The sequence below is a fragment of the Lasioglossum baleicum genome, unplaced genomic scaffold (assembly GCF_051020765.1).
Source record: "Lasioglossum baleicum unplaced genomic scaffold, iyLasBale1 scaffold0026, whole genome shotgun sequence".
In the NCBI taxonomy this organism is placed as follows: domain Eukaryota; kingdom Metazoa; phylum Arthropoda; class Insecta; order Hymenoptera; family Halictidae; genus Lasioglossum; species Lasioglossum baleicum.
Window position 1 is genome coordinate 372,244 of NW_027469086.1, and position 71,664 is coordinate 443,907.

Consider the following 71,664-nt stretch of genomic DNA (forward strand, 5'->3'; position numbering starts at 1 on the left):
TTTGTGGGATGCGCATGCGCAGGTTTTTTGGGATGCGCATGCGCAGGTTTTTTGGGATGCGCATGCCTAGTCGAGCAAAAACACGTGCGAGAGGATGCATCCCGCAGGCTAGTCGAGCAAAAACACGTGCGAGAGGATGCATCCCGCAGGCTAGTCGAGTAAAAACACGTGCGAGAGGATGCATCCCGCAGGCTAGTCGAGCAAAAACACGTGCGAGAGGATGCATCCCGCAGGCTAGTCGAGTAAAAACACGTGCGAGAGGATGCATCCCGCAGGCTAGTCGAGTAAAAACACGTGCGAGAGGATGCATCCCGCAGGCTAGTCGAGTAAAAACACGTGCGAGGTTTTGTGGGATGCGCATGCGCAGGTTTTGTGGGATGCGCATGCGCAGGTTTTGTGGGATGCGCATGCGCAGGTTTTTTGGGATGCTCATGCCTAGTCGAGCAAAAACACGTGCGAGAGGATGCATCCCGCAGGCTAGTCGACTAAAAACACGTGCGAGAGGATGCATCCCGCAGGCTAGTCGAGTAAAAACACGTGCGAGAGGATGCATCCCGCAGGCTAGTCGAGTAAAAACACGTGCGAGGTTTTGTGGGATGCGCATGCGCAGGTTTTTTGGGATGCGCATGGCTAGTCGAGCAAAAACACGTGCGAGAGGATGCATCCCGCAGGCTAGTCGAGCAAAAACACGTGCGAGAGGATGCATCCCGCAGGCTAGTCGAGTAAAAACACGTGCGAGGTCTTGTGGGATGCGCATGCGCAGGTTTTGTGGGATGCGCATGCGCAGGTTTTTTGGGATGCGCATGGCTAGTCGAGCAAAAACACGTGCGAGAGGATGCATCCCGCAGGCTAGTCGAGCAAAAACACGTGCGGGAGGATGCATCCCGCAGGCTAGTCGAGTAAAAACACGTGCGAGAGGATGCATCCTGCAGGCTAGTCGAGTAAAAACACGTGCGAGAGGATGCATCCCGCAGGCTAGTCGAGTAAAAACACGTGCGAGGTTTTGTGGGATGCGCATGCGCAGGTTTTGTGGGATGCGCATGCGCAGGTTTTTTGGGATGCGCATGGCTAGTCGAGCAAAAACACGTGCGAGAGGATGCATCCCGCAGGCTAGTCGAGTAAAAACACGTGCGAGAGGATGCATCCCGCAGGCTAGTCGAGTAAAAACACGTGCGAGAGGATGCATCCCGCAGGCTAGTCGAGTAAAAACACGTGCGAGGTTTTGTGGGATGCGCATGCGCAGGTTTTGTGGGATGCGCATGCGCAGGTTTTTTGGGATGCGCATGGCTAGTCGAGCAAAAACACGTGCGAGAGGATGCATCCCGCAGGCTAGTCGAGCAAAAACACGTGCGAGAGGATGCATCCCGCAGGCTAGTCGAGTAAAAACACGTGCGAGGTTTTGTGGGATGCGCATGCGCAGGTTTTGTGGGAGGCGCATGCGCAGGTTTTTTGGGATGCGCATGCGCAGGTTTTTTGGGATGCGCATGGCTAGTCGAGGAAAAACACGTGCGAGAGGATGCATCCCGCAGGCTAGTCGAGTAAAAACACGTGCGAGGTTTTGTGGGATGCGCATGCGCAGGTTTTTTGGGATGCGCATGCCTAGTCGAGCAAAAACACGTGCGAGAGGATGCATCCCGCAGGCTAGTCGAGCAAAAACACGTGCGAGAGGATGCATCCCGCAGGCTAGTCGAGTAAAAACACGTGCGAGGTTTTGTGGGATGCGCATGCGCAGGTTTTGTGGGATGCGCATGCGCAGGTTTTTTGGGATGCTCATGCCTAGTCGAGCAAAAACACGTGCGAGAGGATGCATCCCGCAGGCTAGTCGAGCAAAAACACGTGCGAGAGGATGCATCCCGCAGGCTAGTCGAGTAAAAACACGTGCGAGAGGATGCATCCCGCAGGCTAGTCGAGTAAAAACACGTGCGAGAGGATGCATCCCGCAGGCTAGTCGAGTAAAAACACGTGCGAGGTTTTGTGGGATGCGCATGCGCAGGTTTTTTGGGATGCGCATGGCTAGTCGAGCAAAAACACGTGCGAGAGGATGCATCCCGCAGGCTAGTCGAGCAAAAACACGTGCGAGAGGATGCATCCCGCAGGCTAGACGAGTAAAAACACGTGCGAGGTTTTGTGGGATGCGCATGCGCAGGTTTTGTGGGATGCGCATGCGCAGGTTTTTTGGGATGCGCATGGCTAGTCGAGCAAAAACACGTGCGAGAGGATGCATCCCGCAGGATAGTCGAGCAAAAACACGTGCGAGAGGATGCATCCCGCAGGCTAGTCGAGTAAAAACACGTGCGAGGTTTTGTGGGATGCGCATGCGCAGGTTTTGTGGGAGGCGCATGCGCAGGTTTTTTGGGATGCGCATGCGCAGGTTTTTTGGGATGCGCATGGCTAGTCGAGGAAAAACACGTGCGAGAGGATGCATCCCGCAGGCTAGTCGAGTAAAAACACGTGCGAGGTTTTGTGGGATGCGCATGCGCAGGTTTTGTGGGATGCGCATGCGCAGGTTTTTTGGGATGCGCATGCGTAGGTTTTTTGGGATGCTCATGCCTAGTCGAGCAAAAACACGTGCGAGAGGATGCATCCCGCAGGCTAGTCGAGCAAAAACACGTGCGAGAGGATGCATCCCGCAGGCTAGTCGAGTAAAAACACGTGCGAGAGGATGCATCCCGCAGGCTAGTCGAGTAAAAACACGTGCGAGGTTTTGTGGGATGCGCATGCGCAGGTTTTTTGGGATGCGCATGGCTAGTCGAGCAAAAACACGTGCGAGAGGATGCATCCCGCAGTCTAGTCGAGCAAAAACACGTGCGAGAGGATGCATCCCGCAGGCTAGTCGAGTAAAAACACGTGCGAGGTTTTGTGGGATGCGCATGCGCAGGTTTTGTGGGAGGCGCATGCGCAGGTTTTTTGGGATGCGCATGCGCAGGTTTTTTGGGATGCGCATGGCTAGTCGAGGAAAAACACGTGCGAGAGGATGCATCCCGCAGGCTAGTCGAGTAAAAACACGTGCGAGGTTTTGTGGGATGCGCATGCGCAGGTTTTGTGGGATGCGCATGCGCAGGTTTTTTGGGATGCGCATGCGTAGGTTTTTTGGGATGCTCATGCCTAGTCGAGCAAAAACACGTGCGAGAGGATGCATCCCGCAGGCTAGTCGAGCAAAAACACGAGCGAGAGGATGAATCCCGAAGGCTAGTCGAGTAAAAACACGTGCGAGAGGATGCATCCCGCAGGCTAGTCGAGTAAAAACACGTGCGAGAGGATGCGTCCCGCAGGCTAGTCGAGCAAAAACACGTGCGAGAGGATGCATCCTGCAGGCTAGTCGAGTAAAAACACGCGCGAGAGGATGCATCCCGCAGGCTAGTCGCGCAAAAACACGTGCGAGAGGATGCATCCCGCAGGCTAGTCGAGCAAAAACACGTGCGAGAGGATGCATCCCGCAGGCTAGTCGAGTAAAAACACGTGCGAGAGGATGCATCCGGCAGGCTAGTCGAGCACAAACACGTGCGAGAGGATGCATCCCGCAGGCTAGTCGAGCAAAAACACGTGCGAGAGGATGCATCCCGCAGGCTAGTCGAGTAAAAACACGTGCGAGAGGATGCATCCCGCAGGCTAGTCGAGTAAAAACACGTGCGAGGTTTTGTGGGATGCGCATGCGCAGGTTTTGTGGGATGCGCATGCGCAGGTTTTTTGGGATGCGCATGGCTAGTCGAGCAAAAACACGTGCGAGAGGATGCATCCCGCAGGCTAGTCGAGTAAAAACACGTGCGAGAGGATGCATCCTGCAGGCTAGTCGAGTAAAAACACGTGCGAGAGGATGCATCCCGCAGGCTAGTCGAGTAAAAACACGTGCGAGGTTTTGTGGGACGCGCATGCGCAGGTTTTTTGGGATGCGCATGGCTAGTCGAGTAAAAACACGTGCGAGAGGATGCATCCCGCAGGCTAGTCGAGTAAAAACACGTGCGAGAGGATGCATCCCGCAGGCTAGTCGAGTAAAAACACGTGCGAGGTTTTGTGGGATGCGCATGCGCAGGTTTTGTGGGATGCGCATGCGCAGGTTTTTTGGGATGCGCATGGCTAGTCGAGCAAAAACACGTGCGAGAGGATGCATCCCGCAGGCTAGTCGAGCAAAGACACGTGCGAGAGGATGCATCCCGCAGGCTAGTCGAGTAAAAACACGTGCGAGGTTTTGTGGGATGCGCATGCGCAGGTTTTTTGGGATGCGCATGCGCAGGTTTTTTGGGATGCGCATGGCTAGTCGAGGAAAAACACGTGCGAGAGGATGCATCCCGCAGGCTAGTCGAGTAAAAACACGTGCGAGGTTTTGTGGGATGCGCATGCGCAGGTTTTTTGGGATGCGCATGCGCAGTTTTTTTGGGATGCGCATGCCTAGTCGAGCAAAAACACGTGCGAGAGGATGCATCCCGCAGGCTAGTCGAGCAAAAACACGTGCGAGAGGATGCATCCCGCAGGCTAGTCGAGTAAAAACACGTGCGAGGTTTTGTGGGATGCGCATGCGCAGGTTTTGTGGGATGCGCATGCGCAGGTTTTTTGGGATGCGCATGCGCAGGTTTTTTGGGATGCGCATGCCTAGTCGAGCAAAAACACGTGCGAGAGGATGCATCCCGCAGGCTAGTCGAGCAAAAACACGTGCGAGAGGATGCATCCCGCAGGCTAGTCGAGTAAAAACACGTGCGAGAGGATGCATCCCGCAGGCTAGTCGAGTAAAAACACGTGCGAGGTTTTGTGGGATGCGCATGCGCAGGTTTTTTGGGATGCGCATGCGCAGTTTTTTTGGGATGCGCATGCCTAGTCGAGCAAAAACACGTGCGAGAGGATGCATCCCGCAGGCTAGTCGAGCAAAAACACGTGCGAGAGGATGCATCCCGCAGGCTAGTCGAGTAAAAACACGTGCGAGGTTTTGTGGGATGCGCATGCGCAGGTTTTGTGGGATGCGCATGCGCAGGTTTTGTGGGATGCGCATGCGCAGGTTTTTTGGGATGCGCATGGCTAGTCGAGCAAAAACACGTGCGAGAGGATGCATCCCGCAGGCTAGTCGAGCAAAGACACGTGCGAGAGGATGCATCCCGCAGGCTAGTCGAGTAAAAACACGTGCGAGGTTTTGTGGGATGCGCATGCGCAGGTTTTGTGGGAGGCGCATGCGCAGGTTTTTTGGGATGCGCATGCGCAGGTTTTTTGGGATGCGCATGGCTAGTCGAGGAAAAACACGTGCGAGAGGATGCATCCCGCAGGCTAGTCGAGTAAAAACACGTGCGAGGTTTTGTGGGATGCGCATGCGCAGGTTTTTTGGGATGCGCATGCGCAGTTTTTTTGGGATGCGCATGCCTAGTCGAGCAAAAACACGTGCGAGAGGATGCATCCCGCAGGCTAGTCGAGCAAAAACACGTGCGAGAGGATGCATCCCGCAGGCTAGTCGAGTAAAAACACGTGCGAGGTTTTGTGGGATGCGCATGCGCAGGTTTTGTGGGATGCGCATGCGCAGGTTTTTTGGGATGCGCATGCGCAGGTTTTTTGGGATGCGCATGCCTAGTCGAGCAAAAACACGTGCGAGAGGATGCATCCCGCAGGCTAGTCGAGCAAAAACACGTGCGAGAGGGTGCATCCCGCAGGCTAGTCGAGTAAAAACACGTGCGAGAGGATGCATCCCGCAGGCTAGTTGAGTAAAAACACGAGCGAGAGGATGAATCCCGAAGGCTAGTCGAGTAAAAACACGTGCGAGAGGATGCATCCCGCAGGCTAGTCGAGTAAAAACACGTGCGAGAGGATGCGTCCCGCAGGCTAGTCGAGCAAAAACACGTGCGAGAGGATGCATCCTGCAGGCTAGTCGAGTAAAAACACGCGCGAGAGGATGCATCCCGCAGGCTAGTCGCGCAAAAACACGTGCGAGAGGATGCATCCCGCAGGCTAGTCGAGCAAAAACACGTGCGAGAGGATGCATCCCGCAGGCTAGTCGAGTAAAAACACGTGCGAGAGGATGCATCCGGCAGGCTAGTCGAGCACAAACACGTGCGAGAGGATGCATCCCGCAGGCTAGTCGAGCAAAAACACGTGCGAGAGGATGCATCCCGCAGGCTAGTCGAGTAAAAACACGTGCGAGAGGATGCATCCCGCAGGCTAGTCGAGTAAAAACACGTGCGAGGTTTTGTGGGATGCGCATGCGCAGGTTTTGTGGGATGCGCATGCGCAGGTTTTTTGGGATGCGCATGGCTAGTCGAGCAAAAACACGTGCGAGAGGATGCATCCCGCAGGCTAGTCGAGTAAAAACACGTGCGAGAGGATGCATCCTGCAGGCTAGTCGAGTAAAAACACGTGCGAGAGGATGCATCCCGCAGGCTAGTCGAGTAAAAACACGTGCGAGGTTTTGTGGGACGCGCATGCGCAGGTTTTTTGGGATGCGCATGGCTAGTCGAGTAAAAACACGTGCGAGAGGATGCATCCCGCAGGCTAGTCGAGTAAAAACACGTGCGAGAGGATGCATCCCGCAGGCTAGTCGAGTAAAAACACGTGCGAGGTTTTGTGGGATGCGCATGCGCAGGTTTTGTGGGATGCGCATGCGCAGGTTTTTTGGGATGCGCATGGCTAGTCGAGCAAAAACACGTGCGAGAGGATGCATCCCGCAGGCTAGTCGAGCAAAGACACGTGCGAGAGGATGCATCCCGCAGGCTAGTCGAGTAAAAACACGTGCGAGGTTTTGTGGGATGCGCATGCGCAGGTTTTGTGGGAGGCGCATGCGCAGGTTTTTTGGGATGCGCATGCGCAGGTTTTTTGGGATGCGCATGGCTAGTCGAGGAAAAACACGTGCGAGAGGATGCATCCCGCAGGCTAGTCGAGTAAAAACACGTGCGAGGTTTTGTGGGATGCGCATGCGCAGGTTTTTTGGGATGCGCATCCGCAGTTTTTTTGGGATGCGCGTGCCTAGTCGAGCAAAAACACGTGCGAGAGGATGCATCCCGCAGGCTAGTCGAGCAAAAACACGTGCGAGAGGATGCATCCCGCAGGCTAGTCGAGTAAAAACACGTGCGAGGTTTTGTGGGATGCGCATGCGCAGGTTTTGTGGGATGCGCATGCGCAGGTTTTTTGGGATGCGCATGCGCAGGTTTTTTGGGATGCGCATGCCTAGTCGAGCAAAAACACGTGCGAGAGGATGCATCCCGCAGGCTAGTCGAGCAAAAACACGTGCGAGAGGATGCATCCCGCAGGCTAGTCGAGTAAAAACACGTGCGAGAGGATGCATCCCGCAGGCTAGTCGAGTAAAAACACGTGCGAGGTTTTGTGGGATGCGCATGCGCAGGTTTTTTGGGATGCGCATGCGCAGTTTTTTTGGGATGCGCATGCCTAGTCGAGCAAAAACACGTGCGAGAGGATGCATCCCGCAGGCTAGTCGAGCAAAAACACGTGCGAGAGGATGCATCCCGCAGGCTAGTCGAGTAAAAACACGTGCGAGGTTTTGTGGGATGCGCATGCGCAGGTTTTGTGGGATGCGCATGCGCAGGTTTTGTGGGATGCGCATGCGCAGGTTTTTTGGGATGCGCATGGCTAGTCGAGCAAAAACACGTGCGAGAGGATGCATCCCGCAGGCTAGTCGAGCAAAGACACGTGCGAGAGGATGCATCCCGCAGGCTAGTCGAGTAAAAACACGTGCGAGGTTTTGTGGGATGCGCATGCGCAGGTTTTGTGGGAGGCGCATGCGTAGGTTTTTTGGGATGCGCATGCGCAGGTTTTTTGGGATGCGCATGGCTAGTCGAGGAAAAACACGTGCGAGAGGATGCATCCCGCAGGCTAGTCGAGTAAAAACACGTGCGAGGTTTTGTGGGATGCGCATGCGCAGGTTTTTTGGGATGCGCATGCGCAGTTTTTTTGGGATGCGCATGCCTAGTCGAGCAAAAACACGTGCGAGAGGATGCATCCCGCAGGCTAGTCGAGCAAAAACACGTGCGAGAGGATGCATCCCGCAGGCTAGTCGAGTAAAAACACGTGCGAGGTTTTGTGGGATGCGCATGCGCAGGTTTTGTGGGATGCGCATGCGCAGGTTTTTTGGGATGCGCATGCGCAGGTTTTTTGGGATGCGCATGCCTAGTCGAGCAAAAACACGTGCGAGAGGATGCATCCCGCAGGCTAGTCGAGCAAAAACACGTGCGAGAGGGTGCATCCCGCAGGCTAGTCGAGTAAAAACACGTGCGAGAGGATGCATCCCGCAGGCTAGTCGAGTAAAAACACGTGCGAGGTTTTGTGGGATGCGCATGGCTAGTCGAGCAAAAACACGTGCGAGAGGATGCATCCCGCAGGGTAGTCGAGTAAAAACACGTGCGAGAGGATGCATCCCGCAGGCTAGTCGAGTAAAAACACGTGCGAGAGGATGCATCCCGCAGGCTAGTCGAGTAAAAACACGTGCGAGAGGATGCGTCCCGCAGGCTAATCGAGCAAAAACACGTGCGAGAGGATGCATCCCGCAGGCTAGTCGAGCAAAAACACGTGCGAGAGGATGCATCCCGCAGGCTAGTCGAGCAAAAACACGTGCGAGAGGATGCATGCCGCAGGCTAGTCGAGCACAAACACGTGCGAGAGGATGCATCCCGCAGGCTAGTCGAGCAAAAACACGTGCGAGAGGATGCACCCCGCAGGCTAGTCGAGCAAAAACACGTGCGAGAGGATGCATCCCGCAGGCTACTCGAGTAAAAACACGTGCGAGGTTTTGTGGGATGCGCATGCGCAGGTTTTTTGGGATGCGCATGGCTAGTCGAGCAAAAACACGTGCGAGAGGATGCATCCCGCAGGCTAGTCGAGTAAAAACACGTGCGAGGTTTTGTGGGATGCGCATGCGCAGGTTTTTTGGGATGCGCATGGCTAGTCGAGGAAAAACACGTGCGAGAGGATGCATCCCGCAGGCTAGTCGAGTAAAAACACGTGCGAGGTTTTGTGGGATGCGCATGCGCAGGTTTTGTGGGAGGCGCATGCGCAGGTTTTTTGGGATGCGCATGGCTAGTCGAGTAAAAACACGTGCGAGAGGATGCATCCCGCAGGCTAGTCGAGTAAAAACACGTGCGAGAGTATGCATCCCGCAGGCTAGTCGAGCAAAAACACGTGCGAGAGGATGCATGCCGCAGGCTAGTCGAGTAAAAACACGTGCGAGAGGATGCATCCCGCAGGCTAGTCGAGTAAAAACACGTGCGAGGTTTTGTGGGATGCGCATGCGCAGGTTTTTTGGGATGCGCATGGCTAGTCGAGCAAAAACACGTGCGAGAGGATGCATCCCGCAGGCTAGTCGAGCAAAAACACGTGCGAGAGGATGCATCCCGCAGGCTAGTCGAGTAAAAACACGTGCGAGGTTTTGTGGGATGCGCATGCGTAGGTTTTGTGGGATGCGCATGCGCAGGTTTTTTGGGATGCGCATGGCTAGTCGAGTAAAAACACGTGCGAGAGGATGCATCCCGCAGGCTAGTCGAGTAAAAACACGTGCGAGAGGATGCATCCCGCAGGCTAGTCGAGCAAAAACACGTGCGAGAGGATGCATGCCGCAGGCTAGTTGAGTAAAAACACGAGCGAGAGGATGAATCCCGAAGGCTAGTCGAGTAAAAACACGTGCGAGAGGATGCATCCCGCAGGCTAGTCGAGTAAAAACACGTGCGAGAGGATGCGTCCCGCAGGCTAGTCGAGCAAAAACACGTGCGAGAGGATGCATCCTGCAGGCTAGTCGAGTAAAAACACGCGCGAGAGGATGCATCCCGCAGGCTAGTCGCGCAAAAACACGTGCGAGAGGATGCATCCCGCAGGCTAGTCGAGCAAAAACACGTGCGAGAGGATGCATCCCGCAGGCTAGTCGAGTAAAAACACGTGCGAGAGGATGCATCCGGCAGGCTAGTCGAGCACAAACACGTGCGAGAGGATGCATCCCGCAGGCTAGTCGAGCAAAAACACGTGCGAGAGGATGCATCCCGCAGGCTAGTCGAGTAAAAACACGTGCGAGAGGATGCATCCCGCAGGCTAGTCGAGTAAAAACACGTGCGAGGTTTTGTGGGATGCGCATGCGCAGGTTTTGTGGGATGCGCATGCGCAGGTTTTTTGGGATGCGCATGGCTAGTCGAGCAAAAACACGTGCGAGAGGATGCATCCCGCAGGCTAGTCGAGTAAAAACACGTGCGAGAGGATGCATCCTGCAGGCTAGTCGAGTAAAAACACGTGCGAGAGGATGCATCCCGCAGGCTAGTCGAGTAAAAACACGTGCGAGGTTTTGTGGGATGCGCATGGCTAGTCGAGCAAAAACACGTGCGAGAGGATGCATCCCGCAGGGTAGTCGAGTAAAAACACGTGCGAGAGGATGCATCCCGCAGGCTAGTCGAGTAAAAACACGCGCGAGAGGATGCATCCCGCAGGCTAGTCGAGTAAAAACACGTGCGAGAGGATGCATCCCGCAGGCTAGTCGAGTAAAAACACGTGCGAGAGGATGCGTCCCGCAGGCTAGTCGAGCAAAAACACGTGCGAGAGGATGCATCCTGCAGGCTAGTCGAGTAAAAACACGCGCGAGAGGATGCATCCCGCAGGCTAGTCGCGCAAAAACACGTGCGAGAGGATGCATCCCGCAGGCTAGTCGAGCAAAAACACGTGCGAGAGGATGCATCCCGCAGGCTAGTCGAGTAAAAACACGTGCGAGAGGATGCATCCGGCAGGCTAGTCGAGCACAAACACGTGCGAGAGGATGCATCCCGCAGGCTAGTCGAGCAAAAACACGTGCGAGAGGATGCATCCCGCAGGCTAGTCGAGTAAAAACACGTGCGAGAGGATGCATCCCGCAGGCTAGTCGAGTAAAAACACGTGCGAGGTTTTGTGGGATGCGCATGCGCAGGTTTTGTGGGATGCGCATGCGCAGGTTTTTTGGGATGCGCATGGCTAGTCGAGCAAAAACACGTGCGAGAGGATGCATCCCGCAGGCTAGTCGAGTAAAAACACGTGCGAGAGGATGCATCCTGCAGGCTAGTCGAGTAAAAACACGTGCGAGAGGATGCATCCCGCAGGCTAGTCGAGTAAAAACACGTGCGAGGTTTTGTGGGACGCGCATGCGCAGGTTTTTTGGGATGCGCATGGCTAGTCGAGTAAAAACACGTGCGAGAGGATGCATCCCGCAGGCTAGTCGAGTAAAAACACGTGCGAGAGGATGCATCCCGCAGGCTAGTCGAGTAAAAACACGTGCGAGGTTTTGTGGGATGCGCATGCGCAGGTTTTGTGGGATGCGCATGCGCAGGTTTTTTGGGATGCGCATGGCTAGTCGAGGAAAAACACGTGCGAGAGGATGCATCCCGCAGGCTAGTCGAGTAAAAACACGTGCGAGGTTTTGTGGGATGCGCATGCGCAGGTTTTGTGGGATGCGCATGCGCAGGTTTTTTGGGATGCGCATGCGTAGGTTTTTTGGGATGCTCATGCCTAGTCGAGCAAAAACACGTGCGAGAGGATGCATCCCGCAGGCTAGTCGAGCAAAAACACGAGCGAGAGGATGAATCCCGAAGGCTAGTCGAGTAAAAACACGTGCGAGAGGATGCATCCCGCAGGCTAGTCGAGTAAAAACACGTGCGAGAGGATGCGTCCCGCAGGCTAGTCGAGCAAAAACACGTGCGAGAGGATGCATCCTGCAGGCTAGTCGAGTAAAAACACGCGCGAGAGGATGCATCCCGCAGGCTAGTCGCGCAAAAACACGTGCGAGAGGATGCATCCCGCAGGCTAGTCGAGCAAAAACACGTGCGAGAGGATGCATCCCGCAGGCTAGTCGAGTAAAAACACGTGCGAGAGGATGCATCCGGCAGGCTAGTCGAGCACAAACACGTGCGAGAGGATGCATCCCGCAGGCTAGTCGAGCAAAAACACGTGCGAGAGGATGCATCCCGCAGGCTAGTCGAGTAAAAACACGTGCGAGAGGATGCATCCCGCAGGCTAGTCGAGTAAAAACACGTGCGAGGTTTTGTGGGATGCGCATGCGCAGGTTTTGTGGGATGCGCATGCGCAGGTTTTTTGGGATGCGCATGGCTAGTCGAGCAAAAACACGTGCGAGAGGATGCATCCCGCAGGCTAGTCGAGTAAAAACACGTGCGAGAGGATGCATCCTGCAGGCTAGTCGAGTAAAAACACGTGCGAGAGGATGCATCCCGCAGGCTAGTCGAGTAAAAACACGTGCGAGGTTTTGTGGGACGCGCATGCGCAGGTTTTTTGGGATGCGCATGGCTAGTCGAGTAAAAACACGTGCGAGAGGATGCATCCCGCAGGCTAGTCGAGTAAAAACACGTGCGAGAGGATGCATCCCGCAGGCTAGTCGAGTAAAAACACGTGCGAGGTTTTGTGGGATGCGCATGCGCAGGTTTTGTGGGATGCGCATGCGCAGGTTTTTTGGGATGCGCATGGCTAGTCGAGCAAAAACACGTGCGAGAGGATGCATCCCGCAGGCTAGTCGAGCAAAGACACGTGCGAGAGGATGCATCCCGCAGGCTAGTCGAGTAAAAACACGTGCGAGGTTTTGTGGGATGCGCATGCGCAGGTTTTGTGGGAGGCGCATGCGCAGGTTTTTTGGGATGCGCATGCGCAGGTTTTTTGGGATGCGCATGGCTAGTCGAGGAAAAACACGTGCGAGAGGATGCATCCCGCAGGCTAGTCGAGTAAAAACACGTGCGAGGTTTTGTGGGATGCGCATGCGCAGGTTTTTTGGGATGCGCATGCGCAGTTTTTTTGGGATGCGCATGCCTAGTCGAGCAAAAACACGTGCGAGAGGATGCATCCCGCAGGCTAGTCGAGCAAAAACACGTGCGAGAGGATGCATCCCGCAGGCTAGTCGAGTAAAAACACGTGCGAGGTTTTGTGGGATGCGCATGCGCAGGTTTTGTGGGATGCGCATGCGCAGGTTTTTTGGGATGCGCATGCGCAGGTTTTTTGGGATGCGCATGCCTAGTCGAGCAAAAACACGTGCGAGAGGATGCATCCCGCAGGCTAGTCGAGCAAAAACACGTGCGAGAGGATGCATCCCGCAGGCTAGTCGAGTAAAAACACGTGCGAGAGGATGCATCCCGCAGGCTAGTCGAGTAAAAACACGTGCGAGGTTTTGTGGGATGCGCATGCGCAGGTTTTTTGGGATGCGCATGCGCAGTTTTTTTGGGATGCGCATGCCTAGTCGAGCAAAAACACGTGCGAGAGGATGCATCCCGCAGGCTAGTCGAGCAAAAACACGTGCGAGAGGATGCATCCCGCAGGCTAGTCGAGTAAAAACACGTGCGAGGTTTTGTGGGATGCGCATGCGCAGGTTTTGTGGGATGCGCATGCGCAGGTTTTGTGGGATGCGCATGCGCAGGTTTTTTGGGATGCGCATGGCTAGTCGAGCAAAAACACGTGCGAGAGGATGCATCCCGCAGGCTAGTCGAGCAAAGACACGTGCGAGAGGATGCATCCCGCAGGCTAGTCGAGTAAAAACACGTGCGAGGTTTTGTGGGATGCGCATGCGCAGGTTTTGTGGGAGGCGCATGCGCAGGTTTTTTGGGATGCGCATGCGCAGGTTTTTTGGGATGCGCATGGCTAGTCGAGGAAAAACACGTGCGAGAGGATGCATCCCGCAGGCTAGTCGAGTAAAAACACGTGCGAGGTTTTGTGGGATGCGCATGCGCAGGTTTTTTGGGATGCGCATGCGCAGTTTTTTTGGGATGCGCATGCCTAGTCGAGCAAAAACACGTGCGAGAGGATGCATCCCGCAGGCTAGTCGAGCAAAAACACGTGCGAGAGGATGCATCCCGCAGGCTAGTCGAGTAAAAACACGTGCGAGGTTTTGTGGGATGCGCATGCGCAGGTTTTGTGGGATGCGCATGCGCAGGTTTTTTGGGATGCGCATGCGCAGGTTTTTTGGGATGCGCATGCCTAGTCGAGCAAAAACACGTGCGAGAGGATGCATCCCGCAGGCTAGTCGAGCAAAAACACGTGCGAGAGGGTGCATCCCGCAGGCTAGTCGAGTAAAAACACGTGCGAGAGGATGCATCCCGCAGGCTAGTTGAGTAAAAACACGAGCGAGAGGATGAATCCCGAAGGCTAGTCGAGTAAAAACACGTGCGAGAGGATGCATCCCGCAGGCTAGTCGAGTAAAAACACGTGCGAGAGGATGCGTCCCGCAGGCTAGTCGAGCAAAAACACGTGCGAGAGGATGCATCCTGCAGGCTAGTCGAGTAAAAACACGCGCGAGAGGATGCATCCCGCAGGCTAGTCGCGCAAAAACACGTGCGAGAGGATGCATCCCGCAGGCTAGTCGAGCAAAAACACGTGCGAGAGGATGCATCCCGCAGGCTAGTCGAGTAAAAACACGTGCGAGAGGATGCATCCGGCAGGCTAGTCGAGCACAAACACGTGCGAGAGGATGCATCCCGCAGGCTAGTCGAGCAAAAACACGTGCGAGAGGATGCATCCCGCAGGCTAGTCGAGTAAAAACACGTGCGAGAGGATGCATCCCGCAGGCTAGTCGAGTAAAAACACGTGCGAGGTTTTGTGGGATGCGCATGCGCAGGTTTTGTGGGATGCGCATGCGCAGGTTTTTTGGGATGCGCATGGCTAGTCGAGCAAAAACACGTGCGAGAGGATGCATCCCGCAGGCTAGTCGAGTAAAAACACGTGCGAGAGGATGCATCCTGCAGGCTAGTCGAGTAAAAACACGTGCGAGAGGATGCATCCCGCAGGCTAGTCGAGTAAAAACACGTGCGAGGTTTTGTGGGACGCGCATGCGCAGGTTTTTTGGGATGCGCATGGCTAGTCGAGTAAAAACACGTGCGAGAGGATGCATCCCGCAGGCTAGTCGAGTAAAAACACGTGCGAGAGGATGCATCCCGCAGGCTAGTCGAGTAAAAACACGTGCGAGGTTTTGTGGGATGCGCATGCGCAGGTTTTGTGGGATGCGCATGCGCAGGTTTTTTGGGATGCGCATGGCTAGTCGAGCAAAAACACGTGCGAGAGGATGCATCCCGCAGGCTAGTCGAGCAAAGACACGTGCGAGAGGATGCATCCCGCAGGCTAGTCGAGTAAAAACACGTGCGAGAGGATGCATCCCGCAGGCTAGACGAGTAAAAACACGTGCGAGGTTTTGTGGGATGCGCATGCGCAGGTTTTGTGGGATGCGCATGCGCAGGTTTTTTGGGATGCGCATGGCTAGTCGAGCAAAAACACGTGCGAGAGGATGCATCCCGCAGGCTAGTCGAGTAAAAACACGTGCGAGAGGATGCATCCTGCAGGCTAGTCGAGTAAAAACACGTGCGAGAGGATGCATCCCGCAGGCTAGTCGAGTAAAAACACGTGCGAGGTTTTGTGGGATGCGCATGGCTAGTCGAGCAAAAACACGTGCGAGAGGATGCATCCCGCAGGGTAGTCGAGTAAAAACACGTGCGAGAGGATGCATCCCGCAGGCTAGTCGAGTAAAAACACGTGCGAGAGGATGCATCCCGCAGGCTAGTCGAGTAAAAACACGTGCGAGAGGATGCGTCCCGCAGGCTAATCGAGCAAAAACACGTGCGAGAGGATGCATCCCGCAGGCTAGTCGAGCAAAAACACGTGCGAGAGGATGCATCCCGCAGGCTAGTCGAGCAAAAACACGTGCGAGAGGATGCATGCCGCAGGCTAGTCGAGCAAAAACACGTGCGAGAGGATGCATGCCGCAGGCTAGTCGAGTAAAAACACGTGCGAGAGGATGAATCCCGAAGGCTAGTCGAGTAAAAACACGTGCGAGAGGATGCATCCCGCAGGCTAGTCGAGTAAAAACACGTGCGAGAGGATGCGTCCCGCAGGCTAGACGAGCAAAAACACGTGCGAGAGGATGCATCCTGCAGGCTAGTCGAGTAAAAACACGTGCGAGAGGATGCATCCCGCAGGCTAGTCGAGCAAAAACACGTGCGAGAGGATGCATCCCGCAGGCTAGCCGAGCAAAAACACGTGCGAGAGGATGCATCCCGCAGGCTAGTCGAGTAAAAACACGTGCGAGAGGATGCATCCCGCAGGCTAGTCGAGCACAAACACGTGCGAGAGGATGCATCCCGCAGGCTAGTCGAGCAAAAACACGTGCGAGAGGATGCATCCCGCAGGCTAGTCGAGCAAAAACACGTGCGAGAGGATGCATCCCGCAGGCTAGTCGAGCAAAAACACGTACGAGAGGATGCATCCCGCAGGCTAGTCGAGTAAAAACACGTGCGAGAGGATGCATCCCGCAGGCTAGTCGAGCACAAACACGTGCGAGAGGATGCATCCCGCAGGCTAGTCGAGCAAAAACACGTGCGAGAGGATGCATCCCGCAGGCTAGTCGAGTAAAAACACGTGCGAGGTTTTGTGGGATGCGCATGCGCAGGTTTTGTGGGATGCGCATGCGCAGGTTTTTTGGGATGCGCATGGCTAGTCGAGCAAAAACACGTGCGAGAGTATGCATCCCGCAGGCTAGTCGAGTAAAAACACGTGCGAGAGGATGCATCCTGCAGGCTAGTCGAGTAAAAACACGTGCGAGAGGATGCATCCCGCAGGCTAGTCGACTAAAAACACGTGCGAGAGGATGCATCCCGCAGGCTAGTCGAGTAAAAACACGTGCGAGGTTTTGTGGGATGCGCATGCGCAGGTTTTGTGGGATGCGCATGCGCAGGTTTTTTGGGATGCGCATGGCTAGTCGAGCAAAAACACGTGCGAGAAGATGCACCCCGCAGGCTAGTCGAGCAAAAACACGTGCGAGAGGATGCATCCCGCAGACTAGTCGAGTAAAAACACGTGCGAGGTTTTGTGGGATGCGCATGCGCAGGTTTTGTGGGATGCGCATGCGCAGGTTTTTTGGGATGCGCATGCGCAGGTTTTTTGGGATGCGCATGCCTAGTCGAGCAAAAACACGTGCGAGAGGATGCATCCCGCAGGCTAGTCGAGCAAAAACACGTGCGAGAGGATGCATCCCGCAGGCTAGTCGAGTAAAAACACGTGCGAGAGGATGCATCCCGCAGGCTAGTCGAGTAAAAACACGTGCGAGAGGATGCATCCCGCAGGCTAGTCGAGTAAAAACACGTGCGAGGTTTTGTGGGATGCGCATGCGCAGGTTTTGTGGGATGCGCATGCGCAGGTTTTTTGGGATGCGCATGGCTAGTCGAGCAAAAACACGTGCGAGAAGATGCATCCCGCAGGCTAGTCGAGCAACAACACGTGCGAGAGGATGCATCCTGCAGACTAGTCGAGTAAAAACACGTGCGAGGTTTTGTGGGATGCGCATGCGCAGGTTTTTTGGGATGCGCATGCGCAGGTTTTTTGGGATGCGCATGCCTAGTCGAGCAAAAACACGTGCGAGAGGATGCATCCCGCAGGCTAGTCGAGCAAAAACACGTGCGAGAGGATGCATCCCGCAGGCTAGTCGAGTAAAAACACGTGCGAGAGGATGCATCCCGCAGGCTAGTCGAGTAAAAACACGTGCGAGAGGATGCATCCCGCAGGCTAGTCGAGTAAAAACACGTGCGAGGTTTTGTGGGATGCGCACGCGCAGGTTTTTTGGGATGCGCATGGCTAGTCGAGCAAAAACACGTGCGAGAGGATGCATCCCGCAGGCTAGTCGAGCAAAAACACGTGCGAGAGGATGCATCCCGCAGGCTAGTCGAGTAAAAACACGTGCGAGGTTTTGTGGGATGCGCATGCGCAGGTTTTGTGGGATGCGCATGCGCAGGTTTTTTGGGATGCGCATGGCTGGTCGAGCAAAAACACGTGCGAGAGGATGCATCCCGCAGGCTAGTCGAGCAAAAACACGTGCGAGAGGATGCATCCCGCAGGCTAGTCGAGTAAAAACACGTGCGAGGTTTTGTGGGATGCGCATGCGCAGGTTTTGTGGGAGGCGCATGCGCAGGTTTTTTGGGATGCGCATGCGCAGGTTTTTTGGGATGCGCATGGCTAGTCGAGGAAAAACACGTGCGAGAGGATGCATCCCGCAGGCTAGTCGAGTAAAAACACGTGCGAGGTTTTGTGGGATGCGCATGCGCTGGTTTTGTGGGATGCGCATGCGCAGGTTTTTTGGGATGCGCATGCGCAGGTTTTTTGGGATGCGCATGCCTAGTCGAGCAAAAACACGTGCGAGAGGATGCATCCCGCAGGCTAGTCGAGCAAAAACACGTGCTAGAGGATGCATCCCGCAGGCTAGTCGAGTAAAAACACGTGCGAGAGGATGCATCCCGCAGGCTAGTCGAGTAAAAACACGTGCGAGAGGATGCATCCCGCAGGCTAGTCGAGTAAAAACACGTGCGAGGTTTTGTGGGATGCGCATGCGCAGGTTTTGTGGGATGCGCATGCGCAGGTTTTTTGGGATGCGCATGCGCAGGTTTTTTGGGATGCGCATGCCTAGTCGAGCAAAAACACGTGCGAGAGGATGCATCCCGCAGGCTAGTCGAGCAAAAACACGTGCGAGAGGATGCATCCCGCAGGCTAGTCGAGCAAAAACACGTGCGAGAGGATGCATCCCGCAGGCTAGTCGAGTAAAAACACGTGCGAGAGGATGCATCCCGCAGGCTAGTCGAGTAAAAACACGTGCGAGAGGATGCATCCCGCAGGCTAGTCGAGTAAAAACACGTGCGAGGTTTTGTGGGATGCGCATGCGCAGGTTTTGTGGGATGCGCATGCGCAGGTTTTTTGGGATGCGCATGGCTAGTCGAGCAAAAACACGTGCGAGAAGATGCATCCCGCAGGCTAGTCGAGCAAAAACACGTGCGAGAGGATGCATCCCGCAGACTAGTCGAGTAAAAACACGTGCGAGGTTTTGTGGGATGCGCATGCGCAGGTTTTTTGGGATGCGCATGCGCAGGTTTTTTGGGATGCGCATGCCTAGTCGAGCAAAAACACGTGCGAGAGGATGCATCCCGCAGGCTAGTCGAGCAAAAACACGTGCGAGAGGATGCATCCCGCAGGCTAGTCGAGTAAAAACACGTGCGAGAGGATGCATCCCGCAGGCTAGTCGAGTAAAAACACGTGCGAGAGGATGCATCCCGCAGGCTAGTCGAGTAAAAACACGTGCGAGGTTTTGTGGGATGCGCATGCGCAGGTTTTTTGGGATGCGCATGCGCAGGTTTTTTGGGATGCGCATGCCTAGTCGAGCAAAAACACGTGCGAGAGGATGCATCCCGCAGGCTAGTCGAGCAAAAACACGTGCGAGAGGATGCATCCCGCAGGCTAGTCGAGTAAAAACACGTGCGAGAGGATGCATCCCGCAGGCTAGTCGAGTAAAAACACGTGCGAGAGGATGCATCCCGCAGGCTAGTCGAGTAAAAACACGTGCGAGGTTTTGTGGGATGCGCATGCGCAGGTTTTGTGGGATGCGCATGCGCAGGTTTTTTGGGATGCGCATGCGCAGGTTTTTTGGGATGCGCATGGCTAGTCGAGGAAAAACACGTGCGAGAGGATGCATCCCGCAGGCTAGTCGAGTAAAAACACGTGCGAGGTTTTGTGGGATGCGCATGCGCAGGTTTTTTGGGATGCTCATGCCTAGTCGAGCAAAAACACGTGCGAGAGGATGCATCCCGCAGGCTAGTCGACTAAAAACACGTGCGAGAGGATGCATCCCGCAGGCTAGTCGAGTAAAAACACGTGCGAGGTTTTGTGGGATGCGCATGCGCAGGTTTTGTGGGATGCGCATGCGCAGGTTTTTTGGGATGCGCATGGCTAGTCGAGCAAAAACACGTGCGAGAAGATGCACCCCGCAGGCTAGTCGAGCAAAAACACGTGCGAGAGGATGCATCCCGCAGACTAGTCGAGTAAAAACACGTGCGAGGTTTTGTGGGATGCGCATGCGCAGGTTTTGTGGGATGCGCATGCGCAGGTTTTTTGGGATGCGCATGCGCAGGTTTTTTGGGATGCGCATGCCTAGTCGAGCAAAAACACGTGCGAGAGGATGCATCCCGCAGGCTAGTCGAGCAAAAACACGTGCGAGAGGATGCATCCCGCAGGCTAGTCGAGTAAAAACACGTGCGAGAGGATGCATCCCGCAGGCTAGTCGAGTAAAAACACGTGCGAGAGGATGCATCCCGCAGGCTAGTCGAGTAAAAACACGTGCGAGGTTTTGTGGGATGCGCATGCGCAGGTTTTGTGGGATGCGCATGCGCAGGTTTTTTGGGATGCGCATGGCTAGTCGAGCAAAAACACGTGCGAGAAGATGCATCCCGCAGGCTAGTCGAGCAACAACACGTGCGAGAGGATGCATCCTGCAGACTAGTCGAGTAAAAACACGTGCGAGGTTTTGTGGGATGCGCATGCGCAGGTTTTTTGGGATGCGCATGCGCAGGTTTTTTGGGATGCGCATGCCTAGTCGAGCAAAAACACGTGCGAGAGGATGCATCCCGCAGGCTAGTCGAGCAAAAACACGTGCGAGAGGATGCATCCCGCAGGCTAGTCGAGTAAAAACACGTGCGAGAGGATGCATCCCGCAGGCTAGTCGAGTAAAAACACGTGCGAGAGGATGCATCCCGCAGGCTAGTCGAGTAAAAACACGTGCGAGGTTTTGTGGGATGCGCACGCGCAGGTTTTTTGGGATGCGCATGGCTAGTCGAGCAAAAACACGTGCGAGAGGATGCATCCCGCAGGCTAGTCGAGCAAAAACACGTGCGAGAGGATGCATCCCGCAGGCTAGTCGAGTAAAAACACGTGCGAGGTTTTGTGGGATGCGCATGCGCAGGTTTTGTGGGATGCGCATGCGCAGGTTTTTTGGGATGCGCATGGCTGGTCGAGCAAAAACACGTGCGAGAGGATGCATCCCGCAGGCTAGTCGAGCAAAAACACGTGCGAGAGGATGCATCCCGCAGGCTAGTCGAGTAAAAACACGTGCGAGGTTTTGTGGGATGCGCATGCGCAGGTTTTGTGGGAGGCGCATGCGCAGGTTTTTTGGGATGCGCATGGCTAGTCGAGGAAAAACACGTGCGAGAGGATGCATCCCGCAGGCTAGTCGAGTAAAAACACGTGCGAGGTTTTGTGGGATGCGCATGCGCTGGTTTTGTGGGATGCGCATGCGCAGGTTTTTTGGGATGCGCATGCGCAGGTTTTTTGGGATGCGCATGCCTAGTCGAGCAAAAACACGTGCGAGAGGATGCATCCCGCAGGCTAGTCGAGCAAAAACACGTGCGAGAGGATGCATCCCGCAGGCTAGTCGAGTAAAAACACGTGCGAGAGGATGCATCCCGCAGGCTAGTCGAGTAAAAACACGTGCGAGAGGATGCATCCCGCAGGCTAGTCGAGTAAAAACACGTGCGAGGTTTTGTGGGATGCGCATGCGCAGGTTTTGTGGGATGCGCATGCGCAGGTTTTTTGGGATGCGCATGCGCAGGTTTTTTGGGATGCGCATGCCTAGTCGAGCAAAAACACGTGCGAGAGGATGCATCCCGCAGGCTAGTCGAGCAAAAACACGTGCGAGAGGATGCATCCCGCAGGCTAGTCGAGCAAAAACACGTGCGAGAGGATGCATCCCGCAGGCTAGTCGAGTAAAAACACGTGCGAGAGGATGCATCCCGCAGGCTAGTCGAGTAAAAACACGTGCGAGAGGATGCATCCCGCAGGCTAGTCGAGTAAAAACACGTGCGAGGTTTTGTGGGATGCGCATGCGCAGGTTTTGTGGGATGCGCATGCGCAGGTTTTTTGGGATGCGCATGGCTAGTCGAGCAAAAACACGTGCGAGAAGATGCATCCCGCAGGCTAGTCGAGCAAAAACACGTGCGAGAGGATGCATCCCGCAGACTAGTCGAGTAAAAACACGTGCGAGGTTTTGTGGGATGCGCATGCGCAGGTTTTTTGGGATGCGCATGCGCAGGTTTTTTGGGATGCGCATGCCTAGTCGAGCAAAAACACGTGCGAGAGGATGCATCCCGCAGGCTAGTCGAGCAAAAACACGTGCGAGAGGATGCATCCCGCAGGCTAGTCGAGTAAAAACACGTGCGAGAGGATGCATCCCGCAGGCTAGTCGAGTAAAAACACGTGCGAGAGGATGCATCCCGCAGGCTAGTCGAGTAAAAACACGTGCGAGGTTTTGTGGGATGCGCATGCGCAGGTTTTGTGGGATGCGCATGCGCAGGTTTTTTGGGATGCGCATGCGCAGGTTTTTTGGGATGCGCATGGCTAGTCGAGGAAAAACACGTGCGAGAGGATGCATCCCGCAGGCTAGTCGAGTAAAAACACGTGCGAGGTTTTGTGGGATGCGCATGCGCAGGTTTTTTGGGATGCTCATGCCTAGTCGAGCAAAAACACGTGCGAGAGGATGCATCCCGCAGGCTAGTCGAGCAAAAACACGTGCGAGAGGATGCATCCCGCAGGCTAGTCGAGTAAAAACACGTGCGAGAGGATGCATCCCGCAGGCTAGTCGAGTAAAAACACGTGCGAGAGGATGCATCCCGCAGACTAGTCGAGTAAAAACACGTGCGAGGTTTTGTGGGATGCGCATGCGCAGGTTTTTTGGAATGCGCATGGCTAGTCGAGCAAAAACACGTGCGAGAGGATGCATCCCGCAGGCTAGTCGAGCAAAAACACGTGCGAGAGGATGCATCCCGCAGGCTAGTCGAGTAAAAACACGTGCGAGGTTTTGTGGGATGCGCATGCGCAGGTTTTTTGGGATGCGCATGCGCAGGTTTTTTGGGATGCGCATGGCTAGTCGAGGAAAAACACGTGCGAGGTTTTGTGGGATGCGCATGCGCAGGTTTTGTGGGATGCGCATGCGTAGGTTTTTTGGGATGCGCATGCGCAGGTTTTTTGGGATGCGCATGCCTAGTCGAGCAAAAACACGTGCGAGAGGATGCATCCCGCAGGCTAGTCGAGCAAAAACACGTGCGAGAGGATGCATCCCGCAGGCTAGTCGAGTAAAAACACGTGCGAGAGGATGCATCCCGCAGGCTAGTCGAGTAAAAACACGTGCGAGAGGATGCATCCCGCAGGCTAGTCGAGTAAAAACACGTGCGAGAGGATGCATCCCGCAGGCTAGTCGAGCAAAAACACGTGCGAGAGGATGCATCCCGCAGGCTAGTCGAGCAAAAACACGTGCGAGAGGATGCATCCCGCAGGCTAGTCGAGTAAAAACACGTGCGAGAGGATGCATCCCGCAGGCTAGTCGAGCACAAACACGTGCGAGAGGATGCATCCCGCAGGCTAGTCGAGCAAAAACACGTGCGAGAGGATGCATCCCGCAGGCTAGTCGAGCAAAAACACGTGCGAGAGGATGCATCCCGCAGGCTAGTCGAGCAAAAACACGTGCGAGAGGATGCATCCCGCAGGCTAGTCGAGTAAAAACACGTGCGAGGTTTTGTGGGATGCGCATGCGCAGGTTTTGTGGGAGGCGCATGCGCAGGTTTTTTGGGATGCGCATGCGCAGGTTTTTTGGGATGCGCATGGCTAGTCGAGGAAAAACACGTGCGAGAGGATGCATCCCGCAGGCTAGTCGAGTAAAAACACGTGCGAGGTTTTGTGGGATGCGCATGCGCAGGTTTTTTGGGATGCGCATGCCTAGTCGAGCAAAAACACGTGCGAGAGGATGCATCCCGCAGGCTAGTCGAGCAAAAACACGTGCGAGAGGATGCATCCCGCAGGCTAGTCGAGTAAAAACACGTGCGAGAGGATGCATCCCGCAGGCTAGTCGAGCAAAAACACGTGCGAGAGGATGCATCCCGCAGGCTAGTCGAGTAAAAACACGTGCGAGAGGATGCATCCCGCAGGCTAGTCGAGTAAAAACACGTGCGAGGTTTTGTGGGATGCGCATGCGCAGGTTTTGTGGGATGCGCATGCGCAGGTTTTTTGGGATGCGCATGGCTAGTCGAGTAAAAACACGTGCGAGAGGATGCATCCCGCAGGCTAGTCGAGTAAAAACACGTGCGAGAGGATGCATCCCGCAGGCTAGTCGAGCAAAAACACGTGCGAGAGGATGCATGCCGCAGGCTAGTCGAGTAAAAACACGTGCGAGAGGATGAATCCCGAAGGCTAGTCGAGTAAAAACACGTGCGAGAGGATGCATCCCGCAGGCTAGTCGAGTAAAAACACGTGCGAGAGGATGCGTCCCGCAGGCTAGACGAGCAAAAACACGTGCGAGAGGATGCATCCTGCAGGCTAGTCGAGTAAAAACACGTGCGAGAGGATGCATCCCGCAGGCTAGTCGAGCAAAAACACGTGCGAGAGGATGCATCCCGCAGGCTAGCCGAGCAAAAACACGTGCGAGAGGATGCATCCCGCAGGCTAGTCGAGTAAAAACACGTGCGAGAGGATGCATCCCGCAGGCTAGTCGAGCACAAACACGTGCGAGAGGATGCATCCCGCAGGCTAGTCGAGCAAAAACACGTGCGAGAGGATGCATCCCGCAGGCTAGTCGAGCAAAAACACGTGCGAGAGGATGCATCCCGCAGGCTAGTCGAGCAAAAACACGTACGAGAGGATGCATCCCGCAGGCTAGTCGAGTAAAAACACGTGCGAGAGGATGCATCCCGCAGGCTAGTCGAGCACAAACACGTGCGAGAGGATGCATCCCGCAGGCTAGTCGAGCAAAAACACGTGCGAGAGGATGCATCCCGCAGGCTAGTCGAGTAAAAACACGTGCGAGGTTTTGTGGGATGCGCATGCGCAGGTTTTGTGGGATGCGCATGCGCAGGTTTTTTGGGATGCGCATGGCTAGTCGAGCAAAAACACGTGCGAGAGTATGCATCCCGCAGGCTAGTCGAGTAAAAACACGTGCGAGAGGATGCATCCTGCAGGCTAGTCGAGTAAAAACACGTGCGAGAGGATGCATCCCGCAGGCTAGTCGACTAAAAACACGTGCGAGAGGATGCATCCCGCAGGCTAGTCGAGTAAAAACACGTGCGAGGTTTTGTGGGATGCGCATGCGCAGGTTTTGTGGGATGCGCATGCGCAGGTTTTTTGGGATGCGCATGGCTAGTCGAGCAAAAACACGTGCGAGAAGATGCATCCCGCAGGCTAGTCGAGCAAAAACACGTGCGAGAGGATGCATCCCGCAGACTAGTCGAGTAAAAACACGTGCGAGGTTTTGTGGGATGCGCATGCGCAGGTTTTGTGGGATGCGCATGCGCAGGTTTTTTGGGATGCGCATGCGCAGGTTTTTTGGGATGCGCATGCCTAGTCGAGCAAAAACACGTGCGAGAGGATGCATCCCGCAGGCTAGTCGAGCAAAAACACGTGCGAGAGGATGCATCCCGCAGGCTAGTCGAGTAAAAACACGTGCGAGAGGATGCATCCCGCAGGCTAGTCGAGTAAAAACACGTGCGAGAGGATGCATCCCGCAGGCTAGTCGAGTAAAAACACGTGCGAGGTTTTGTGGGATGCGCATGCGCAGGTTTTTTGGGATGCGCATGGCTAGTCGAGCAAAAACACGTGCGAGAGGATGCATCCCGCAGGCTAGTCGAGCAAAAACACGTGCGAGAGGATGCATCCCGCAGGCTAGTCGAGTAAAAACACGTGCGAGGTTTTGTGGGATGCGCATGCGCAGGTTTTTTGGGATGCGCATGGCTGGTCGAGCAAAAACACGTGCGAGAGGATGCATCCCGCAGGCTAGTCGAGCAAAAACACGTGCGAGAGGATGCATCCCGCAGGCTAGTCGAGTAAAAACACGTGCGAGGTTTTGTGGGATGCGCATGCGCAGGTTTTGTGGGAGGCGCATGCGCAGGTTTTTTGGGATGCGCATGCGCAGGTTTTTTGGGATGCGCATGGCTAGTCGAGGAAAAACACGTGCGAGAGGATGCATCCCGCAGGCTAGTCGAGTAAAAACACGTGCGAGGTTTTGTGGGATGCGCATGCGCTGGTTTTGTGGGATGCGCATGCGCAGGTTTTTTGGGATGCGCATGCGCAGGTTTTTTGGGATGCGCATGCCTAGTCGAGCAAAAACACGTGCGAGAGGATGCATCCCGCAGGCTAGTCGAGCAAAAACACGTGCGAGAGATTGCATCCCGCAGGCTAGTCGAGTAAAAACACGTGCGAGAGGATGCATCCCGCAGGCTAGTCGAGTAAAAACACGTGCGAGAGGATGCATCCCGCAGGCTAGTCGAGTAAAAACACGTGCGAGGTTTTGTGGGATGCGCATGCGCAGGTTTTGTGGGATGCGCATGCGCAGGTTTTTTGGGATGCGCATGCGCAGGTTTTTTGGGATGCGCATGCCTAGTCGAGCAAAAACACGTGCGAGAGGATGCATCCCGCAGGCTAGTCGAGCAAAAACACGTGCGAGAGGATGCATCCCGCAGGCTAGTCGAGCAAAAACACGTGCGAGAGGATGCATCCCGCAGGCTAGTCGAGTAAAAACACGTGCGAGAGGATGCATCCCGCAGGCTAGTCGAGTAAAAACACGTGCGAGAGGATGCATCCCGCAGGCTAGTCGAGTAAAAACACGTGCGAGGTTTTGTGGGATGCGCATGCGCAGGTTTTGTGGGATGCGCATGCGCAGGTTTTTTGGGATGCGCATGGCTAGTCGAGCAAAAACACGTGCGAGAAGATGCATCCCGCAGGCTAGTCGAGCAAAAACACGTGCGAGAGGATGCATCCCGCAGACTAGTCGAGTAAAAACACGTGCGAGGTTTTGTGGGATGCGCATGCGCAGGTTTTTTGGGATGCGCATGCGCAGGTTTTTTGGGATGCGCATGCCTAGTCGAGCAAAAACACGTGCGAGAGGATGCATCCCGCAGGCTAGTCGAGCAAAAACACGTGCGAGAGGATGCATCCCGCAGGCTAGTCGAGTAAAAACACGTGCGAGAGGATGCATCCCGCAGGCTAGTCGAGTAAAAACACGTGCGAGAGGATGCATCCCGCAGGCTAGTCGAGTAAAAACACGTGCGAGGTTTTGTGGGATGCGCATGCGCAGGTTTTGTGGGATGCGCATGCGCAGGTTTTTTGGGATGCGCATGCGCAGGTTTTTTGGGATGCGCATGGCTAGTCGAGGAAAAACACGTGCGAGAGGATGCATCCCGCAGGCTAGTCGAGTAAAAACACGTGCGAGGTTTTGTGGGATGCGCATGCGCAGGTTTTTTGGGATGCTCATGCCTAGTCGAGCAAAAACACGTGCGAGAGGATGCATCCCGCAGGCTAGTCGAGCAAAAACACGTGCGAGAGGATGCATCCCGCAGGCTAGTCGAGTAAAAACACGTGCGAGAGGATGCATCCCGCAGGCTAGTCGAGTAAAAACACGTGCGAGAGGATGCATCCCGCAGGCTAGTCGAGTAAAAACACGTGCGAGGTTTTGTGGGATGCGCATGCGCAGGTTTTTTGGGATGCGCATGGCTAGTCGAGCAAAAACACGTGCGAGAGGATGCATCCCGCAGGCTAGTCGAGCAAAAACACGTGCGAGAGGATGCATCCCGCAGGCTAGTCGAGTAAAAACACGTGCGAGGTTTTGTGGGATGCGCATGCGCAGGTTTTGTGGGATGCGCATGCGCAGGTTTTTTGGGATGCGCATGGCTGGTCGAGCAAAAACACGTGCGAGAGGATGCATCCCGCAGGCTAGTCGAGCAAAAACACGTGCGAGAGGATGCATCCCGCAGGCTAGTCGAGTAAAAACACGTGCGAGGTTTTGTGGGATGCGCATGCGCAGGTTTTGTGGGATGCGCATGCGCAGGTTTTTTGGGATGCGCATGCGCAGGTTTTTTGGGATGCGCATGCCTAGTCGAGCAAAAACACGTGCGAGAGGATGCATCCCGCAGGCTAGTCGAGCAAAAACACGTGCGAGAGGATGCATCCCGCAGGCTAGTCGAGTAAAAACACGTGCAAGAGGATGCATCCCGCAGGCTAGTCGAGTAAAAACACGTGCGAGAGGATGCATCCCGCAGGCTAGTCGAGTAAAAACACGTGCGAGGTTTTGTGGGATGCGCATGCGCAGGTTTTGTGGGATGCGCATGCGCAGGTTTTTTGGGATGCGCATGGCTAGTCGAGCAAAAACACGTGCGAGAGGATGCATCCCGCAGGGTAGTCGAGTAAAAACACGTGCGAGAGGATGCATCCCGCAGGCTAGTCGAGTAAAAACACGTGCGAGGTTTTGTGGGATGCGCATGCGCAGGTTTTGTGGGATGCGCATGCGCAGGTTTTTTGGGATGCGCATGGCTAGTCGAGCAAAAACACGTGCGAGAGGATGCATCCCGCAGGCTAGTCGAGTAAAAACACGTGCGAGAGGATGCATCCTGCAGGCTAGTCGAGTAAAAACACGTGCGAGAGGATGCATCCCGCAGGCTAGTCGAGTAAAAACACGTGCGAGGTTTTGTGGGATGCGCATGCGTAGGTTTTGTGGGATGCGCATGCGCAGGTTTTTTGGGATGCGCATGGCTAGTCGAGTAAAAACACGTGCGAGAGGATGCATCCCGCAGGCTAGTCGAGTAAAAACACGTGCGAGAGGATGCATCCCGCAGGCTAGTCGAGCAAAAACACGTGCGAGAGGATGCATCCTGCAGGCTAGTCGAGTAAAAACACGTGCGAGAGGATGCATCCCGCAGGCTAGTCGAGTAAAAACACGTGCGAGGTTTTGTGGGATGCGCATGCGCTGGTTTTGTGGGATGCGCATGCGCAGTTTTTTTGGGATGCGCATGGCTAGTCGAGCAAAAACACGTGCGAGAGGATGCATCCCGCAGGCTAGTCGAGTAAAAACACGTGCGAGAGGATGCATCCTGCAGGCTAGTCGAGTAAAAACACGTGCGAGAGGATGCATCCCGCAGGCTAGCCGAGCAAAAACACGTGCGAGAGGATGCATCCCGCAGGCTAGTCGAGCAAAAACACGTGCGAGAGGATGCATCCCGCAGGCTAGTCGAGTAAAAACACGTGCGAGAGGATGCATCCTGCAGGCTAGTCGAGTAAAAACACGTGCGAGAGGATGCATCCCGCAGGCTAGCCGAGCAAAAACACGTGCGAGAGGATGCATCCCGCAGGCTAGTCGAGTAAAAACACGTGCGAGAGGATGCATCCCGCAGGCTAGTCGAGCACAAACACGTGCGAGAGGATGCATCCCGCAGGCTAGTCGAGCAAAAACACGTGCGAGAGGATGCATCCCGCAGGCTAGTCGAGCAAAAACACGTGCGAGAGGATGCATCCCGCAGGCTAGTCGAGTAAAAACACGTGCAAGGTTTTGTGGGATGCGCATGCGCAGGTTTTGTGGGATGCGCATGCGCAGGTTTTTTGGGATGCGCATGGCTAGTCGAGCAAAAACACGTGCGAGAGGATGCATCCCGCAGGCTAGTCGAGTAAAAACACGTGCGAGGTTTTGTGGGATGCGCATGCGCAGGTTTTTTGGGATGCGCATGGCTAGTCGAGTAAAAACACGTGCGAGAGGATGCATCCCGCAGGCTAGTCGAGTAAAAACACGTGCGAGGTATTGTTGGATGCGCATGCGCAGGTTTTGTGGGATGCGCATGCGCAGGTTTTTTGCGATGCGCATGGCTAGTCGAGCAAAAACACGTGCGAGAGGATGCATCCCGCAGGCTAGTCGAGCAAAAACACGTGCGAGAGGATGCATCCCGCAGGCTAGTCGAGTAAAAACACGTGCGAGGTTTTGTGGGATGCGCATGCGCAGGTTTTGTGGGATGCGCATGCGCAGGTTTTTTGGGATGCGCATGGCTAGTCGAGGAAAAACACGTGCGAGAGGATGCATCCCGCAGGCTAGTCGAGTAAAAACACGTGCGAGGTTTTGTGGGATGCGCATGCGCAGGTTTTTTGGGATGCTCATGCCTAGTCGAGCAAAAACACGTGCGAGAGGATGCATCCCGCAGGCTAGTCGAGCAAAAACACGTGCGAGAGGATGCATCCCGCAGGCTAGTCGAGTAAAAACACGTGCGAGAGGATGCATCCCGCAGGCTAGTCGAGTAAAAACACGTGCGAGAGGATGCATCCCGCAGGCTAGTCGAGTAAAAACACGTGCGAGGTTTTGTGGGATGCGCATGCGCAGGTTTTGTGGGATGCGCATGCGCAGGTTTTTTGGGATGCGCATGGCTAGTCGAGCAAAAACACGTGCGAGAGGATGCATCCCGCAGGGTAGTCGAGTAAAAACACGTGCGAGAGGATGCATCCCGCAGGCTAGTCGAGTAAAAACACGTGCGAGGTTTTGTGGGATGCGCATGCGCAGGTTTTGTGGGATGCGCATGCGCAGGTTTTTTGGGATGCGCATGGCTAGTCGAGCAAAAACACGTGCGAGAGGATGCATCCCGCAGGCTAGTCGAGTAAAAACACGTGCGAGAGGATGCATCCTGCAGGCTAGTCGAGTAAAAACACGTGCGAGAGGATGCATCCCGCAGGCTAGTCGAGTAAAAACACGTGCGAGGTTTTGTGGGATGCGCATGCGTAGGTTTTGTGGGATGCGCATGCGCAGGTTTTTTGGGATGCGCATGGCTAGTCGAGTAAAAACACGTGCGAGAGGATGCATCCCGCAGGCTAGTCGAGTAAAAACTCGTGCGAGAGGATGCATCCCGCAGGCTAGTCGAGCAAAAACACGTGCGAGAGGATGCATCCTGCAGGCTAGTCGAATAAAAACACGTGCCAGAGGATGCATCCCGCAGGCTAGTCGAGTAAAAACACGTGCGAGGTTTTGTGGGATGCGCATGCGCAGGTTTTTTGTGATGCGCATGGCTAGTCGAGTAAAAACACGTGCGAGCGGATGCATCCCGCAGGCTAGTCGAGTAAAAACACGTGCGAGGTTTTGTGGGATGCGCATGCGCAGGTTTTGTGGGATGCGCATGCGCAGGTTTTTTGGGATGCGCATGGCTAGTCGAGCAAAAACACGTGCGAGAGGATGCATCCCGCAGGCTAGTCAAGTAAAAACACGTGCGAGGTTTTGTGGGATGCGCATGCGCAGGTTTTTTGGGATGCGCATGGCTAGTCGAGCAAAAACACGTGCGAGAGGATGCATCCCGCAGGGTAGTCGAGCAAAAACACGTGCGAGAGGATGCATCCCGCAGGCTAGTCGAGTAAAAACACGTGCGAGGTTTTGTGGGATGCGCATGCGCAGGTTTTGTGGGAGGCGCATGCGCAGGTTTTTTGGGATGCGCATGCGCAGGTTTTTTGGGATGCGCATGGCTAGTCGAGGAAAAACACGTGCGAGAGGATGCATCCCGCAGGCTAGTCGAGTAAAAACACGTGCGAGGTTTTGTGGGATGCGCATGCGCTGGTTTTGTGGGATGCGCATGCGCAGGTTTTTTGGGATGCGCATGCGCAGGTTTTTTGGGATGCGCATGCCTAGTCGAGCAAAAACACGTGCGAGAGGATGCATCCCGCAGGCTAGTCGAGCAAAAACACGTGCGAGAGGATGCATCCCGCAGGCTAGTCGAGCAAAAACACGTGCGAGAGGATGCATCCCGCAGGCTAGTCGAGTAAAAACACGTGCGAGAGGATGCATCCCGCAGGCTAGTCGAGTAAAAACACGTGCGAGAGGATGCATCCCGCAGGCTAGTCGAGTAAAAACACGTGCGAGAGGATGCATCCCGCAGGCTAGTCGAGTAAAAACACGTGCGAGAGGATGCATCCTGCAGGCTAGTCGAGTAAAAACACGTGCGAGAGGATGCATCCCGCAGGCTAGTCGAGTAAAAACACGTGCGAGGTTTTGTGGGATGCGCATGCGCAGGTTTTGTGGGATGCGCATGCGCAGGTTTTTTGGGATGCGCATGGCTAGTCGAGCAAAAACACGTGCGAGAGGATGCATCCCGCAGGCTAGTCGAGTAAAAACACGTGCGAGAGGATGCATCCCGCAGGCTAGTCGAGTAAAAACACGTGCGAGAGGATGCATCCCGCAGGCTAGTCGAGTAAAAACACGTGCGAGGTTTTGTGGGATGCGCATGCGCAGGTTTTGTGGGATGCGCATGCGCAGGTTTTGTGGGATGCGCATGCGCAGGTTTTTTGGGATGCGCATGCCTAGTCGAGCAAAAACACGTGCGAGAGGATGCATCCCGCAGGCTAGTCGAGCAAAAACACGTGCGAGAGGATGCATCCCGCAGGCTAGTCGAGTAAAAACACGTGCGAGAGGATGCATCCCGCAGGCTAGTCGAGTAAAAACACGTGCGAGAGGATGCATCCCGCAGGCTAGTCGAGTAAAAACACGTGCGAGAGGATGCATCCTGCAGGCTAGTCGAGTAAAAACACGTGCGAGAGGATGCATCCCGCAGGCTAGTCGAGTAAAAACACGTGCGAGGTTTTGTGGGATGCGCATGCGCAGGTTTTGTGGGATGCGCATGCGCAGGTTTTTTGGGATGCGCATGGCTAGTCGAGCAAAAACACGTGCGAGAGGATGCATCCCGCAGGCTAGTCGAGTAAAAACACGTGCGAGAGGATGCATCCCGCAGGCAAGTCGAGTAAAAACACGTGCGAGAGGATGCATCCCGCAGGCAAGTCGAGTAAAAACACGTGCGAGGTTTTGTGGGATGCGCATGCGCAGGTTTTGTGGGATGCGCATGCGCAGGTTTTTTGGGATGCGCATGGCTAGTCGAGCAAAAACACGTGCGAGAGGATGCATCCCGCAGGCTAGTCGAGCAAAAACACGTGCGAGAGGATGCATCCCGCAGGCTAGTCGAGTAAAAACACGTGCGAGGTTTTGTGGGATGCGCATGCGCAGGTTTTGTGGGAGGCGCATGCGCAGGTTTTTTGGGATGCGCATGCGCAGGTTTTTTGGGATGCGCATGGCTAGTCGAGGAAAAACACGTGCGAGGTTTTGTGGGATGCGCATGCGTAGGTTTTGTGGGATGCGCATGCGTAGGTTTTTTGGGATGCGCATGCGCAGGTTTTTTGGGATGCGCATGCCTAGTCGAGCAAAAACACGTGCGAGAGGATGCATCCCGCAGGCTAGTCGAGCAAAAACACGTGCGAGAGGATGCATCCCGCAGGCTAGTCGAGTAAAAACACGTGCGAGAGGATGCATCCCGCAGGCTAGTCGAGTAAAAACACGTGCGAGAGGATGCATCCCGCAGGCTAGTCGAGTAAAAACACGTGCGAGAGGATGCATCCCGCAGGCTAGTCGAGCAAAAACACGTGCGAGAGGATGCATCCCGCAGGCTAGTCGAGCAAAAACACGTGCGAGAGGATGCATCCCGCAGGCTAGTCGAGTAAAAACACGTGCGAGAGGATGCATCCCGCAGGCTAGTCGAGCACAAACACGTGCGAGAGGATGCATCCCGCAGGCTAGTCGAGCAAAAACACGTGCGAGAGGATGCATCCCGCAGGCTAGTCGAGCAAAAACACGTGCGAGAGGATGCATCCCGTAGGCTAGTCGAGCAAAAACACGTGCGAGAGGATGCATCCCGCAGGCTAGTCGAGTAAAAACACGTGCGAGGTTTTGTGGGAGGCGCATGCGCAGGTTTTTTGGGATGCGCATGCGCAGGTTTTTTGGGATGCGCATGGCTAGTCGAGGAAAAACACGTGCGGGAGGATGCATCCCGCAGGCTAGTCGAGTAAAAACACGTGCGAGGTTTTGTGGGATGCGCATGCGCAGGTTTTGTGGGATGCGCATGCGCAGGTTTTTTGGGATGCGCATGCGCAGGTTTTTTGGGATGCGCATGCCTAGTCGAGCAAAAACACGTGCGAGAGGATGCATCCCGCAGGCTAGTCGAGCAAAAACACGTGCGAGAGGATGCATCCCGCAGGCTAGTCGAGTAAAAACACGTGCGAGAGGATGCATCCCGCAGGCTAGTCGAGCAAAAACACGTGCGAGAGGATGCATCCCGCAGGCTAGTCGAGTAAAAACACGTGCGAGGTTTTGTGGGATGCGCATGCGCAGGTTTTGTGGGATGCGCATGCGCAGGTTTTTTGGGATGCGCATGGCTAGTCGAGCAAAAACACGTGCGAGAGGATGCATCCCGCAGGCTAGTCGAATAAAAACACGTGCGAGAGGATGCATCCCGCAGGCTAGTCGAGCAAAAACACGTGCGAGAGGATGCATCCCGCAGGCTAGTCGAGTAAAAACACGTGCGAGGTTTTGTGGGATGCGCATGCGCAGGTTTTGTGGGATGCGCATGCGCAGGTTTTTTGGGATGCGCATGGCTAGTCGAGCAAAAACACGTGCGAGAGGATGCATCCCGCAGGCTAGTCGAGCAAAAACACGTGCGAGAGGATGCATCCCGCAGGCTAGTCGAGTAAAAACACGTGCGAGGTTTTGTGGGATGCGCATGCGCAGGTTTTGTGGGAGGCGCATGCGCAGGTTTTTTGGGATGCGCATGCGCAGGTTTTTTGGGATGCGCATGGCTAGTCGAGGAAAAACACGTGCGAGGTTTTGTGGGATGCGCATGCGCAGGTTTTGTGGGATGCGCATGCGTAGGTTTTTTGGGATGCGCATGCGCAGGTTTTTTGGGATGCGCATGCCTAGTTGAGCAAAAACACGTGCGAGAGGATGCATCCCGCAGGCTAGTCGAGCAAAAACACGTGCGAGAGGATGCATCCCGCAGGCTAGTCGAGTAAAAACACGTGCGAGAGGATGCATCCCGCAGGCTAGTCGAGTAAAAACACGTGCGAGAGGATGCATCCCGCAGGCTAGTCGAGTAAAAACACGTGCGAGAGGATGCATCCCGCAGGCTAGTCGAGCAAAAACACGTGCGAGAGGATGCATCCCGCAGGCTAGTCGAGCAAAAACACGTGCGAGAGGATGCATCCCGCAGGCTAGTCGAGTAAAAACACGTGCGAGAGGATGCATCCCGCAGGCTAGTCGAGCACAAACACGTGCGAGAGGATGCATCCCGCAGGCTAGTCGAGCAAAAACACGTGCGAGAGGATGCATCCCGCAGGCTAGTCGAGCAAAAACACGTGCGAGAGGATGCATCCCGTAGGCTAGTCGAGCAAAAACACGTGCGAGAGGATGCATCCCGCAGGCTAGTCGAGTAAAAACACGTGCGAGGTTTTGTGGGAGGCGCATGCGCAGGTTTTTTGGGATGCGCATGCGCAGGTTTTTTGGGATGCGCATGGCTAGTCGAGGAAAAACACGTGCGGGAGGATGCATCCCGCAGGCTAGTCGAGTAAAAACACGTGCGAGGTTTTGTGGGATGCGCATGCGCAGGTTTTGTGGGATGCGCTTGCGCAGGTTTTTTGGGATGCGCATGCGCAGGTTTTTTGGGATGCGCATGCCTAGTCGAGCAAAAACACGTGCGAGAGGATGCATCCCGCAGGCTAGTCGAGCAAAAACACGTGCGAGAGGATGCATCCCGCAGGCTAGTCGAGTAAAAACACGTGCGAGAGGATGCATCCCGCAGGCTAGTCGAGCAAAAACACGTGCGAGAGGATGCATCCCGCAGGCTAGTCGAGTAAAAACACGTGCGAGGTTTTGTGGGATGCGCATGCGCAGGTTTTGTGGGATGCGCATGCGCAGGTTTTTTGGGATGCGCATGGCTAGTCGAGCAAAAACACGTGCGAGAGGATGCATCCCGCAGGCTAGTCGAATAAAAACACGTGCGAGAGGATGCATCCCGCAGGCTAGTCGAGCAAAAACACGTGCGAGAGGATGCATCCCGCAGGCTAGTCGAGTAAAAACACGTGCGAGGTTTTGTGGGATGCGCATGCGCAGGTTTTGTGGGATGCGCATGCGCAGGTTTTTTGGGATGCGCATGGCTAGTCGAGCAAAAACACGTGCGAGAGGATGCATCCCGCAGGCTAGTCGAGCAAAAACACGTGCGAGAGGATGCATCCCGCAGGCTAGTCGAGTAAAAACACGTGCGAGGTTTTGTGGGATGCGCATGCGCAGGTTTTGTGGGAGGCGCATGCGCAGGTTTTTTGGGATGCGCATGCGCAGGTTTTTTGGGATGCGCATGGCTAGTCGAGGAAAAACACGTGCGAGGTTTTGTGGGATGCGCATGCGCAGGTTTTGTGGGATGCGCATGCGTAGGTTTTTTGGGATGCGCATGCGCAGGTTTTTTGGGATGCGCATGCCTAGTCGAGCAAAAACACGTGCGAGAGGATGCATCCCGCAGGCTAGTCGAGCAAAAACACGTGCGAGAGGATGCATCCCGCAGGCTAGTCGAGTAAAAACACGTGCGAGAGGATGCATCCCGCAGGCTAGTCGAGTAAAAACACGTGCGAGAGGATGCATCCCGCAGGCTAGTCGAGTAAAAACACGTGCGAGAGGATGCATCCCGCAGGCTAGTCGAGCAAAAACACGTGCGAGAGGATGCATCCCGCAGGCTAGTCGAGCAAAAACACGTGCGAGAGGATGCATCCCGCAGGCTAGTCGAGTAAAAACACGTGCGAGAGGATGCATCCCGCAGGCTAGTCGAGCACAAACACGTGCGAGAGGATGCATCCCGCAGGCTAGTCGAGCAAAAACACGTGCGAGAGGATGCATCCCGCAGGCTAGTCGAGCAAAAACACGTGCGAGAGGATGCATCCCGCAGGCTAGTCGAGCAAAAACACGTGCGAGAGGATGCATCCCGCAGGCTAGTCGAGTAAAAACACGTGCGAGGTTTTGTGGGATGCGCATGCGCAGGTTTTGTGGGAGGCGCATGCGCAGGTTTTTTGGGATGCGCATGCGCAGGTTTTTTGGGATGCGCATGGCTAGTCGAGGAAAAACACGTGCGAGAGGATGCATCCCGCAGGCTAGTCGAGTAAAAACACGTGCGAGGTTTTGTGGGATGCGCATGCGCAGGTTTTGTGGGATGCGCATGCGCAGGTTTTTTGGGATGCGCATGCGCAGGTTTTTTGGGATGCGCATGCCTAGTCGAGCAAAAACACGTGCGAGAGGATGCATCCCGCAGGCTAGTCGAGCAAAAACACGTGCGAGAGGATGCATCCCGCAGGCTAGTCGAGTAAAAACACGTGCGAGAGGATGCATCCCGCAGGCTAGTCGAGCAAAAACACGTGCGAGAGGATGCATCCCGCAAGCTAGTCGAGTAAAAACACGTGCGAGAGGATGCATCCCGCAGGCTAGTCGAGTAAAAACACGTGCGAGAGGATGCATCCCGCAGGCTAGTCGAGTAAAAACACGTGCGAGGTTTTGTGGGATGCGCATGCGCAGGTTTTGTGGGATGCGCATGCGCAGGTTTTGTGGGATGCGCATGCGCAGGTTTTTTGGGATGCTCATGCCTAGTCGAGCAAAAACACGTGCGAGAGGATGCATCCCGCAGGCTAGTCGACTAAAAACACGTGCGAGAGGATGCATCCCGCAGGCTAGTCGAGTAAAAACACGTGCGAGAGGATGCATCCCGCAGGCTAGTCGAGTAAAAACACGTGCGAGGTTTTGTGGGATGCGCATGCGCAGGTTTTTTGGGATGCGCATGGCTAGTCGAGCAAAAACACGTGCGAGATGATGCATCCCGCAGGCTAGTCGAGCAAAAACACGTGCGAGAGGATGCATCCCGCAGGCTAGTCGAGTAAAAACACGTGCGAGGTTTTGTGGGATGCGCATGCGCAGGTTTTGTGGGATGCGCATGCGCAGGTTTTTTGGGATGCGCATGCGCAGGTTTTTTGGGATGCGCATGCCTAGTCGAGCAAAAACACGTGCGAGAGGATGCATCCCGCAGGCTAGTCGAGCAAAAACACGTGCGAGAGGATGCATCCCGCAGGCTAGTCGAGTAAAAACACGTGCGAGGTTTTGTGGGATGCGCATGCGCAGGTTTTGTGGGATGCGCATGCGCAGGTTTTTTGGGATGCTCATGCCTAGTCGAGCAAAAACACGTGCGAGAGGATGCATCCCGCAGGCTAGTCGAGCAAAAACACGTGCGAGAGGATGCATCCCGCAGGCTAGTCGAGTAAAAACACGTGCGAGAGGATGCATCCCGCAGGCTAGTCGAGTAAAAACACGTGCGAGGTTTTGTGGGATGCGCATGCGCAGGTTTTTTGGGATGCGCATGGCTAGTCGAGCAAAAACACGTGCGAGAGGATGCATCCCGCAGGCTAGTCGAGCAAAAACACGTGCGAGAGGATGCATCCCGCAGGCTAGACGAGTAAAAACACGTGCGAGGTTTTGTGGGATGCGCATGCGCAGGTTTTGTGGGATGCGCATGCGCAGGTTTTTTGGGATGCGCATGGCTAGTCGAGCAAAAACACGTGCGAGAGGATGCATCCCGCAGGCTAGTCGAGCAAAAACACGTGCGAGAGGATGCATCCCGCAGGCTAGTCGAGTAAAAACACGTGCGAGGTTTTGTGGGATGCGCATGCGCAGGTTTTGTGGGATGCGCATGCGCAGGTTTTTTGGGATGCGCATGGCTAGTCGAGCAAAAACACGTGCGAGAGGATGCATCCCGCAGGCTAGTCGAGCAAAAACACGTGCGAGAGGATGCATCCCGCAGGCTAGTCGAGTAAAAACACGTGCGAGGTTTTGTGGGATGCGCATGCGCAGGTTTTGTGGGAGGCGCATGCGCAGGTTTTTTGGGATGCGCATGCGCAGGTTTTTTGGGATGCGCATGGCTAGTCGAGGAAAAACACGTGCGAGAGGATGCATCCCGCAGGCTAGTCGAGTAAAAACACGTGCGAGGTTTTGTGGGATGCGCATGCGCAGGTTTTGTGGGATGCGCATGCGCAGGTTTTTTGGGATGCGCATGCGCAGGTTTTTTGGGATGCGCATGCCTAGTCGAGCAAAAACACGTGCGAGAGGATGCATCCCGCAGGCTAGTCGAGCAAAAACACGTGCGAGAGGATGCATCCCGCAGGCTAGTCGAGTAAAAACACGTGCGAGGTTTTGTGGGATGCGCATGCGCAGGTTTTGTGGGATGCGCATGCGCAGGTTTTTTGGGATGCTCATGCCTAGTCGAGCAAAAACACGTGCGAGAGGATGCATCCCGCAGGCTAGTCGAGCAAAAACACGTGCGAGAGGATGCATCCCGCAGGCTAGTCGAGTAAAAACACGTGCGAGAGGATGCATCCCGCAGGCTAGTCGAGTAAAAACACGTGCGAGAGGATGCATCCCGCAGGCTAGTCGAGTAAAAACACGTGCGAGGTTTTGTGGGATGCGCATGCGCAGGTTTTTTGGGATGCGCATGGCTAGTCGAGCAAAAACACGTGCGAGAGGATGCATCCCGCAGGCTAGTCGAGCAAAAACACGTGCGAGAGGATGCATCCCGCAGGCTAGACGAGTAAAAACACGTGCGAGGTTTTGTGGGATGCGCATGCGCATGTTTTGTGGGATGTGCATGCGCAGGTTTTTTGGGATGCGCATGGCTAGTCGAGCAAAAACACGTGCGAGAGGATGCATCCCGCAGGCTAGTCGAGCAAAAACACGTGCGAGAGGATGCATCCCGCAGGCTAGTCGAGTAAAAACACGTGCGAGGTTTTGTGGGATGCGCATGCGCAGGTTTTGTGGGAGGCGCATGCGCAGGTTTTTTGGGATGCGCATGCGCAGGTTTTTTGGGATGCGCCTGGCTAGTCGAGGAAAAACACGTGCGAGAGGATGCATCCCGCAGGCTAGTCGAGTAAAAACACGTGCGAGGTTTTGTGGGATGCGCATGCGCAGGTTTTGTGGGATGCGCATGCGCAGGTTTTTTGGGATGCGCATGCGTAGGTTTTTTGGGATGCGCATGCCTAGTCGAGCAAAAACACGTGCGAGAGGATCCATCCCGCAGGCTAGTCGAGCAAAAACACGTGCGAGAGGATGCATCCCGCAGGCTAGTCGAGTAAAAACACGTGCGAGAGGATGCATCCCGCAGGCTAGTCGAGTAAAAACACGTGCGAGGTTTTGTGGGATGCGCATGCGCAGGTTTTGTGGGATGCGCATGCGCAGGTTTTTTGGGATGCGCATGGCTAGTCGAGCAAAAACACGTGCGAGAGGATGCATCCCGCAGGGTAGTCGAGTAAAAACACGTGCGAGAGGATGCATCCCGCAGGCTAGTCGAGTAAAAACACGTGCGAGGTTTTGTGGGATGCGCATGCGCAGGTTTTGTGGGATGCGCATGCGCAGGTTTTTTGGCATGCGCATGGCTAGTCGATCAAAAACACGTGCGAGAGGATGCATCCCGCAGGCTAGTCGAGTAAAAACACGTGCGAGAGGATGCATCCTGCAGGCTAGTCGAGTAAAAACACGTGCGAGAGGATGCATCCCGCAGGCTAGTCGAGTAAAAACACGTGCGAGAGGATGCGTCCCGCAGGCTAGTCGAGCAAAAACACGTGCGAGAGGATGCATCCTGCAGGCTAGTCGAGTAAAAACACGCGCGAGAGGATGCATCCCGCAGGCTAGTCGCGCAAAAACACGTGCGAGAGGATGCATCCCGCAGGCTAGTCGAGCAAAAACACGTGCGAGAGGATGCATGCCGCAGGCTAGTCGAGTAAAAACACGAGCGAGAGGATGAATCCCGAAGGCTAGTCGAGTAAAAACACGTGCGAGAGGATGCATCCCGCAGGCTAGTCGAGTAAAAACACGTGCGAGAGGATGCGTCCCGCAGGCTAGTCGAGCAAAAACACGTGCGAGAGGATGCATCCTGCAGGCTAGTCGAGTAAAAACACGTGCGAGAGGATGCATCCCGCAGGCTAGTCGAGCAAAAACACGTGCGAGAGGATGCATGCCGCAGGCTAGTCGAGTAAAAACACGAGCGAGAGGATGAATCCCGAAGGCTAGTCGAGTAAAAACACGTGCGAGAGGATGCATCCCGCAGGCTAGTCGAGTAAAAACACGTGCGAGAGGATGCGTCCCGCAGGCTAGTCGAGCAAAAACACGTGCGAGAGGATGCATCCTGCAGGCTAGTCGAGTAAAAACACGCGCGAGAGGATGCATCCCGCAGGCTAGTCGCGCAAAAACACGTGCGAGAGGATGCATCCCGCAGGCTAGTCGAGCAAAAACACGTGCGAGAGGATGCATCCCGCAGGCTAGTCGAGTAAAAACACGTGCGAGAGGATGCATCCGGCAGGATAGTCGAGCACAAACACGTGCGAGAGGATGCATCCCGCAGGCTAGTCGAGCAAAAACACGTGCGAGAGGATGCATCCCGCAGGCTAGTCGAGTAAAAACACGTGCGAGAGGATGCATCCCGCAGGCTAGTCGAGTAAAAACACGTGCAAGGTTTTGTGGGATGCGCATGCGCAGGTTTTGTGGGATGCGCATGCGCAGGTTTTTTGGGATGCGCATGGCTAGTCGAGCAAAAACACGTGCGAGAGGATGCATCCCGCAGGCTAGTCGAGTAAAAACACGTGCGAGAGGATGCATCCTGCAGGCTAGTCGAGTAAAAACACGTGCGAGAGGATGCATCCCGCAGGCTAGTCGAGTAAAAACACGTGCGAGGTTTTGTGGGACGCGCATGCGCAGGTTTTTTGGGATGCGCATGGCTAGTCGAGTAAAAACACGTGCGAGAGGATGCATCCCGCAGGCTAGTCGAGTAAAAACACGTGCGAGGTTTTGTGGGATGCGCATGCGCAGGTTTTGTGGGATGCGCATGCGCAGGTTTTTTGGGATGCGCATGGCTAGTCGAGCAAAAACACGTGCGAGAGGATGCATCCCGCAGGCTAGTCGAGCAAAGACACGTGCGAGAGGATGCATCCCGCAGGCTAGTCGAGTAAAAACACGTGCGAGGTTTTGTGGGATGCGCATGCGCAGGTTTTGTGGGAGGCGCATGCGCAGGTTTTTTGGGATGCGCATGCGCAGGTTTTTTGGGATGCGCATGGCTAGTCGAGGAAAAACACGTGCGAGAGGATGCATCCCGCAGGCTAGTCGAGTAAAAACACGTGCGAGGTTTTGTGGGATGCGCATGCGCAGGTTTTTTGGGATGCGCATGCGCAGTTTTTTTGGGATGCGCATGCCTAGTCGAGCAAAAACACGTGCGAGAGGATGCATCCCGCAGGCTAGTCGAGCAAAAACACGTGCGAGAGGATGCATCCCGCAGGCTAGTCGAGTAAAAACACGTGCGAGGTTTTGTGGGATGCGCATGCGCAGGTTTTGTGGGAGGCGCATGCGCAGGTTTTTTGGGATGCGCATGGCTAGTCGAGTAAAAACACGTGCGAGAGGATGCATCCCGCAGGCTAGTCGAGTAAAAACACGTGCGAGAGTATGCATCCCGCAGGCTAGTCGAGCAAAAACACGTGCGAGAGGATGCATGCCGCAGGCTAGTCGAGTAAAAACACGTGCGAGAGGATGCATCCCGCAGGCTAGTCGAGTAAAAACACGTGCGAGGTTTTGTGGGATGCGCATGCGCAGGTTTTGTGGGATGCGCATGCGCAGGTTTTTTGGGATGCGCATGGCTAGTCGAGCAAAAACACGTGCGAGAGGATGCATCCCGCAGGGTAGTCGAGTAAAAACACGTGCGAGAGGATGCATCCCGCAGGCTAGTCGAGTAAAAACACGTGCGAGGTTTTGTGGGATGCGCATGCGCAGGTTTTGTGGGATGCGCATGCGCAGGTTTTTTGGCATGCGCATGGCTAGTCGATCAAAAACACGTGCGAGAGGATGCATGACGCAGGCTAGTCGAGTAAAAACACGTGCGAGAGGATGCATCCTGCAGGCTAGTCGAGTAAAAACACGTGCGAGAGGATGCATCCCGCAGGCTAGTCGAGTAAAAACACGTGCGAGGTTTTGTGGGATGCGCATGCGTAGGTTTTGTGGGATGCGCATGCGCAGGTTTTTTGGGATGCGCATGGCTAGTCGAGTAAAAACACGTGCGAGAGGATGCATCCCGCAGGCTAGTCGAGTAAAAACACGTGCGAGAGGATGCATCCCGCAGGCTAGTCGAGCAAAAACACGTGCGAGAGGATGCATGCCGCAGGCTAGTCGAGTAAAAACACGAGCGAGAGGATGAATCCCGAAGGCTAGTCGAGTAAAAACACGTGCGAGAGGATGCATCCCGCAGGCTAGTCGAGTAAAAACACGTGCGAGAGGATGCGTCCCGCAGGCTAGTCGAGCAAAAACACGTGCGAGAGGATGCATCCTGCAGGCTAGTCGAGCAAAAACACGTGCGAGAGGATGCATCCCGCAGGGTAGTCGATTAAAAACACGTGCGAGAGGATGCATCCCGCAGGCTAGTCGAGTAAAAACACGTGCGAGGTTTTGTGGGATGCGCATGCGCAGGTTTTGTGGGATGCGCATGCGCAGGTTTTTTGGCATGCGCAAGGCTAGTCGATCAAAAACACGTGCGAGAGGATGCATCCCGCAGGCTAGTCGAGTAAAAACACGTGCGAGAGGATGCATCCTGCAGGCTAGTCGAGTAAAAACACGTGCGAGAGGATGCATCCCGCAGGCTAGTCGAGTAAAAACACGTGCGAGGTTTTGTGGGATGCGCATGCGTAGGTTTTGTGGGATGCGCATGCGCAGGTTTTTTGGGATGCGCATGGCTAGTCGAGTAAAAACACGCGCGAGAGGATGCATCCCGCAGGCTAGTCGCGCAAAAACACGTGCGAGAGGATGCATCCCGCAGGCTAGTCGAGCAAAAACACGTGCGAGAGGATGCATCCCGCAGGCTAGTCGAGTAAAAACACGTGCGAGAGGATGCATCCGGCAGGCTAGTCGAGCACAAACACGTGCGAGAGGATGCATCCCGCAGGCTAGTCGAGCAAAAACACGTGCGAGAGGATGCATCCCGCAGGCTAGTCGAGTAAAAACACGTGCGAGAGGATGCATCCCGCAGGCTAGTCGAGTAAAAACACGTGCAAGGTTTTGTGGGATGCGCATGCGCAGGTTTTGTGGGATGCGCATGCGCAGGTTTTTTGGGATGCGCATGGCTAGTCGAGCAAAAACACGTGCGAGAGGATGCATCCCGCAGGCTAGTCGAGTAAAAACACGTGCGAGAGGATGCATCCTGCAGGCTAGTCGAGTAAAAACACGTGCGAGAGGATGCATCCCGCAGGCTAGTCGAGTAAAAACACGTGCGAGGTTTTGTGGGACGCGCATGCGCAGGTTTTTTGGGATGCGCATGCGCAGGTTTTTTGGGATGCGCATGCGCAGGTTTTTTGGGATGCGCATGCCTAGTCGAGCAAAAACACGTGCGAGAGGATGCATCCCGCAGGCTAGTCGAGCAAAAACACGTGCGAGAGGATGCATCCCGCAGGCTAGTCGAGTAAAAACACGTGCGAGAGGATGCATCCCGCAGGCTAGTCGAGTAAAAACACGTGCGAGAGGATGCATCCCGCAGGCTAGTCGAGTAAAAACACGTGCGAGGTTTTGTGGGATGCGCATGCGCAGGTTTTTTGGGATGCGCATGGCTAGTCGAGGAAAAACACGTGCGAGAGGATGCATCCCGCAGGCTAGTCGAGTAAAAACACGTGCGAGGTTTTGTGGGATGCGCATGCGCAGGTTTTGTGGGATGCGCATGCGCAGGTTTTTTGGGATGCGCATGCGCAGGTTTTTTGGGATGCGCATGCCTAGTCGAGCAAAAACACGTGCGAGAGGATGCATCCCGCAGGCTAGTCGAGCAAAAACACGTGCGAGAGGATGCATCCCGCAGGCTAGTCGAGTAAAAACACGTGCGAGAGGATGCATCCCGCAGGCTAGTCGAGCAAAAACACGTGCGAGAGGATGCATCCCGCAAGCTAGTCGAGTAAAAACACGTGCGAGAGGATGCATCCCGCAGGCTAGTCGAGTAAAAACACGTGCGAGAGGATGCATCCCGCAGGCTAGTCGAGTAAAAACACGTGCGAGGTTTTGTGGGATGCGCATGCGCAGGTTTTGTGGGATGCGCATGCGCAGGTTTTGTGGGATGCGCATGCGCAGGTTTTTTGGGATGCTCATGCCTAGTCGAGCAAAAACACGTGCGAGAGGATGCATCCCGCAGGCTAGTCGACTAAAAACACGTGCGAGAGGATGCATCCCGCAGGCTAGTCGAGTAAAAACACGTGCGAGAGGATGCATCCCGCAGGCTAGTCGAGTAAAAACACGTGCGAGGTTTTGTGGGATGCGCATGCGCAGGTTTTTTGGGATGCGCATGGCTAGTCGAGCAAAAACACGTGCGAGAGGATGCATCCCGCAGGCTAGTCGAGCAAAAACACGTGCGAGAGGATGCATCCCGCAGGCTAGTCGAGTAAAAACACGTGCGAGGTTTTGTGGGATGCGCATGCGCAGGTTTTGTGGGATGCGCATGCGCAGGTTTTTTGGGATGCGCATACGCAGGTTTTTTGGGATGCGCATGCCTAGTCGAGCAAAAACACGTGCGAGAGGATGCATCCCGCAGGCTAGTCGAGCAAAAACACGTGCGAGAGGATGCATCCCGCAGGCTAGTCGAGTAAAAACACGTGCGAGGTTTTGTGGGATGCGCATGCGCAGGTTTTGTGGGATGCGCATGCGCAGGTTTTTTGGGATGCTCATGCCTAGTCGAGCAAAAACACGTGCGAGAGGATGCATCCCGCAGGCTAGTCGAGCAAAAACACGTGCGAGAGGATGCATCCCGCAGGCTAGTCGAGTAAAAACACGTGCGAGAGGATGCATCCCGCAGGCTAGTCGAGTAAAAACACGTGCGAGGTTTTGTGGGATGCGCATGCGCAGGTTTTTTGGGATGCGCATGGCTAGTCGAGCAAAAACACGTGCGAGAGGATGCATCCCGCAGGCTAGTCGAGCAAAAACACGTGCGAGAGGATGCATCCCGCAGGCTAGACGAGTAAAAACACGTGCGAGGTTTTGTGGGATGCGCATGCGCAGGTTTTGTGGGATGCGCATGCGCAGGTTTTTTGGGATGCGCATGGCTAGTCGAGCAAAAACACGTGCGAGAGGATGCATCCCGCAGGCTAGTCGAGCAAAAACACGTGCGAGAGGATGCATCCCGCAGGCTAGTCGAGTAAAAACACGTGCGAGGTTTTGTGGGATGCGCATGCGCAGGTTTTTTGGGATGCGCATGGCTAGTCGAGCAAAAACACGTGCGAGAGGATGCATCCCGCAGGCTAGTCGAGCAAAAACACGTGCGAGAGGATGCATCCCGCAGGCTAGTCGAGTAAAAACACGTGCGAGGTTTTGTGGGATGCGCATGCGCAGGTTTTGTGGGAGGCGCATGCGCAGGTTTTTTGGGATGCGCATGCGCAGGTTTTTTGGGATGCGCATGGCTAGTCGAGGAAAAACACGTGCGAGAGGATGCATCCCGCAGGCTAGTCGAGTAAAAACACGTGCGAGGTTTTGTGGGATGCGCATGCGCAGGTTTTGTGGGATGCGCATGCGCAGGTTTTTTGGGATGCGCATGCGCAGGTTTTTTGGGATGCGCATGCCTAGTCGAGCAAAAACACGTGCGAGAGGATGCATCCCGCAGGCTAGTCGAGCAAAAACACGTGCGAGAGGATGCATCCCGCAGGCTAGTCGAGTAAAAACACGTGCGAGGTTTTGTGGGATGCGCATGCGCAGGTTTTGTGGGATGCGCATGCGCAGGTTTTTTGGGATGCTCATGCCTAGTCGAGCAAAAACACGTGCGAGAGGATGCATCCCGCAGGCAAGTCGAGCAAAAACACGTGCGAGAGGATGCATCCCGCAGGCTAGTCGAGTAAAAACACGTGCGAGAGGATGCATCCCGCAGGCTAGTCGAGTAAAAACACGTGCGAGAGGATGCATCCCGCAGGCTAGTCGAGTAAAAACACGTGCGAGGTTTTGTGGGATGCGCATGCGCAGGTTTTTTGGGATGCGCATGGCTAGTCGAGCAAAAACACGTGCGAGAGGATGCATCCCGCAGGCTAGTCGAGCAAAAACACGTGCGAGAGGATGCATCCCGCAGGCTAGACGAGTAAAAACACGTGCGAGGTTTTGTGGGATGCGCATGCGCATGTTTTGTGGGATGTGCATGCGCAGGTTTTTTGGGATGCGCATGGCTAGTCGAGCAAAAACACGTGCGAGAGGATGCATCCCGCAGGCTAGTCGAGTAAAAACACGTGCGAGGTTTTGTGGGATGCGCATGCGCAGGTTTTGTGGGAGGCGCATGCGCAGGTTTTTTGGGATGCGCATGCGCAGGTTTTTTGGGATGCGCCTGGCTAGTCGAGGAAAAACACGTGCGAGAGGATGCATCCCGCAGGCTAGTCGAGTAAAAACACGTGCGAGGTTTTGTGGGATGCGCATGCGCAGGTTTTGTGGGATGCGCATGCGCAGGTTTTTTGGGATGCGCATGCGTAGGTTTTTTGGGATGCGCATGCCTAGTCGAGCAAAAACACGTGCGAGAGGATCCATCCCGCAGGCTAGTCGAGCAAAAACACGTGCGAGAGGATGCATCCCGCAGGCTAGTCGAGTAAAAACACGTGCGAGAGGATGCATCCCGCAGGCTAGTCGAGTAAAAACACGTGCGAGGTTTTGTGGGATGCGCATGCGCAGGTTTTGTGGGATGCGCATGCGCAGGTTTTTTGGGATGCGCATGGCTAGTCGAGCAAAAACACGTGCGAGAGGATGCATCCCGCAGGGTAGTCGAGTAAAAACACGTGCGAGAGGATGCATCCCGCAGGCTAGTCGAGTAAAAACACGTGCGAGGTTTTGTGGGATGCGCATGCGCAGGTTTTGTGGGATGCGCATGCGCAGGTTTTTTGGCATGCGCATGGCTAGTCGATCAAAAACACGTGCGAGAGGATGCATCCCGCAGGCTAGTCGAGTAAAAACACGTGCGAGAGGATGCATCCTGCAGGCTAGTCGAGTAAAAACACGTGCGAGAGGATGCATCCCGCAGGCTAGTCGAGTAAAAACACGTGCGAGAGGATGCGTCCCGCAGGCTAGTCGAGCAAAAACACGTGCGAGAGGATGCATCCTGCAGGCTAGTCGAATAAAAACACGCGCGAGAGGATGCATCCCGCAGGCTAGTCGCGCAAAAACACGTGCGAGAGGATGCATCCCGCAGGCTAGTCGAGCAAAAACACGTGCGAGAGGATGCATGCCGCAGGCTAGTCGAGTAAAAACACGAGCGAGAGGATGAATCCCGAAGGCTAGTCGAGTAAAAACACGTGCGAGAGGATGCATCCCGCAGGCTAGTCGAGTAAAAACACGTGCGAGAGGATGCGTCCCGCAGGCTAGTCGAGCAAAAACACGTGCGAGAGGATGCATCCTGCAGGCTAGTCGAGTAAAAACACGTGCGAGAGGATGCATCCCGCAGGCTAGTCGAGCAAAAACACGTGCGAGAGGATGCATGCCGCAGGCTAGTCGAGTAAAAACACGAGCGAGAGGATGAATCCCGAAGGCTAGTCGAGTAAAAACACGTGCGAGAGGATGCATCCCGCAGGCTAGTCGAGTAAAAACACGTGCGAGAGGATGCGTCCCGCAGGCTAGTCGAGCAAAAACACGTGCGAGAGGATGCATCCTGCAGGCTAGTCGAGTAAAAACACGCGCGAGAGGATGCATCCCGCAGGCTAGTCGCGCAAAAACACGTGCGAGAGGATGCATCCCGCAGGCTAGTCGAGCAAAAACACGTGCGAGAGGATGCATCCCGCAGGCTAGTCGAGTAAAAACACGTGCGAGAGGATGCATCCGGCAGGATAGTCGAGCACAAACACGTGCGAGAGGATGCATCCCGCAGGCTAGTCGAGCAAAAACACGTGCGAGAGGATGCATCCCGCAGGCTAGTCGAGTAAAAACACGTGCGAGAGGATGCATCCCGCAGGCTAGTCGAGTAAAAACACGTGCAAGGTTTTGTGGGATGCGCATGCGCAGGTTTTGTGGGATGCGCATGCGCAGGTTTTTTGGGATGCGCATGGCTAGTCGAGCAAAAACACGTGCGAGAGGATGCATCCCGCAGGCTAGTCGAGTAAAAACACGTGCGAGAGGATGCATCCTGCAGGCTAGTCGAGTAAAAACACGTGCGAGAGGATGCATCCCGCAGGCTAGTCGAGTAAAAACACGTGCGAGGTTTTGTGGGACGCGCATGCGCAGGTTTTTTGGGATGCGCATGGCTAGTCGAGTAAAAACACGTGCGAGAGGATGCATCCCGCAGGCTAGTCGAGTAAAAACACGTGCGAGGTTTTGTGGGATGCGCATGCGCAGGTTTTGTGGGATGCGCATGCGCAGGTTTTTTGGGATGCGCATGGCTAGTCGAGCAAAAACACGTGCGAGAGGATGCATCCCGCAGGCTAGTCGAGCAAAGACACGTGCGAGAGGATGCATCCCGCAGGCTAGTCGAGTAAAAACACGTGCGAGGTTTTGTGGGATGCGCATGCGCAGGTTTTGTGGGAGGCGCATGCGCAGGTTTTTTGGGATGCGCATGCGCAGGTTTTTTGGGATGCGCATGGCTAGTCGAGGAAAAACACGTGCGAGAGGATGCATCCCGCAGGCTAGTCGAGTAAAAACACGTGCGAGGTTTTGTGGGATGCGCATGCGCAGGTTTTTTGGGATGCGCATGCGCAGTTTTTTTGGGATGCGCATGCCTAGTCGAGCAAAAACACGTGCGAGAGGATGCATCCCGCAGGCTAGTCGAGCAAAAACACGTGCGAGAGGATGCATCCCGCAGGCTAGTCGAGTAAAAACACGTGCGAGGTTTTGTGGGATGCGCATGCGCAGGTTTTGTGGGATGCGCATGCGCAGGTTTTTTGGGATGCGCATGCGCAGGTTTTTTGGGATGCGCATGCCTAGTCGAGCAAAAACACGTGCGAGTGGATGCATCCCGCAGGCTAGTCGAGCAAAAACACGTGCGAGAGGGTGCATCCCGCAGGCTAGTCGAGTAAAAACACGTGCGAGAGGATGCATCCCGCAGGCTAGTCGAGTAAAAACACGTGCGAGGTTTTGTGGGATGCGCATGGCTAGTCGAGCAAAAACACGTGCGAGAGGATGCATCCCGCAGGGTAGTCGAGTAAAAACACGTGCGAGAGGATGCATCCCGCAGGCTAGTCGAGTAAAAACACGTGCGAGAGGATGCATCCCGCAGGCTAGTCGAGTAAAAACACGTGCGAGAGGATGCGTCCCGCAGGCTAGTCGAGCAAAAACACGTGCGAGAGGATGCATCCCGCAGGCTAGTCGAGCAAAAACACGTGCGAGAGGATGCATCCCGCAGGCTAGTCGAGCAAAAACACGTGCGAGAGGATGCATGCCGCAGGCTAGTCGAGCACAAACACGTGCGAGAGGATGCATCCCGCAGGCTAGTCGAGCAAAAACACGTGCGAGAGGATGCACCCCGCAGGCTAGTCGAGCAAAAACACGTGCGAGAGGATGCATCCCGCAGGCTACTCGAGTAAAAACACGTGCGAGGTTTTGTGGGATGCGCATGCGCAGGTTTTGTGGGATGCGCATGCGCAGGTTTTTTGGGATGCGCATGGCTAGTCGAGCAAAAACACGTGCGAGAGGATGCATCCCGCAGGCTAGTCGAGTAAAAACACGTGCGAGGTTTTGTGGGATGCGCATGCGCAGGTTTTTTGGGATGCGCATGGCTAGTCGAGGAAAAACACGTGCGAGAGGATGCATCCCGCAGGCTAGTCGAGTAAAAACACGTGCGAGGTTTTGTGGGATGCGCATGCGCAGGTTTTGTGGGAGGCGCATGCGCAGGTTTTTTGGGATGCGCATGGCTAGTCGAGTAAAAACACGTGCGAGAGGATGCATCCCGCAGGCTAGTCGAGTAAAAACACGTGCGAGAGTATGCATCCCGCAGGCTAGTCGAGCAAAAACACGTGCGAGAGGATGCATGCCGCAGGCTAGTCGAGTAAAAACACGTGCGAGAGGATGCATCCCGCAGGCTAGTCGAGTAAAAACACGTGCGAGGTTATGTGGGATGCGCATGCGCAGATTTTGTGGGATGCGCATGCGCAGGTTTTTTGGGATGCGCATGGCTAGTCGAGCAAAAACACGTGCGAGAGGATGCATCCCGCAGGGTAGTCGAGTAAAAACACGTGCGAGAGGATGCATCCCGCAGGCTAGTCGAGTAAAAACACGTGCGAGGTTTTGTGGGATGCGCATGCGCAGGTTTTGTGGGATGCGCATGCGCAGGTTTTGTGGGATGCGCATGCGCAGGTTTTGTGGGATGCGCATGCGCAGGTTTTTTGGCATGCGCATGGCTAGTCGATCAAAAACACGTGCGAGAGGATGCATGACGCAGGCTAGTCGAGTAAAAACACGTGCGAGAGGATGCATCCTGCAGGCTAGTCGAGTAAAAACACGTGCGAGAGGATGCATCCCGCAGGCTAGTCGAGTAAAAACACGTGCGAGGTTTTGTGGGATGCGCATGCGTAGGTTTTGTGGGATGCGCATGCGCAGGTTTTTTGGGATGCGCATGGCTAGTCGAGTAAAAACACGTGCGAGAGGATGCATCCCGCAGGCTAGTCGAGTAAAAACACGTGCGAGAGGATGCATCCCGCAGGCTAGTCGAGCAAAAACACGTGCGAGAGGATGCATGCCGCAGGCTAGTCGAGTAAAAACACGAGCGAGAGGATGAATCCCGAAGGCTAGTCGAGTAAAAACACGTGCGAGAGGATGCATCCCGCAGGCTAGTCGAGTAAAAACACGTGCGAGAGGATGCGTCCCGCAGGCTAGTCGAGCAAAAACACGTGCGAGAGGATGCATCCTGCAGGCTAGTCGAGCAAAAACACGTGCGAGAGGATGCATCCCGCAGGGTAGTCGATTAAAAACACGTGCGAGAGGATGCATCCCGCAGGCTAGTCGAGTAAAAACACGTGCGAGGTTTTGTGGGATGCGCATGCGCAGGTTTTGTGGGATGCGCATGCGCAGGTTTTTTGGCATGCGCATGGCTAGTCGATCAAAAACACGTGCGAGAGGATGCATCCCGCAGGCTAGTCGAGTAAAAACACGTGCGAGAGGATGCATCCTGCAGGCTAGTCGAGTAAAAACACGTGCGAGAGGATGCATCCCGCAGGCTAGTCGAGTAAAAACACGTGCGAGGTTTTGTGGGATGCGCATGCGTAGGTTTTGTGGGATGCGCATGCGCAGGTTTTTTGGGATGCGCATGGCTAGTCGAGTAAAAACACGCGCGAGAGGATGCATCCCGCAGGCTAGTCGCGCAAAAACACGTGCGAGAGGATGCATCCCGCAGGCTAGTCGAGCAAAAACACGTGCGAGAGGATGCATCCCGCAGGCTAGTCGAGTAAAAACACGTGCGAGAGGATGCATCCGGCAGGCTAGTCGAGCACAAACACGTGCGAGAGGATGCATCCCGCAGGCTAGTCGAGCAAAAACACGTGCGAGAGGATGCATCCCGCAGGCTAGTCGAGTAAAAACACGTGCGAGAGGATGCATCCCGCAGGCTAGTCGAGTAAAAACACGTGCAAGGTTTTGTGGGATGCGCATGCGCAGGTTTTGTGGGATGCGCATGCGCAGGTTTTTTGGGATGCGCATGGCTAGTCGAGCAAAAACACGTGCGAGAGGATGCATCCCGCAGGCTAGTCGAGTAAAAACACGTGCGAGAGGATGCATCCTGCAGGCTAGTCGAGTAAAAACACGTGCGAGAGGATGCATCCCGCAGGCTAGTCGAGTAAAAACACGTGCGAGGTTTTGTGGGACGCGCATGCGCAGGTTTTTTGGGATGCGCATGGCTAGTCGAGTAAAAACACGTGCGAGAGGATGCATCCCGCAGGCTAGTCGAGTAAAAACACGTGCGAGAGGATGCATCCCGCAGGCTAGTCGAGTAAAAACACGTGCGAGGTTTTGTGGGATGCGCATGCGCAGGTTTTGTGGGATGCGCATGCGCAGGTTTTTTGGGATGCGCATGGCTAGTCGAGCAAAAACACGTGCGAGAGGATGCATCCCGCAGGCTAGTCGAGCAAAAACACGTGCGAGGTTTTGTGGGATGCGCATGCGCAGGTTTTGTGGGAGGCGCATGCGCAGGTTTTGTGGGAGGCGCATGCGCAGGTTTTTTGGGATGCGCATGGCTAGTCGAGTAAAAACACGTGCGAGAGGATGCATCCCGCAGGCTAGTCGAGTAAAAACACGTGCGAGAGTATGCATCCCGCAGGCTAGTCGAGCAAAAACACGTGCGAGAGGATGCATGCCGCAGGCTAGTCGAGTAAAAACACGTGCGAGAGGATGCATCCCGCAGGCTAGTCGAGTAAAAACACGTGCGAGGTTTTGTGGGATGCGCATGCGCAGGTTTTGTGGGATGCGCATGCGCAGGTTTTTTGGGATGCGCATGGCTAGTCGAGCAAAAACACGTGCGAGAGGATGCATCCCGCAGGGTAGTCGAGTAAAAACACGTGCGAGAGGATGCATCCCGCAGGGTAGTCGAGTAAAAACACGTGCGAGAGGATGCATCCCGCAGGCTAGTCGAGTAAAAACACGTGCGAGGTTTTGTGGGATGCGCATGCGCAGGTTTTGTGGGATGCGCATGCGCAGGTTTTGTGGGATGCGCATGCGCAGGTTTTTTGGCATGCGCATGGCTAGTCGATCAAAAACACGTGCGAGAGGATGCATCCCGCAGGCTAGTCGAGTAAAAACACGTGCGAGAGGATGCATCCCGCAGGCTAGTCGAGTAAAAACACGTGCGAGAGGATGCATCCTGCAGGCTAGTCGAGTAAAAACACGTGCGAGAGGATGCATCCCGCAGGCTAGTCGAGTAAAAACACGTGCGAGGTTTTGTGGGACGCGCATGCGCAGGTTTTTTGGGATGCGCATGGCTAGTCGAGTAAAAACACGTGCGAGAGGATGCATCCCGCAGGCTAGTCGAGTAAAAACACGTGCGAGAGGATGCATCCCGCAGGCTAGTCGAGTAAAAACACGTGCGAGGTTTTGTGGGATGCGCATGCGCAGGTTTTGTGGGATGCGCATGCGCAGGTTTTTTGGGATGCGCATGGCTAGTCGAGCAAAAACACGTGCGAGAGGATGCATCCCGCAGGCTAGTCGAGCAAAGACACGTGCGAGAGGATGCATCCCGCAGGCTAGTCGAGTAAAAACACGTGCGAGGTTTTGTGGGATGCGCATACGCAGGTTTTGTGGGATGCGCATGCGCAGGTTTTTTGGGATGCGCATGCGCAGGTTTTTTGGGATGCGCATGCCTAGTCGAGCAAAAACACGTGCGAGAGGATGCATCCCGCAGGCTAGTCGAGTAAAAACACGTGCGAGGTTTTGTGGGATGCGCATACGCAGGTTTTGTGGGATGCGCATGCGCAGGTTTTTTGGGATGCGCATGCGCAGGTTTTTTGGGATGCGCATGCCTAGTCGAGCAAAAACACGTGCGAGGTTTTGTGGGATGCGCATGCGCAGGTTTTGTGGGATGCACATGCGTAGGTTTTTTGGGATGCGCATGCGCAGGTTTTTTGGGATGCGCATGGCTAGTCGAGTAAAAACACGTGCGAGAGGATGCATCCCGCAGGCTAGTCGAGTAAAAACACGTGCGAGAGGATGCATCCCGCAGGCTAGTCGAGTAAAAACACGTGCGAGGTTTTGTGGGATGCGCATGCGCAGGTTTTGTGGGATGCGCATGCGCAGGTTTTTTGGGATGCGCATGGCTAGTCGAGCAAAAACACGTGCGAGAGGATGCATCCCGCAGGCTAGTCGAGTAAAAACACGTGCGAGAGGATGCATCCTGCAGGCTAGTCGAGTAAAAACACGTGCGAGAGGATGCATCCCGCAGGCTAGTCAAGTAAAAACACGTGCGAGGTTTTGTGGGATGCGCATGCGCAGGTTTTTTGGGATGCGCATGGCTAGTCGAGCAAAAACACGTGCGAGAGGATGCATCCCGCAGGGTAGTCGAGTAAAATCACGTGCGAAAGGATGCATCCCGCAGGCTAGTCGAGTAAAAACACGTGCGAGGTTTTGTGGGATGCGCATGCGCAGGTTTTGTGGGATGCGCATGCGCAGGTTTTTTGGGATGCGCATGCCTAGTCGAGCAAAAACACGTGCGAGAGGATGCATCCCGCAGGCTAGTCGAGCATAAACACGTGCGAGAGGATGCATCCCGCAGGCTAGTCGAGTAAAAACACGTGCGAGAGGATGCATCCCGCAGGCTAGTCGAGTAAAAACACGTGCGAGAGGATGCATCCCGCAGGCTAGTCGAGTAAAAACACGTGCGAGAGGATGCATCCTGCAGGCTAGTCGAGTAAAAACACGTGCGGGAGGATGCATCCCGCAGGCTAGTCGAGTAAATACACGTGCGAGGTTTTGTGGGATGCGCATGCGCAGGTTTTGTGGGATGCGCATGCGCAGGTTTTTTGGGATGCGCATGGCTAGTCGAGCAAAAACACGTGCGAGAGGATGCATCCCGCAGGCTAGTCGAGTAAAAACACGTGCGAGGTTTTGTGGGATGCGCATGCGCAGGTTTTGTGGGATGCGCATGCGCAGGTTTTTTGGGATGCGCATGGCTAGTCGAGCAAAAACACGTGCGAGAGGATGCATCCCGCAGGCTAGTCGAGCAAAAACACGTGCGAGAGGATGCATCCCGCAGGCTAGTCGAGTAAAAACACGAGCGAGGTTTTGTGGGATGCGCATGCGCAGGTTTTGTGGGAGGCGCATGCGCAGGTTTTTTGGGATGCGCATGCGCAGGTTTTTTGGGATGCGCATGGCTAGTCGAGGAAAAACACGTGCGAGGTTTTGTGGGATGCGCATGCGCAGGTTTTGTGGGATGCACATGCGTAGGTTTTTTGGGATGCGCATGCGCAGGTTTTTTGGGATGCGCATGCCTAGTCGAGCAAAAACACGTGCGAGAGGATGCATCCCGCAGGCTAGTCGAGCAAAAACACGTGCGAGAGGATGCATCCCGCAGGCTAGTCGAGTAAAAACACGTGCGAGAGGATGCATCCCGCAGGCTAGTCGAGTAAAAACACGTGCGAGAGGATGCATCCCGCAGGCTAGTCGAGTAAAAACACGTGCGAGAGGATGCATCCCGCAGGCTAGTCGAGCAAAAACACGTGCGAGAGGATGCATCCCGCAGGCTAGTCGAGTAAAAACACGTGCGAGGTTTTGTGGGATGCGCATGCGCAGGTTTTGTGGGCTGCGCATGCGCAGGTTTTTTGGGATGCGCATGGCTAGTCGAGCAAAATCACGTGCGAGAGGATGCATCCCGCAGGCTAGTCGAGTAAAACCACGTGCAGAGGATACATCCCGCAGGCTAGTCGAGTAAAAACACGTGCGAGAGGATGCATCCCGCAGGCTATTCGAGTAAAAACACGTGCGAGGTTTTGTGGGATGCGCATGCGCAGGTTTTGTGGGACGCGCATGCGCAGGTTTTTTGGGATGCGCATGGCTAGTCGAGCAAAATCACGTGCGAGAGGATGCATCCCGCAGGGTAGTCGAGTAAAAACACGTGCGAGAGGATGCATCCCGCAGGCTAGTCGAGTGTTACGTCGTCCGATGTACGACGTTGGCCTTGTACACACACTATGTATACAAGGTCTGATCTGCATAAGATCCACACACCGTCCCCTAGACATAAGAGCATAGTATTAAGATCTCATTATTGTATTGTTCTAATCCTTATCTCCGTCTCTACCCATCACCATAACTTCACCTCGATCAACACCTTACCTCAGTTTCAACCCATCACCACGACACATAATGCAATAAAGTATTGCATCACTCTGGAAGCATCTAGAAGCTTCTAGAAACGTCGAGAAGTCCAAAGACTGCTGCATCAGCAGTCCCACGCTCGTAGAGGGCAATAGGACAGCCACGAGACTGCAGCGTCAGCAGAAATGCACGTGCAGTCCCCGGGAGCGAAGACGCTGCTGCGTCAGCGGTTCTCCCACTCCGACGACTGAAGAACAAAGAGACTGCAGCGTCAGCTATCCCCACTCCGACCGAAGGAGGCATGCACTAGGACAACCGATATTGCTATGGATGCAGTCAAGAAAAGAACGTCCGACACGGTTACAAGGAGTGTCCCGACAAGAATCGCGCGCGAGAGGATGCAACGAGAACGGTGAGTTTACAGGATTCAACAATTATACAAGATATTATACGACTCACCGCAATGTTGTATTAACGCCTAATAATATTGTTGCAGCAGGAACTGGCGGTACTGACAGTAGGTGTCGTACATCGGATCTTCTATACAGATGTCCTCGAGGTGGGGAAGATCTGGCAGAGTTGCTGCTGCTCGGTTTGGGACGACGTTAGTGGCCTTGGATGCTGGCCGCAAGATGACACGTTGATGAGCTGGCAGAGGAACGTCACGGATGATTCGGCAACGGACCCTGGGAACGATGATCGTGTCTCGGCTGTCGTCGTCGTCGGCTATGTTGATCACCTCTGGACAATCGACCGGATGTAGAACTGGCGTCGGAGCTCGCGAGAGGTCCGCGTGATTGACCTCTTTAGGAGGGTTGCAAGGGCAACCGTATACAGAAACGTAATCGGACGCGTCACACGGAATGTGCTCGGTGGTTCCCAGAAGTTCTGTCCACTCGGTAGTGGCAATGATTTGATCGAGCACCGCTTTATTTCTTAACGCGCGTCTCAATTTAGCAAGTTGATACTTGCGTCCCGCTCGACGTGGGCGTCGCATGGGTAAGGAATAGTAATGATGGAATATTAATAATATAATGAAAATGAAACTCCATTTGTTATTAACCTTTTAGGTAGTTAACTCGCTTCACGTCTATAGTGGCGGCTCAGCGTTTCCACTGCGCTCTTTAGACCAATTCTAGACGTGGCACGAGAACTTCTCTGTGACTCGCTTCAAATTCCTTATTGGCGGCTCAGCGTTTCCACTGCGCACTTTAGACCAAGTCCGGATATGTCACGAGTTTAATATATTCTATGCAAGAACTGAATTGGAAGATGGTGTTGAACTAACACAAGAATAACAAGATCGAAGCACTGGTATAACAACGATATATTAAATAAGAACTGGTAAGTACACTGGTATACAATATGTAAGTAATATTATAATAGGAGTAGTAATTGGATTAATGAATAATGGATATTGTAATATGTTATAGGAATAACGTATGAGAATTAGGACTTGAGTTGAGTTGAGTTAGAGTTGGAATTGGAATTGGAATTAGGAGTGAAGGATCGACACACTTCACTTTCGCGGAGCTACACTGAACACGTCTGCTCTTGAAGCCGGACTGACTCTGAGGCCAGGTAGGCACGTCTGTGCGAGTCGCTGGCTGAAGGCGGACTGCTCGAGTCGCGAGATGGAGGCGGACTGATGCAAGCGCCTGCTCTGCCTTGCCTCCTTCGTTCGGAGTGGGGACAGCTGACGCTGCAGTCTCTTTGTTCTTCAGTCGTCGGAGTGGGAGAACCGCTGACGCAGCAGCGTCTTCGCTCCCGGGGACTGCACGTGCATTTCTGCTGACGCTGCAGTCTCGTGGCTGTCCTATTGCCCTCTACGAGCGTGGGACTGCTGATGCAGCAGTCCTTGGACTTCTCGACGTTTCTAGAAGCTTCTAGATGCTTCCAGAGTGATGCAATACTTTATTGCATTATGTGTCGTGGTGATGGGTTGAAACTGAGGTAAGGTGTTGATCAAGGTGAAGTTATGGTGATGGGTAGAGACGGAGATAAGGATTAGAACAATAGAATAATGAAATCTTAATATTATGCTCTTATGTCTAGGGGACGGTGTGTGGATCTTATGCAGATCAGACCTTGTATACATAGTGTGTGTACAAGGCCAACGTCGTACATCGGACGACGTAACACCTCCCAACGCGGAAAAGAAATTTCTTACAAGGAAGAAATTTCTCGCTCAACACTCGCTTTCACATTCATTCATGCGACGCATCGTCCGGGGGTACTCCGCGCAGGGAGCACAGTTCTCGGCGAGTATTTTCTATATTTGAACGAAACACTGGTCGCACTGAAATGTTGTCGGTGTCGGCACGTGGGGTTGGGGCTGGTTTTGTAATGTCCGACAAGTCGTATTCGCAATGTTCATTTTTCGACTGTCTTTTCTCGGGGTTTAGGGTGGGTGGGGAATCACTTTGTTCACTAACACTTTCACTTTTGTCTTTCCTGTAACTTGCTGCATACGTGTAAGTATTGTCCTTTTGCTTCAGGAAGATGAAGAATCTTGTGAGGGAGCTCCATACGGCGACTGCTAGATGCAAACTCCATCCGTAAAGTGAGTGCAATGCAATACCATTGATTATGGTACTTATGATAGTCTTTATTGTTCGGATTGCTATATATATTCCTAGCACTCCGGCACTGATTGAACCAAATGTGGTGAATCCTGACCACAGTTTTTGTGCTGTTGACTCCGCTATCTGTTGCAGGGAGTTTTCGTCAAGCAGGTTGAACATATTAACGTTCCCTGTTGCGTAATCTCTGCCGGATGCTCCTTGGGCGATAGAATTTATTACGGCCACTCTTTCCACTGGAAACATGATGTGGTCCTGTAGTTTGTTGAGATCCTCTTGGGAATAGATTCCGCCTGTTGCGATATTTGTTGGATCCACGTACTTCCACGTGGGTTTGATGAGCGGTTGTAATGTTGCTGGGGCAACGGTCTCTGTGAGTGACGGCGTTAAACGATACCAAATTCCGTTTATTTTGTAGAGAGGCGGCAGGAGTTCATTGCACGGCTTTTCTGTACCTGTGGCAACTATAATATGATCTCCTGGCTTTAAGAACTTGGAAGAATTCTGGTAAGTGATCGGAAGTTCATCGAAACACTTATCCGTTTTCCGAACTTGTACGGTTACTGGAATGCACTTTATAATATGCACCACTTCTCCAGCTGGAACTGCGACGAATCCTGGTTCTCGCATAATGGCAGCTGCTATTTCTTCCGGTGATGAGTGTAACATCGTTAGTGCGTTTTGAAGGACCTGTTTCTCCAGTTCGCACTTTTGCCGGATGACATCCTGGTACAACTGGGTAAGTTGACTTTTCAGATGTTTTTCTACGTAGATGAACTTACTATTCACGTAGGTGAATATGTCCAGATTGTTTACTATGGTGTGAGTGCGTTCCTTGAATTTACCGGACAAACTTGTATCCAGAATAAAGAGCTTGGGGTGCTCCGTGCGAATAATAATATAACCGCAAATTGATGTACGACCAGATTCTGTCAACGCGAATGTGGTGTCTTCAGATTCCACCATATATAGTGTAGGTGAGAACTTTGTCTTTGTAGAAACTCTGGTAGCTAGTCCTTCGTAAAGAACGTCGTAGCTATTGAACTTGCAGTAATCGTTGGGAACGACGTCCCAGAATGTATGTCCATCTTGCGTATCAAGGCAGCTTCCTTTTGTGAAGGAGCATATTTGTCCTGACTGTAGATGGATCTGACCTGTAGAGAGCTTCACTGTTGCTGTGTAGTCCCTCAGGGTTATTCGAACAATGGCCTGTACAACGACACTGGTCCAAGTGCCGAATGGGTCGTTGTACGTTGTTCCCGCGCATTGCCCGTTATTTTGAAGTTCTCCCGCCAATGTGAGGCTGCGGGATGTAGTAGAATTGGGCTGGACTCCCGTGACCTGGGCGGTCGGAGTGATGAGGATTGTTCCGGTTTTCTGCAACTCGGAACAGGTTTCGCTGGTGGTTGCCAGTAAATATTCTTGTCGTCCGTTCGTGACGATGGAAACATGTGAGTGCATGCCACAATAGAATATCGTGCGGTCGATTTCTATGTGGCACTGGATTACTCTCGTCTGAGTAAACTCTGCTAGTTGTAGCAATTGGATTTTTACTGAGTCCTCCGTGGGCTTGATTTCTTCAGGCTCGCAATCAGGAATATCGATGATGGAGAACGTTGTCGTGTTCAGTGTAGATCCTCCACAATCGTATCCGATGAGGGTGTACACTCGCGTGGCTATAGAGAGTAAGATGGCAACTTGGATCGGCTGCATGATTACAGTTTCGTGTGTGTCTAAGGACTGACGGTCTTCTGAGGCGATTGCTGCTTCGGAGGAGCGGTGTTGCGATGTGATATGCTGATCTTCCAGTGGTGGAAGGAGATTTTGCTGATCAGAGGTTTCGTATTTCGCTCGTTTAATCTGGTAGGGGTATCCGTTATCGTGAGGATACTCGGATTTATATTTCTTTCTTGCTGACGCGCATTTCGCTGTAGCGCAGAGATTAATTTTATCGTATTGGTTTCGCTTCACATGGCAACGTGCAGATGGAAGTTGAAAGGAATCGAGTTTCTGTGGATCATCAAAGATATGATTTCGAAGTAAGTTATGACGTTCTTTTACTTTAGAGGCTTTGATATCCTTCTCTGGTTTAGAACTGTCGCTGGATTTATTGTGCAATATAGAACAGACCTGCTTACATATGGGTCTTGAAGATCTTTGATTGTCGTAGGAATGGAGTTGGTCTTGGAATTGATCGGGCTGGTTACCGGAGTTAGAATAAGGATCGGGCTGGTTACCGGAATTAGTATAAGAATCGGGCTGGTTACCGGTGTTACGTCACGCCCCACGTCCTAGGCAAAGAAGATGACCCCAGGAGGCGGCACGTGGAATTGAAGAGGAAACGGTCTTTTACGCCAAGACAGCCAGACGGGCAGTCATATGCGCTAGGACACCGATAGTCATTTGGAAAACCGGCACCCGTTTGCAGTCAACGCGGATGGCGATACTTATACGTTAACGCAACGAACGCGGTGAGTTGACATGGGGTAAAGATGGATACAAGATACTGATTCTCACCAGTTTGTTGTTACGCCTTAATAATACTGTCGCAGGAGTTGTTTCCTCTGCGCTGCGTAGACCTCGTACTGTGGGTCCTTGATGCAAGTATCTTCCAGGCGAGGAAGATTGGGAAGACGCAACGTAATACGTTGACGTGGTGACAGGAACGTGCTGTTGGTGATGACGCAACGAGGACGTGGCAGGATCACTGTGTCCTGGCTATCGTCGTCGTCAGAGATGTCTATGAGATCGATGATCTCATAGCGGGCAGCTGGTGTATCGTTGACAGGCGTGGAACGCGAGAGATCCGCGTGGTTGATCTCTGTGTTCAGAATCGGACGGCACGGACAACCGTATACCGATACGTAATCTGACGCGTCACACTCGATATTCTCGGTCGTGACGTGATCGACGCATGAGGAGAGAGGAGCGAAAGGAACTTGGTTTAACAACTCCTTCTCAAGAAATCCTTTATAGGAATTTTGTCTATGTTCTGAATGAAAAAGGGAAAATTGGCCAGGGGTTCCCCGGAGGCGCTGGCCAGCGGTATTCCACCTGTGACTTTAATAAAATATAGTTATTGAAAAGGTCCGCTCGTTCATTGACACTACCCAAGCGGAGCGGACGAACTGGCCTCCAAGCCGGGTCACTGTGTAACGAACGAGGGCACTGTTAGAACTGTCACTATAGATCTAGCACTGCACGTATTCCTTGTGTGAACTGTCACTTGATGGAGACTTGATCGAACACTTGACCGAGAAAACACTTGACCGATCAAAATGTCGCTTGCAGACGTATTGTCTCGGCGGAGCTGTAAGCTTCTCCCTTTGTGACCGAGTTTCAATACTCAACAAGTGCACGATTGCTAATGGAAACAATTGTTCAAAATGTCGCTTGCAGACGTATTGTCTCGGCGGAGCTGTAAGCTTCTCCCTTTGTGACCGAGTTTCAATACTCTACAAGTGCACGATAAACGAAGATATAGTTTGAATATCGGAGAGAAATAGGTCACTGAATTGATTGAATTGTAAGAGAAGTCACTCGCGAAGTTCTGGTAAAATAAGATATATTATAATAATAACTTGGTTACACTTGGTTACAATTGTATTAATATAAATGTGAATATGAATTAAATGAATTAATTGCGTAGGAGTTAGTAAATGAATTAGTATTGGAATAGAGACTGCGTTGAGTCGGAATTGGTATTGAGTTTGAATTAGAATTGGAATTAGATTTAGGAATTGAATTGGAATGGATTTGGAATAGAATAGTAGAACAAACGTCGATGAACGTCGAAGCGCGAATTAGAAGAGCGCAGATCGACACGTCTGCTCGCTTCGCTGGCTTGGGCCAGACTGACTGATGTCGTTGTGTGAGAATGGAGTGAGCGCAGACCGACACGTCCGCTCACTCCGCTGGCTAGGACCAGACTGATGCAAGAGGCAGCTCTGCGTAGCCTCCTTCGCTCGGAGTGGGGGTTGCTGACGCTGCAGTCCCTTTGTCCTCGCTCGTCGGAGTGGTGACGGGTGCAAGACTGCTGACGTTGCAGTCTCTTTGTCCTCGCTCTCGACAGAGTGGTGACGCGTGCAAGACTGCTGACGTTGCGATCTCTTTGTTCTCGAGGTGGCGTTTACTCGAGCGGAGTTGAGGATTTGAACAAGTTGTAAGTGTAGATGAGGGTTTGAACAAGTGTTAAGTGTAGATGAGGGTTTAAACAAGTTATAAGTGTAGATGAGGGTTTGAACAAGTGTTAGGTAAGATTGAGAGTTTGGAGTGGTGGTTGGGTTTAGAACAATTGGGAGAGTCGAGATTTAAGTAGTGATGGGTATTAGAACAAGTTTAGGAAAAGTCGTGGGTGAAGTAGTGATGGGTTTAAGATGTATTAGAATTAGAACAAGAGTTTGATAGCGATGGGTTTAAGAGATATTAGATTTAGAACAAGAGTTTGATAGCGATGGGTTTAAGAGGTATTATGTACTTAATATTTAATCTTAGCCTAGAATCGAGGTACGGTCCTCGATTCGACCAACGTCGGAGGTCGTCCGACGTAACACCGGAGTTAGTATGAGAATCGGGCTGGTTACCGGAGTTAGTATAATGATCGGGCTGGTTACCGGAGTTAGTATAAGAATCGGGCTGGTTACCGGAGTTAGTAATGTCGGGATGGTTACCGAATGCGTCGGGATGGTTCCCGGAATTAGAAAGGTCGGAATGGTACGACTCGATTTCTTCCATCTCCAATGGGGGCAATCGAAATGAAACTCTTTCCGACGAGGTGTTAAAACACCGGAGGCTCGCTTTGCCTTTACGATTGGTGACGACGCAGTCACCCAGGAATACATCCGGCGCTACGTTAACACGGCGGATATATCCCTGTTTAGGTCCATCGACGTCGACCGCTATGCACGCAACCGTACGAGGTTCGAGGACGAATTCTTCGGATTTCGGAGGAGTCTTTGTTCGGACTCGATCCTCACGCTCCACGATCCGACTTCTCGCAGTGTACTCCGATATCTCTCGAGTCTCCTTCGATTCCGGCCGGCTTTTCACGGCGTTTTTCTCTAGGGAGTACTCGTGTTACGTCGTCCGATGTACGACGTTGGCCTTGTACACACACTATGTATACAAGGTCTGATCTGCATAAGATCCATACACCGTCCCCTAGAAATAAGAGCATAGTATTAAGATTTCATTATTCTATTGTTCTAATCCTTACCTCCGTCTTTACCCATCACCATAACTTCACCTTGATCAACACCTTACCTCAGTTTCAACCCATCACCACGACACATAATGCAATAAAGTATTGCATCACTCTGGAAGCATCTAGAAGCTTCTAGAAACGTCGAGAAGTCCAAAGACTGCTGCATCAGCAGTCCCACGCTCGTAGAGGGCAATAGGACAGCCACGAGACTGCAGCGTCAGCAGAAATGCACGTGCAGTCCCCGGGAGCGAAGACGCTGCTGCGTCAGCGGTTCTCCCACTCCGACGACTGAAGAACAAAGAGACTGCAGCGTCAGCTATCCCCACTCCGACCGAAGGAGGCAAGGCAGAGCAGGCGCTTGCATCAGTCCGCCTCCATCTCGCGACTCGAGCAGTCCGCCTTCAGCCAGCGACTCGCACAGACGTGCCTACCTGGCCTCAGCCGCCAGTCCGGCTTCAAGAGCAGACGTGTTCAGTCTAGCTCCGCGAAAGTGAAGTGTGTCGATCCTTCACTCCTAATTCCAATTCCAATTCCAACTCTAACTCAACTCAACTCAAGTCCTAATTCTCATACGTTATTCCTATAACATATTACAATATCCATTATTCATCAATCCAATTACTACTCCTATTATAATATTACTTACATATTGTATACCAGTGTACTTACCAGTTCTTATTTAATATATCGTTGTTATACCAGTGCTTCGATCTTGTTATTCTTGTGTTAGTTCAACACCATCTTCCAATTCAGTTCTTGCATCGAATACATTAAACTCGTGACATATCCGGACTTGGTCTAAAGTGCGCAGTGGAAACGCTGAGCCGCCAATAAGGAATTTGAAGCGAGTCATAGAGAAGTTCTCGTGCCACGTCTAGAATTGGTCTAAAGTGCGCAGTGGAAACGCTGAGCCGCCACTATAGACGTGAAGCGAGTTAACTACCAAAAAGGTTAATAACAAGTGGAAGTTCATTTCATTATATATTATTAATATTCCATCATTACTATTCCTTACCCATGCGACGCCCACGTCGAGCGGGACGCAAGTATCAACTTGCTAAATTGAGACGCGCGTTGAGAAATAAAGCGGTGCTCGATCAAATCATTGCCACTACCGAGTGGACCGAACTTCTGGGAACCACCGAGCACATTCCGTGTGACGCGTCCGATTACGTTTCTGTATACGGTTGCCCTTGCAACCCTCCTAAAGAGGTCAACCACGCGGACCTCTCGCGAGCTCCGACGCCAGTTCTACATCCGGTCGATTGTCCAGAGGTGATCGACATAGCCGACGACGACGACAGCCGAGACACGATCATCGTTCCCAGGGTCCGTTGCCGAATCATCCGTGACGTTCCTCTGCCAGCTCATCAACGTGTCATCTTGCGGCCAGCATCCAAGGCCATTAATGTCGTCCCGAACCGAGCAGCAGCAACTCTGCCAGATCTCCCTCACCTCGAGGACATCTGTATAGAAGATCCGATGTACTACACCTACTGTCAGTACCGCCAGTTCCTGCTACAACAATATTATTAGGCGTCAATACAACATTGCGGTGAGTCGTATAATGTCTTGTATAATTGCCGAATCCTGTAAACTCACCGTTTTCGTTGCATCATCTCGCGCGTGATTCTTGTCGGGACACCCCTTGTAACCGCGTCGGACGTTCTTTTCTTGACTGCATCATAGCAATATCGGTTGTCCTAGTGCATATGACAGCCCGCGGCTGTCTCGGCACGAAAGACCACTCCTCATTTTAATCATAATATCTCAACCGTCCGTCTGTCACTGTTCTCTTTTCTCTCTCCTGGTACCTGTAACAAAAACACAGTGACGGACGTGACACTCGATCGAATCCCGAGGAGGCATTGAAATAACCTCCGTCACCGGAGCTCTGCAAGGTCTGACCGCGGGTGCACGAGGATTTGAGGAAGACACTCGAACGTTCCCTGCCGAATGTTCCTCACGCTTGACGGCTGGAGTTTTAACGAGATCGTTGGTCATAGACGAAGGCATTGAAATAACCTCTGCTGCCAATTTATCGCGAGGCTCAGCCGTGGGCGCGCAAGGGTTCGAGAAGGGAACCCGAATGTTTCCTATCGTTATGGATTGATTCGCAAAGGAGATTTCGGCTCCTGTTCTGAAGAAGGGAGAACCGAGGATTCCGTCGATGTTAATTGGGAAGTTTTCTTCCAAGACATGAAATTCGATAGGGTTTTGACCCTGTAAGTATATTTTAATTTGACCGAGAGTTGGAATGGATCCCTCGGTTATTCCTTGGACTTCTATAGTGTTCGTATGATCTATAGGTAGATTTGGTTCTAGACTTGACGCACGAATTAAATTGATCTCCGAACCCGTGTCCAACAAAAATTCACACTTCTTTTGTAATTGAGGGGCGGAGATTTTTACGCGCGGAATTGGTGAGTCTGCAGCAAGATTTACTGCTGAGACGAATCGTCGGACTGGTCGTTCGTCCGGATAGCCGTTTGGGTGCGGGCTGTAGTTTGGGTTGAAGATGCGGCCTCCCGCCTGGGGTTGGCTTCGGTCGGGAGGCCGGACTCGTTTCCCGACCTCCTATTATTATTAAAAGCGCGCTTACGGCACTCGTGAATATCGTGCCCGGGGACTTTGCAGTAGTTGCAAAACTTGTTAGGGCTTGAGGGGCGATCTGTGCGACCATCGCGGTACGTGTTTTGGTCGCGAGGATTATTTTCCCATCGCCGTTGCGGCGTCGGGGAGCGATAAGAGTCCCGGTTTGAGTTTCTCGAGGACTGCTGAGACGAGTCCGGTCTGTTATCGCGGCGTTCTTGAGTTCGCTCTGGAATGTCACGAGCGGACTCGTACGTGGAACGCTGGCGATACGGCCGGTTATCAGAGAAGCTGACTCGTTTTTCTTCGCGGATCAGTTCTCGTCGACGAGTCTGGTCTGACTCATACTGCCTGTAAGCAGAGATGGCTGCTTCGAAAACAGTGGCAGGATTTCGCGAAGGGCAATGAAGCACTTCGGCACGCAGCTGGGGAAGGAGACCTCGTAGAAAACAATCTACTACGAAGCGATCTAGTTCTTCGTAATCAAGGCCAATATCTGTGGCATCTTGAATCGCGGTTCGAAGGTCTTTAACGCGATTGATGAAGTCTAAGATGTGCTCGTTTGGAGCTTGGAGTACACTCGCGAGATCGCCACGGTACTGGTCAACGAATTTGTATGGGCCCAGCACTGTTCGTAATTTCTCGCATAGTGCAGAAATTGTGAATATGTGCTGGCCTTCTATAGCGGCATAAGCACGATCGTGGAGTTTATTGCAGAGCAATTTTGTGAGGGCACGCTCTGCATTGGCCGGTACGGTGTCACGCGCGCGTTTGCATGCACGTATGAATTGTAGGACGGAAGACGAAGTTCCGTCGAATCTAGGGACAAGCTCGGCGGCTTGTTTTAGAGCAAAATTGCCAGTAGGTTCATACTGTGGGATTTCGCGTGGCTCTGGCGGTGAAGAGAGGTCCGCGTGATTGACCTCTTTAGGAGGGTTGCAAGGGCAACCGTATACAGAAACGTAATCGGACGCGTCACACGGAATGTGCTCGGTGGTTCCCAGAAGTTCTGTCCACTCGGTAGTGGCAATGATTTGATCGAGCACCGCTTTATTTCTTAACGCGCGTCTCAATTTAGCAAGTTGATACTTGCGTCCCGCTCGACGTGGGCGTCGCATGGGTAAGGAATAGTAATGATGGAAAATTAATAATATAATGAAAATGAAACTCCATTTGTTATTAACCTTTTAGGTAGTTAACTCGCTTCACGTCTATAGTGGCGGCTCAGCGTTTCCACTGCGCTCTTTAGACCAATTCTAGACGTGGCACGAGAACTTCTCTGTGACTCGCTTCAAATTCCTTATTGGCGGCTCAGCGTTTCCACTGCGCACTTTAGACCAAGTCCGGATATGTCACGAGTTTAATATATTCTATGCAAGAACTGAATTGGAAGATGGTGTTGAACTAACACAAGAATAACAAGATCGAAGCACTGGTATAACAACGATATATTAAATAAGAACTGGTAAGTACACTGGTATACAATATGTAAGTAATATTATAATAGGAGTAGTAATTGGATTAATGAATAATGGATATTGTAATATGTTATAGGAATAACGTATGAGAATTAGGACTTGAGTTGAGTTGAGTTAGAGTTGGAATTGGAATTGGAATTAGGAGTGAAGGATCGACACACTTCACTTTCGCGGAGCTAGACTGAACACGTCTGCTCTTGAAGCCGGACTGACTCTGAGGCCAGGTAGGCACGTCTGTGCGAGTCGCTGGCTGAAGGCGGACTGCTCGAGTCGCGAGATGGAGGCGGACTGATGCAAGCGCCTGCTCTGCCTTGCCTCCTTCGTTCGGAGTGGGGACAGCTGACGCTGCAGTCTCTTTGTTCTTCAGTCGTCGGAGTGGGAGAACCGCTGACGCAGCAGCGTCTTCGCTCCCGGGGACTGCACGTGCATTTCTGCTGACGCTGCAGTCTCGTGGCTGTCCTATTGCCCTCTACGAGCGTGGGACTGCTGATGCAGCAGTCCTTGGACTTCTCGACGTTTCTAGAAGCTTCTAGATGCTTCCAGAGTGATGCAATACTTTATTGCATTATGTGTCGTGGTGATGGGTTGAAACTGAGGTAAGGTGTTGATCAAGGTGAAGTTATGGTGATGGGTAGAGACGGAGATAAGGATTAGAACAATAGAATAATGAAATCTTAATATTATGCTCTTATGTCTAGGGGACGGTGTGTGGATCTTATGCAGATCAGACCTTGTATACATAGTGTGTGTACAAGGCCAACGTCGTACATCGGACGACGTAACACTAGTAACGTCTCTAATATGCGGGAACCTTCACCGCCAGAGCCACGCGAAATCCCACAGTATGAACCTACTGGTAATTTCGCTCTAAAACAAGCCGCCGAGCTTGTCCCTAGATTCGACGGAACTTCGTCTTCCGTTCTACAATTCATACGCGCATGCAAACGCGCGCGTGACACCGTACCGGCCACTGCAGAGCGTGCCCTCACAAAATTGCTCTGCAACAAACTCCACGATCGTGCTTATGCCGCTATAGAAGGCCAGCACATATTCACAATTTCTGCACTATGCGAGAAATTACGAACAGTACTGGGCCCATACAAATTCGTTGACCAGTACCGTGGCGATCTCGCGAGTGTACTCCAAGCTCCAAACGAGCACATCTTAGACTTCATCAATCGCGTTAAAGACCTTCGAACCGCGATTCAAGATGCCACAGATATTGGCCTTGATTACGAAGAACTAGATCGCTTCGTAGTTGATTGTTTTCTACGAGGTCTCCTTCCCCAGCTGCGTGCCGAAGTGCTTCATTGCCCTTCGCGAAATCCTGCCACTGTTTTCGAAGCAGCCATCTCTGCTTACAGGCAGTATGAGTCAGACCAGACTCGTCGACGAGAACTGATCCGCGAAGAAAAACGAGTCAGCTTCTCTGATAACCGGCCGTATCGCCAGCGTTCCACGTACGAGTCCGCTCGTGACATTCCAGAGCGAACTCAAGAACGCCGCGATAACAGACCGGACTCGTCTCAGCAGTCCTCGAGAAACTTAAACCGGGACTCTTATCGCTCCCCGACGCCGCAACGGCGATGGGAAAATAATCCTCGCGACACAAACACGTACCGCGATGGTCGCACAGATCGCCCCTCAAGCCCTAACAAATTTTGCAACTACTGCAAAGTCCCCGGGCACGATATTCACGAGTGCCGTAAGCGCGCTTTTAATAATAATAGGAGGTCGGGAAACGAGTCCGGCCTCCCGACCGAAGCCAACCCAAGGCGGGAGGCCGCATCTTCAACTCAAACTACAGCCCGCACCCAAACAGCTATCCGGACGAACGACCAGTCCGACGATTCGTCTCAGCAGTAAATCTTGCTGCAGACTCACCAATTCCGCGCGTAAAAATCTCCGCCCCTCAATTACAAAAGAAGTGTGAATTTTTGTTAGACACGGGTTCGGAGATCAATTTAATTCGTGCGTCAAGTCTAGAACCAAATCTACCTATAGATCATACGAACACTATAGAAGTCCAAGGAATAACCGAGGGATCCATTCCAACTCTCGGTCAAATTAAAATACACTTACAGGGTCAAAACCCTATTGAATTTCATGTCTTGGAAGAAAACTTCCCAATTAACATCGACGGAATCCTCGGTTCTCCCTTCTTCAGAACAGGAGCCGAGATCTCCTTTGCGAATGAATACATTACGATAGGAAACATTCGGGTTCCCTTCTCGAACCCTTGCGCGCCCATGGCTGAGCCTCGCGATGAATTGGCAGCAGAGGTTATTTCAATGCCTTCGTCTATGACCAACAATCTCGTTAAAACTCCAGCCGCCGAGCGTGAGGAACATTCGGCAAGGAACGTTCGAGTGTCTTCTTCAAATCCTCGTGCACCCGCGGTCAGACCTTGCAGAGCTCCGGTGACGGAGGTTATTTCAATGCCTCCTCGGGATTCGATCGAGTACTCCCTAGAGAAAAACGCCGTGAAAAGCCGGCCGGAATCGAAGGAGACTCGAGAGATATCGGAGTACACTGCGAGAAGTCGGGTCGTGGAGCGTGAGGATCGAGTCCGAACAAAGACTCCTCTGAAATCCGAAGAATTCGTCCTCGAACCTCGTACCGTTGCGTGTATAGCGGTCGACGTCGAAGGACCTAAACAGGGATATATCCGCCGTGTTAATGTAGCGCCGGATGTATTCCTGGGTGACTGCGTTGTCACCAATCGTAAAGGCAAAGCGAGCCTCCGGTGTTTTAACACCTCGTCGGAAAGAGTTTCATTTCGATTGCCCCCATTGGAGATGGAAGAAATCGAGTCGTACTCTTCCGACCTTTCTAATTCCGGGTACTATCCCGACGCATTCGGTAACCATCCCGACCTTTCTAATTCCGGGTACTATCCCGACGCATTCGGTAACCATCCCGACCTTTCTAATTCCGGGAACTATCCCGACGCATTCGGTAACCATCCCGACCTTTCTAATTCCGGGTATCATCCCGACGTATTCGGTAACCATCCCGACCTTTCTAACTCCGGTAACCAGCCCGATTCTTATTCTAACTCCGGTAACCAGCCCGATCCTTATTCTAACTCCGGTAACCAGCCCGATCAATTCCAAGACCAACTCCATTCTTACGACAATCAAAGATCTTCAAGACCCATATGTAAGCAGGTCTGTTCTATATTGCACAATAAATCCAGCGACAGTTCTAAACCAGAGAAGGATATCAAAGCCTCCAGAGTAAAAGAACTTCTTAACTTACTTCAAAATCATATCTTTGATGATCCACAGAAACTCGATTCCTTTCAACTTCCATCTGCACGTTGCCATGCGAAGCGAAACGAATACGATAAAATTAATCTCTGCGCTACGGCGAAATACGCGTCAGCAAGAATGAAATATAAATCCGAGTACTCTCGCGATAACAAATACCCCTACCAGATTAAACGAGCGAAATACGAAACCTCTGGTCAGCAAAATCTCCTTCCACCACTGGAAGATCAGCATATCACATCGCAACACCGCTCCTCCGAAGCAGCAATCGCCTCAGAAGACCGTCAGTCCTTAGACACACACGAAACTGTAATCATGCAGCCGATCCAAGTTGCCATCTTACTCTCTATAGCCACGCGAGTGTACACCCTCATCGGATACGATTGTGGAGGATCTACACTGAACACGACAA